Source organism: Zea mays, chromosome 3, assembly GCF_902167145.1.
Source record: "Zea mays cultivar B73 chromosome 3, Zm-B73-REFERENCE-NAM-5.0, whole genome shotgun sequence".
Taxonomy (NCBI): domain Eukaryota; kingdom Viridiplantae; phylum Streptophyta; class Magnoliopsida; order Poales; family Poaceae; genus Zea; species Zea mays.
The window spans coordinates 203,153,918-203,226,006 of NC_050098.1; the positions used below are offsets into that span (position 1 = coordinate 203,153,918).

Consider the following 72,089-nt stretch of genomic DNA (forward strand, 5'->3'; position numbering starts at 1 on the left):
CCAGACCTCTCCGACTGCCACGACGGCATGTACTTAGGGCTCTAGCTCCTCTCTGCTAGACACGTTAGCACACTACTACACCCCCCATTGTACACCTGGACCCTCTCCTTACGCCTATAAAAGGAAGGTCCAGGGCTCTCGTACGAGAAGGTTGGCCGCGCGGGAGAACGGGCCGGCGCATAAGGCTCTCGCTCTCTCTCTCTCTCTCCCACGCAAACGCTTGTAACCCCCTACTGCAAGCGCACCCGACCTAGGCGCAGGGCAACACGAAGGCCGCGGGTTTCCCCTTTGCCTGTTTCTTCCCCCCTTCGTGCTCCGTCTCGCGCCGACCCATCTGGGCTGGGACACGCGGTGACATTTTACTCGTCGGTCCAGGGACCCCCCGGGGTCGAAACACCGACAAAACTCAAACAATGTTAGCAAGGGAACTTTTAGAGAGAGGAAAGAGGGGAAACAAATCAAGTCAAGATCAACAAGTGAACACGGTGATTGTTTTACTGAGGTTCGGTTCCAAAGAACCTAGTCCCCGTTGAGGAGGCCACAAAGGTCGGGTCTATTCCAACCATTTCCCTCTCTCAATCGGTCACACAGACCGGTCGAGGTTTCTCCTTAATCACTTGGGTCACTAAGACCTCGCAAGGATCACCACACACTTAGGTGTCTCTTGCTAGCTTTACAAAGCACTTAGAGAAATAAGAATAGGAAGGAGAAAGCAATCCAAGCAACAAGAGCAACAAAAGAACACAAAACACCCTCTCTCAAGAAATGTGTCTTGGAGGGGATTTGATCTTTGAAATGTGCCTTGGAGTGAATGTTATTGCTCTTGTATTGAATGTGAAGTTCAGAAAACTTGGATGATTTGAATGGAGGTGGTTGGAGGGTATTTATAGCCCCAACCACAATTCTAGCTGTTCTTGGCGATGGCACACCGGACAGTCCGGTGGTGCACCGGACAGGGCACTATTCACTGTCCGGTGCGTGCCACGGCAGCATGTCGTTGGGGTTTGGAGCGATTGACCATTGAAGTTCTTTGTCTTGTAGTTGCACCGGACAGTCCGGTGGCACACCGGACATGTCCGGTGCGTTTTGACTTCGCAGCCTGACATCTGACTTCTGCACTATGCGCTTTTACTGTATACGCAGTTAACCGTTGAGCGCCAGGTTACCGTTGCTCCGTTGGCTCACCGGACATGTCCGGTGCACACCGGACAGTCTGGTGAATTATAGCGGAGCGTGCCCTGGAAAAACCCGAGAGTGGCCAGTTGGGATGGTGCTCGACCTGGGGCACCGGACACTGTCTGGTGCGCCACTGGCAGCACAATCTCAAGTCATTGCTCCAAACTTTGATGAGTCCCCAACTTGATTTCTTTCTTAATTTATGTTAAACCTTATGCACCTGAGATAAATAATAACTAGGCAAACTAATTAGTCCACGTGGTTTGTGATGGACGTCAACCACCAAAATCGATTATAGGAAATGATTAAGCCCATTTCCCTTTCACTACCTTTGACTTGATTGGATACTCAGACTCCGACTATGCCGGGTGCAAGATTGATAGGAAGAGTACATCAGGGGCTTGTCAGTTTCTGGGAAGGTCCCTGGTGTCATGGAGTTCAAAGAAACAAACTTCAGTTGCCCTATCCACCGTCGACGCCGAGTATGTTGGCGGCTTGCCGCAGGCCAGTGTTGCACGCAATTACTTTAGATGAGGCAAAACCTCCGGGACTTTGGTTACAATTTGAGCAAAGTCGCACTCCTATGTGATAATGAGAGTGCAATCCGCTTGGCGGATAATTGAAAGGGAAATAGGGTTAACCTTTTCCCAGTATTAATTTTGGTGGTTGAATGCCCAACACAAATAATGGACTAACTAGTTTGCTCTAGAGTATATGATCTATAGGTGCATAAAGGTTCAACACAAACCAATAATAGATTAAAGATAGGGTTCAAATACAAAGGAGCAAAGAAACCAAGTGTGCTCTGGTCTGGCGCACCGGACTGTCCGGTGCACCAGAACCGTATAGAGTCCAACTAGCCACTCTCGGGCTTCTTCAGGCGCTCTCCGCTATAATTCACCAGATTGTCCGGTGTGCCACCGGACTGTCCGGTGCACCAGCGGAGCAATGGCTATCCAGCGCAACGGACGACTGCAACGGCTCCTGACGAGCGCTACAGTGCGCTACAGTGCGCGTCAGAGTCAGAGCGCACCGGACACTAAACAGTGTCTGTCCGGTGCGGCACCGGACTGTCCGGTGCCACTAGAAGACAAAGCCTCCAACGGTCGACAGCTCCAGAACCCTAACAATTTGGTGACGTGGCTGGCGCACCGGACACTGTCCGGTGTGCCCATTGACAGCAGCCTGCCCCAACGGTTGTTTGGTGGTTGAGGGCTATAAATACCCACCAACCACCACCACTCCATACATCCAAGTTTTCCAAGGTTCTCATTCAGTACAAGGGCTAGTGCATTTACTCCTAGACACAAATCAAAAGAATCAAAGCCTCTCCAAGTGCCAAATCCACTCCAACAACTTAGTGACTTGAGAGCGTTTGTTCTTGTTCTTTGTGCTCTTATTGCTTGGATCGCTTTCTTCCTTCCTCACTCTTGTTCCCAAGTGAATTGTAATCAAAGCAAGAGACACCAAGTGTGCGGTGGTCCTTGTGGGGTCTAAGTGACCCGTTTGATTAAGGAGAAAGCTCACTCGGTCTAGGTGACCGTTTGAGAGAGAGAAAGGGTTGAAACAGACCCGGTCTTTGTGACCACCTCAACGGGGACTAGGTTCTTTAGAACCGAACCTTAGTAAAACAAATCACCGTGTTCATCCGCTTTATTTCTTGGTTGATTTGTTTTCCCTCTCTTTTCGGACTCGGATTTAATTCTAACGCTAACCCCGGCTAGTAGTGTGTGCTTAAGTTTATAATTTTCAGATTCCGCCTATTCACCCCCCCTCTAGGCGACTTTCAATAATCTTGTTGAACACAGACGCACTAAGCACATAGACATCCGGCATTACTTTCTAAGAGATCCCAGCAAAAGGGAGATATCGATGTTTGTCACATTAGCATCGATCACTAGCTAGCCGATATCTTTACCAAGCCTTTAGACGAGAAAAGGTTTTGTAAGCTGCGTAGTGAGCTAAATGTCTTAGATTCGTGGAACTTGGATTGATCTAGAGCACACATGTTTTTATGTATTGATCATGTCATTATCACTTTAATTATGTATTTATGGTGTTCAAGTTGTAAAACATCATCCCTGGATCTCACAAGTCTTTATGCAATGATGCTTATGTTTAGGGGGAGGATATGTTACAACTTGACCCTTTGAGACTAACATGTTTGCTTAAGTAATTTTGGTATAGTCTCAAATGGTGAACTTGAACAACAAACAAGGATTCCACTACAAAACAATATCATGTTCAAGTTGCCCTTGGTGTTCATTGCCTTCTTACTTTTATTTCACGATTTTTTGGTGAGGCGATGAGGTTTAAAGGCCACTAGTTTCTCCATTTTGATGCTTAATGCCAAAGGGGGAGAAATTAAGGCCAAAGCAACTGGGTCAACTACCACTTGTGAATTTCAAAATTTATTGTGTAGTACTTGTCTTTTGATCAAAACCCTCTTATTGCAAAACTACTCTCTTGTGGAGGAGAAATTTGATTATGGGAAAAGGGGGAGTTTTTGGCTTTTGATTTGCCAAAACAAATTGTTTTTGACATAGAAGTAAGAAATTGAATTTGTATTGTTAAAATAACCAAGTGGTGCCAAAATGATCCAAATATGCCAAATCCTATGATAATTCAATTGGTTTTTAGTTTGACATCAATTTGCAAATTTTGGCTCATATTTGATTATGTTAGTGCATTTTGAGTTGCTTTTGATGTGTTGGCATAAATCATCAAAAAAGGGAGTTTGAAAGGGAAATGTGCCCTTGGGCCATTTCTAGTTTGTTTTGATGATTAAATGCACAACACATTGTCTTTGACTAACATCTTGATGTATGAGCATAAGCACAGGTATTGTAAGGCAAATTGAGAAACATAGGAAAAGTGCATATGTGTGTACATTGCAAATCCTATTGCATTCAAGGAACAAGGTATAATTCTAGCACTTAATAAATTGTTTTAGTTGCTAACTATGTTCATCTAAGTGCTTGGAAACTCTCCAAGTCGAGACAAATTGGAGTGAAGAAGTTTGGCTAAGTTTGGCCAAACTTGCACCAGTCTCGAAAGCACCAGACTGTCTGGTGTGCGCCGGACAGTGTCCGGTGCCCAGGCTGGCCAGCCAGCTAAACTGGCCAGTCTCGAGAAATTGGTCGGATGCTCTGGCTATAATTCACCGGAATGTCCAATGAGCCAGGCGGCAAACGGCTCTCGCCAGCGCCAACGGTCGGTGCAATCAACGGTGGACACGTGGCAGCACCGGACTGTCCGATGTGACGGACGACCGAAGGATCCGACGGCTAACTCAACGATCGGCGTGGCTAGTAAGGAAAGAAATCACATACTGTTCATTGTCCAGTGCACCCGCAGACAGAAGGCAACCAGGGTCTTCCAAATGAAGACCAAACGGCTCATTGGTCCCTTGGGACTATAAAAAGGACCCCCTAGCCACATGGAGTTGTTACACAAGCATACTTTGAGCATACTACAACTCTGAGACCTCGCGACCATGCTGATTGTGGCAGAACCACCCGAATTATTCCAGCTTAAGTGTCTAAGTCACGCCTCAGGGGCCGTAACACACTTAAATCGGAATAACCCGTCAGTCCCTCAGATCTAGTCTGATAGAGCCACTTAACCAGGATCAAATTCCACAACCTCACTTGAAGGTGAGTCACAGAAGAAATACAATAAAACAGGAAACCTCAAATTAAGTGTTGAATTATTACATAGATCGGGGTTTTTGAGTAGCAAATAAGAGTTCACAAAATAAAATGCAGCGGATAATCGATGTCGTCGGTATCGAGGAAATGGGCAAGGCCTAGCCCACTACTCCTCGTGCTCCTCTCCTGCCGGAGCAACATCCCACTCGACCGTCCAACCCGGTGGCAGGGTGGTAGGCCAAGTCACACCATCAACCATTTCCTGAATTGCACCTGCAAAAATTTTGCCACAAGCAAGGCTGAGTATACTAATACTCAACTAGACTTACCCGGTGTGAGGAGTCTACTCCTCTACCTCTAGACTATGCAGCTGTTTGGTTGAGGGGTTTGGTTTGCCAAAAGCACTAGCTGTTTCTAAAATTTATTTTTAGCTTTTCAACTTCTAACATCATCATCTTAGCTAGGTTTGCTCCTTCTAAGCATACATGGTAACAAGCATTTAGTTCAATCAACAAATTGTCTTATGTAACCTCATTTCACTTCTTACTCGATGCAGTACAAGGGGTCAAGCAGTCTCATTAGCTGCGAGAAGCAGACGATTCGAATCGAGTTTTATCCTTACAAAGGTAAACCTAAACACACGGCATGTCAGGGTACTCCGACCCCGCACATGACAACCGTCCCCATCGATTCCCTGTTCGCGTTCAGGCCTCACCGCCTTGGCATACAATGCCCCACTGACCCCGGCTACCGTCGTGCAGTGACCGCACTTGTACCCACCATAGCTAGCATGGGAGACCCAGTCTCAGGTCGCATAAGGGATAAAGTCTGTGCCCGGCTTCACTCAGGTACTAGGTTTATCGGTTACCATTTTTCTCGGCATGTGCTTAGTACGTTCAAACGCTTGACTCAGGTATCCACACATTAATCCTTAATTTCTTTTTCCCGTCTCATGGTCAAGGCATCCTCCCTGGATCCAAGTCCATAGACTATCATAGATCTCGTTATCAAGATGAATACAATCAATTCCTGACCTCGCGCGAGTGCTAGAAAAATCACTCGACTTCTACCGAGATCCTGATTAGCAAGCAGCTACTCGACCTAGCATACTAGTATTCATCTCAAAAAGGAATCCTAAGTTCATGCAACTAGAGGTTTCAAGCAACTCCTACACTTAAGTGCACATTACAATCCTACAAGCATTAAGTGTAGTAAAGTAGCATATAATAATATGGTTATGCATATAAACCGGGGCTTGCCTTCAATAGCTGGGGCTGCAGGGAGATCCTCGATAGCAGCCTCGGAAGCTTGCTCTTGGTCCTTCTCTTGGACAGTTCCTTGCTCGGGGATGAGCACGTACTCTCCGTCGGCGAGATTACAATCTAATGAATGCAATGCGTAAGATATATGCATGATATGATATGTGCTTTAGTAATTTCAACTTTTGATGGTGTATGGTCTACTTAAGTTAGATAGAGTCAAATCTTACTTATGTGAGACTTTTGGGTGGTAAACTTGGTAAATTGGATCAAACTTAGCTAAGTTAAGTGGTAGGTTTATTTTTGGGGTTTCACTGAATTCTTTTTAAAATCTTAGTGAGAATTGACAAGAATTCAAGTTGGACTTATTGGAGTGAGGTTTATTTCTTCCTTCTTTTTCTTTATTCCCCTTAAGTTTTTGGAGTGGGTTTGAACTACAAGTTGCCTTAATAAAATTTCAAAAATTCTGTAAAAATTACAGTGGCTTATTACTGGTGTATAGTTCTCTGTCTCAGAATTTGGGGATCAGAAAGTGAATAGCTTTCTCTGGACAAATTACCAAATTTTAGGGCAGAAGGGGTGATTTGAACTACAACTACCATATAATAGTAGGTAATTTTCTAAAACTTATTTTTGCTGGCATTTCGATGCTATAACATGACTTGGCACAAAATTCTAGCCATTAATTCATATTAGTTATTTAACTAGGATTTTCTAAAGTTTCTAGCTAAAGGGGTGCTTTCTACTACCACTATATTTGAAAAATATCATACAACAGATTTCTGATTTTTCCTAGCTTTTATTTTGCGCAAGAGCAATCATTCTGAAGTTTGGCATCTTTTTGCTTAAGGGAAGGGGTGGTATGCATTAATTGGATTAAATGGCCTTTCTTATAAAATATTAGCAATAGGTATTATTTTGCATCTTTTTAATGGGTTTGCATTTTTCTCTAGTGGCTTATCTTATTATTGACTTAGCAAAATTTTATTTGCCCATTATTGTATTATTATGGGTTATTCATGATTTATTTGGAAAATGACTCATTATCATATTATATTTATTTACCCTACTTAAAATGATGGGCTGGGGTGTTTATTATTTTTGCAGTGGGGTTCTGGTGGTTACAAGTCCACTGAATTTTTATTATCAATTTTGGGTCTGGTTTTATGATTCTAATAATTGATTTCTAGTTGGAATAATGCTAAATAAAACATTTCACTTTAAAACTGATCTGGACTAGAGGTCCCTTTATTTTTCCTAGGTTCTCTGTTACTTAAGCAAACTAGGAAAAATAATTTCACTCATTGTTCATTAATTTCTAATGCCTTTCTGATTTTCTTAAGTTTTGGGCAGAAATGGCTTTTAATAGATATCTACACTAAATTTTTCAATACTGGGGTTCTTACTATTTTTAAACAGTGCTTAAATGAGGTTTGAACATCTACAAATTTTCTTAGGTTCAGCACAGAAGCAAACTAATTTTCCTTAATTAAACAAGGTTTGGGCAGTTTCTGTTTTAAATTTTAAACTCTAAAAGTTAGAACAGAAAGCATAGAGTTCATTATTTTTAAATGATAGCTCATATTATTTAAGGTCTAGCAAAATTAGTTTGACAACTTTTGCTTAAGAATTCATTAAGTTATGAATTTTCTAAGTTCTCTGTTTATTAAAAAGATTTAAATAGAAATGTTTAAATGGAAAACTACTTTGCAACGGGGTCCCTGGCGGGTGTTTTAAGTTTTCCTCACAGATTAGTCCCTGAGCTACTATTCAAATAAGTCACTGACATTGCAGAAAACCCCTAGGTTCTTCTAATCCTAACCCGAGGTCCTTCCCCCAATTTAAACAGTACACGCGACGGAAGAAAAGGCGGAGGGGCTTACCGGCGGCGAGATTGCTCCGGTGAGGTGGCCGAGGGTGTAGGGGAGGTCCTAACGGTCACGACGATGTGCGGGTCACCGTCGGGGATGGTAGGAGTTGGCCGGTCCGCATGCGCAGGCGGGGGAGCTCGTCGACGGCGAGGAGTCCGGCCTATCCAGGGCGAAATTGACCAATCAAACGGGTCAGAGAGCTTCACCAGATATCAAGGAAGGTGTGTGCGTGAGGAATTGAAGAATGGCTCACCGGAGAGCTCGGTCCACGCGTGCAGGCGGGCGACCGAAGTCCGGCGGGGGTGATCTCGGGCTTCCGGTGAAGTTCTGCTGGGTCCGAGGGCTTGGAAAGCTTCACGGGCCACTAGCGAAGCTAACCGAAGCGCTGGCGCGACTTGGGGGTGACTGGAGTGGGCTGGCCACGGTGGCCGAAGCTCTGGCGGCAATGGCGGGCGGAAAAGAGCTCGCCGGAGCTAAGGAGGGGTGACTGGCCGGTGATGGTGAGCGCGGGGTGAAGTGAGGCGCGCCCGGGGAGGCTTTATAGGCGCGGGCGGGCACGACCGAGGGCAAGGGCGCGCGGCGGACTTGACTGAATGCCGAGGCGAGCGCACGCGCGGGTTGGGCGAGCGCCGGCGTGCCGACTAGGGTCGAACACGTGTGCCCGTGCGTTTTGCCCAAGTTCTGGCGCGTGTGGTCACTCATCCGAGTCTGCTCTCGCCTTGGTCAATGCACAAAACCTCTTCTCCTCCCTACAAGCTACCGATCTTGTGTGGAGGTCATAGGATTTTGCCTACTGGTTGCAGAGATATGGAGCCCGGAAATCCGGTTTGTCTCCCTGCTCAAACCCGAGGCAAATCCAGGGTTTTGTCGTGTCTAGGGCTCGCGTCCCAATGCCATCTTCTGGCATGCGACAGAGAGGTTAGTTAGGCACATTTTTGTTAATGGGGTTATTGGGATTTGAGTTAGGGATCAAGGTGAACACGCTTGATCTTTGGCTCAAGGTCTGAAATTCAGAATTTCCTATTGAGTCCCCACATGAGAAGCTTGCTTGGGGTTTTATTTGAATTATTTTGGCCAAGCTTCCTCAATCTTTATTGTTGCTTATTAAATATACTTCAATGTTTATAATTGGCCTAAGCCATGATTCTAAATTTTTCACACTTTTTTCCATTTTCTTGAATTTTGGTCATAGGGCTCAATTAGGGTTTTTGTTGGGGTTGCACATTTTGCCTTTTTGAAAAACCCATTTGCTTTGATCATGATACTTTTAAGTATAGGCTTAGTGGATCCTTTATTCTTAAGTCAATTTGATGCTCATGCTCAATTTGGTTCACATAAAATGATGGTTCATGGGTTAGCACTTTGAGAGAAACCCTAGGTGACACTGGGGTGTCACACTGATGTTTCATTAGATAGAGAATTGAGCGTGTTCTTGAGCTGTGACTGACGTTTTGATTCTTGCACTATTTTCTTGACTCGTGTGCGTGTTGTTGCTGTGAATTGAGATCTTGTGTGTATTGTTACTCCTCTTTACTCTTGTGCTTTGACTAAGATCATTTGTGTAAGGTGTGAGAGACTCCAGCTTATTGAGATTCCTCACAAATGAGATTTGATATAAGGAAGAAAACTGTAGTACTCAAGTTCGATCTTTGAATCACTTAAGAGGGGTTGAGTGCAACCCTTGACCGAAGGAGGTCACCTCAACGTGGAGTAGGCATTGGCCGAACCATGAGATAAAATCGTCGTGTCTCTTGTTTATTTACTTTATTGCGACTGTTGTCTTCTTGTGTTCTCATTTTCACTTGTATTATTGCTCCTAAGTTTGATACACCTATAAAAGGAGCAATCAAGTGAAGAAATCTTCTCTTTCTTCATCTCTATTTATAACAACTTGGTTTTAATTTTCACTAACATTCATTAAACCAAATTTGTGTTGTTTAGAGTTGATTTTTGCAGGATCGCCTATTCACCCCTCTAGGTGCTCTCAAGATTCTAGGTCGGACCTAGCCAGCACGGCGGCGACGGACGGTCTCCATGTGCAAAGTTATTCTTTTGAGGCAAAAGAAATAATAAATAGAAGCCAGTCTTGCACCTCTGCTACTACCAACAACAACTATATGCAATCATGTCTTATGTGCTACTACCAACAACAACTAATATGCAATCATGTCTTATGTGCAAAAGTGCAAGCAAGGTTTGAGACTACTCTATGGTTGTCCGTGCTAGGCGAAGAACTCAAAAATCCTTTGCCACTACAATCAAAGCGGCCACATAATCGCCAAGCATGCGGTGCTGATTGGCACTAAGGGCATATATAACCCTCAAACACCAGTTCGATTTTCTAAGTATAAAAGATAGCTAAGAAACTATAATCCAAAGACACTAATCATAAATACAGATAAAAAACACAGTGTAGGTAAAGTCATGAAGAGACGAGTTCTTCACGAAGAGCTCGTCTATTCTTTTCGCTTAGACCCTTGGAGACTCCATGTTAAATGAGGTTGTACATGCCATAACTGTAGATAAGTAGATCTGAAAATACGCTATCTTTCACCTAAAGGCTAGTTTAAAAACTTAAATCTCCTCCAGTGTTCCGGGGGATTGAGTGAAAAAATAACTCGTTTTCTCACTCAATCCCCGAAAATCCTAAAAGGGATTTAAGTTTCCAAACTATTTAGGCAATTCTCAGCGTACTAGCCCTGGATAATTAATTAAAATATAACCCAAACACAGAGGAGCCAAAATCTGGTTTTGAAGCAACTAATCAATTTAAACCTCACCCTTGAGATTGCTACTACCTACTACCGATAGTTCAAAAAGTGACACCACTTTGTAATGTCATGTTAATAAGGGATCATATCAGAAGCTGCGCACGGGCTCCTTTAGAAATTGCCACTCCTATAACTTCCCCCCAATTACTTCAGCCACACAGTTCCCTTTCCTTCTGTGAGGCTTTCATTTTACTTCAACCAGAAATGAGAAAGTCAAAGAATATGCCAAGTCGGCGAGTCAGCTATGAACATATGGATCTACGCCTTGCAGCAACAGACTACTATCTTGCCCAACTGGAGAAACTTGGAGTGCAGCAGATTGAGAAGCTTCCCCTCTGTAGAATTGACTATTGAAATAATCATTATATTCTGAAATTCAAGAGAAAACTGACTAAGACCCTCCAATTGGTGTATCACTGGTTTCTGATTGTTCGTCACCAATATCAAGTGATGAGATAGATGCGGCCAATTCATCAGCCGAATCAGATTCCAGTTCAGCTCCAGTGGCATCTGCAAGTGCGCTCAGCATAGCGACCACTTCAAATGTATCGTCCAGGTAGAATTTGGCTTTGCTTGGTTTTTGTCCCACAGTGCATGCAAACAATGATGTTCTTGGAGCAACCATATTCCTCTTAATGATATCGGCAATATTTTCAAACATGTCCTCATCGGACCTATCATCGCCGATGCACAATACGAAATCAGCCTGCTTTCCCCTCTCCTTCACTGATGCAAGTATCCTCTCGGCAACTATTCCCTTGCTTACTCCCTGCAGATTAGTGCACAACAAAAGAACTCATTTTAATTTACACAAGTAAATACAAGAAACTAAGTGAAGTCAATCATGCAAGGTAAAAACCATATCAATCAACTTATACCTTGCCACTAGTACTAACCACTTGCAGGAAATTTTTTGCATAAGGTAAGAAAGGTGGTAAAGTAACTACAGCCTAGTAGGCATAAGGCAAACAAAATAATGTTTTTCTACAAGGCTAGTAGGCTACTAAGACAAAATTCTAAAACCTGCAAGCATCAGCATGTTGCTTTTTAGAAAGTTGCTTTCACCACAACCAGACAAAAACCCAAAACAGGCCCAAATGAAATGAGATCTTCTATAACTGAGTGGTACTACATTAATACTGAACAAAAATAACGCCAACATATTTGCAACAAGAAAAAGTACTAGACTGGGTCCTTTCACACTTTTGAAGCTAAGTATCATATTAACTGTGAGAACAAAAGGTGCTATCTGAACTTCATGGTCTATAGACTACAGTTCAACTCTACCTTTTAGAATCGTAAAAATATAATATGGAATATTTTTAAGGCATAAATAATGAACTTATAAGTTGGAAACCACATACAAGAACGGGTTTGAATGGCTAAAAGATGAACGAACCTGTGGTTTGACTTCAACGATGAACTGGCCACTCTTGACAGAGACTGGTTCATTTGCTAGTACACTTTCCAGGTGATCAAGCAGCTCCTTTGCCTGTGAGGATCCAAAGCCTGGGTCAGCATCCTGATGGTGCCACACCAAGGCACTTTCTTTTGTCTCAATGTAGGATCCATCAGTTGCTTCTGTATACAAATTCATCACTGGCTTTGCCATTTGCATCCATCCAAAGTCCATGGCCTGAGTGCATGTTTGCCACTCTTCTTCGCTAGACCACCTACCAAAATTTTGAAATCTTATTTCACATAGCCTTTCTAGCTAAGACAATTCAGTAAGAGCCGATTAAACCAATTACTGCAATTAACTAACTAGCAAACAAGATAGCCCATTAACTAACTAGCAAACAAGATAGCCTATGATTGATCTATCACATTCATGTTCTTATATAATCTCTAGGTTAAGGCCCCGTTTGGTTTGAGGGACTAAAGATTAGTCCATCTATTTTAGTCTCATTTAGTCACTAAATTGCCAAACGGTGGGACTAAAATAGGGACTAAACTGTTTTAGTCTCTAGTCCCTCAAGGGGTGACTAAAAGGGACTAAACCATATAAATTCCACTTTTTGCCCCTTCTTTATTTCAGTTGCACTAATGACAGGAGAATGATAATGGGTATCTTAGTCCTCTTATGATTCATTTAATGTGTTTTGAATAGTTTTAGTCCCTAGAACCAAACATAGTAGGGATTAAACTTTAGTCTCCTAACTAAACTTTAGTCCATGAACTAAAGGAACCAAACGGGGCCTAAGTGATGTTAACGCTCCATACAATCCGAAAATGGGAAACATTAAGAACCAACTTAACAGCCTCCATACAATATTTTAGTGCTAAATCACAATTAAGGGTTTTCTTTTCTAATTTCTTCTCAGATGCACTACACCTCTTCCCAGTTCCCAGTTTCACAGAAAATGTAATCAATGCAATTTGAGATGTTGCGCAAATAACCAAACCAACAGTTTCAATGTTTAGTAATAGCAATGAAAAAACAAGACCGCTGTACTGTTTTTTCTAGTTATAGAAAAAAACAGTATCCAGATGCAACTACTTCACCCAAAAAAATACACTTGTGCAGAAATGGAAAACCATACCTCAAGAAGTAACCATGTTCAGCTGCAATCCCCAATTTTGGACATGAGGAGAACCACTTTCCTAACATATCTTTGTCTCTACCACTGACAAGAAAAACGATGTTTCTACTATCTGAGCAAAGGGTATTGATGATGTTCAAAACCTCTGGACTAGGTTCCTTGTTGATTGAAGTTTGAGGAACCAGTGTTCCATCATAATCAAGCAATATAGCCCTGCTCCCTGAAATCTCATAAGCATTAACAATTGAATCCATGTTAAGCTTTCTGAAATGAGCGTCCAAGGCCACCACCCTGAAACCAAAACCCAACCCTATGCCCCAACATGTCCTCTTAAAGTGGTCCCTACAAGCCCTTTCCAAGTCTAGGATGAAGCTCTTTGACCAATAAGCAACATCATGGCTGCTGACATAACGGTAATGTTTCTCATGCCTCAACTGTTTTTCCTGTTCTGGCATTGAAATGGCCTCATTCATCGCCTCTGCTGTTGCCTCTATATTCCATGGATTGACCCTAATAGCACCACTCAGTGACGGCGAGCAGCCAATAAACTCTGACACAACCAGCATGCTCTTCTTTGGCCCACCCACCTCTGATACTGACTCAGATCCTGGTGCACCCTGCCTACAGACAATGTACTCATATGGTGTCAAGTTCATCCCATCCCTCACAGCAGTCACAACCACGCATTCCGCTATCGTATAATAGGCAATCTTCTCGACACTTGACACATCACGATCGATGAAAACAACAGGGCTATACCCTGACTGGCCAAAGTCTCCATTGATCCTCTGGCAGCTCTCCTCAATCTCAGCCTGGATGGCTTCCAGATCCTTACCCCTTCCACGGGCTGGGTTAGCAATCTGCACTAACACTGCTCTCCCCTGCCACTTGGGATGTGTTCTCAACATGTTCTCAAATGCAAGAAGCTTCAAATTGATCCCCTTAAAGATATCCATATCATCCACACCAAGCAAGACAGTTTTGCCCTGAAACTGCTGTTGAAGCTCAGAAAGCCTCCACTCCCTATCAGGCAAGCGCAGACCCGACTCCAACTGACCCATATGAACTCCCACTGGCATGATCTTGATCCCTACAGTGCGGCCAAAGTAATCCAATCCAATGTGCCCACGCTTTGACTGGTATTCAATTCCCAGCATCCTACTGCAGCACGAGAGGAAGTGCCTGGCGTAATCAAAAGTGTGGAACCCAATGAGGTCACAATTGAGCAGCGCCTTCAGTATCTCGTCGCGAACAGGGAGGGTGCGGTAGATCTCGGACGAGGGGAAGGGGCTGTGGAGGAAGAATCCGATGCGGAGGCGGTTGAAGCGGCGGCGGAGAAAGGTAGGCAGCGCCAGGAGATGGTAGTCGTGAACCCAGACGTAGTCATCCTCCGGGTTGATTACCTCCACGACCTTCTCGAAGAAGAACTTGTTGGCGAGCACGTACGCCTCCCAAGCGCTGCGGTCGAAGCGACCGTTGCCGGGTGACGAAGTGGCGACGGAGGAAGAGGTAGCGGCGGCGGACGCGGAAGCGGGCGATGAGAAGGGGAGCATGTAGTGGAACAGAGGCCAGAGCTGGCGCTTGCAGAAGCCGTGGTAGAACCGGTCGTTGAGGTGGTCAGGGAGGAACACCGGCGCGCAGCGGAATCGGTCGAGCAGCGTCTGCGACACCTCGTCCTGCTCGGCTGCGGGGACGTCGGCGCGGAGCGATCCGACGAAGAGCACCTCCATCTCGTCGGGAATGCCGTCGCGGAGCTGGAGTAGGAGCGAGTCGCCGTCCCACGAGAAGGACCACCCTCGGCCGTCGGGCCTGCGGCGCGCGACGATGGGCAACTGATTCGAGACCACTATGAGGCGGTCCACCGCCACCGACGAGGGCACGTCGGAGGCGACGCTGCTGGTCGCGGCCGGCTCCGACTCGTCCTCGCCGTCGAGCTCCGACAGCGTCCCCGGCACCGTCATCACCCGCGACATCCGCCGCAGCCCGAACGACCCATGTCTCTGCCGCCCGCTGCCGCCGGCCGGGCCCAGCGCCGCGAAGTTGCCCTCCGCGAGGTCGAGCAGGTTGGTATACGACCGCGACATCATGGCTGAAACACCGAGCGGAGAGAAAAGCTTCGCCGCGAGATGTGAGCACGCCCTAGCCGGCCCGGCTACCCCTTCGGATCAGCAGGACCGAGATTGTCACCAAACTCTTGGGGGGTGGGGGGAGGGGGGTTGGGTGTTCCTCTTTGATCTGATCTGATGGCGGCGGCTCGAGAGAGAGGGAGGTGGTGTGGCCTGTGGGTTGGCCAATTCGGAATGGGTACGCGACCAGAGAGGGAGGCGAGAGGTCGGGGAGGGGGTGAAGGCAGAGACTCGCCCGTATATTCCACGGGTGTGTTGGGCTCGGGCGCTCGGCGCGTGAGGCCTCTCCTGGACCACTAATCACTGATATATGGACCCTTTGGTTTGTCGGTGTGTTAGGGCTCCTTGGACCGCGCCTAGGCACGAGATGCCTCGTGAAAAGAGGATAAGGTTGCGCTCCCCCCATGCCAGCTGGCGTCATGCGACCCACCTTCATCTGTAGGCATGTAGGGGCCCTTGGACGATACAGATACGAGCATTTTTGGCCGCACCGGTATGATCAATGGCTGTGATCGCTCTGAGGGGCTGATGGTTCCAATGGCATTGGGGCTCGTTCAAGAAGTGTTGGCAAATTTAGTCATGTTTGGGAACGCATTATTTTTATAGTCTCAAGACAATTCTATAATCCCTTTGATGTACTATTTTTTGACGTTCTACCGTCATTTAAGGTTGTGGGGGTGGATATCCTCTTGATCCAAATGAGACTCTCGATCCAAATGAGACGTATTCTCTATATGGGTTGACTGGCTGAATAAACTTAGCGCACAATACAAGCACTCTATTGTAATCTAAACCATCTAGGAGATATAGAAGGAAACGGACTTGTAACCCAAGCCATGCCAGACTATATAAAGCAAGTGAGGGATCTTCCTCCAAGGAATGTGATTTCATACACACACCCCTCCCCCCGGTCTCTCTCATCAAACATACAAACCCTAGCCCTCATTGAGTCATTGTAAGCTCCAGATATCAAAGCAAAATATGATATAGGGTATTACGCATCTCGCGACCCAAACATGTATAATTCGTTGTGTTTTTGTCGTGACATTGACGTCCTACCCAAAAGCACGTGGGTAACCCCATGGTGCGCGGGAGGGTCACAAACATCGACAGCTGACGCGTTAGAGGTTCGATGTCGATCTACGACAGTTCAATGGTCGTCATCTTCAACAACAATTTCAAGTTCGAGATTGGAGCGTATCTGATCTCTAACTCAGATCTGCTCGACCGTGGCATCACTACGGCTCTGTTTGCAATTCGTCGATTTGGTCATCTAGGAGGCGCAAGACTTCAAAACGTGTACAACAGATCATCTATCCTGTTATCCAATTGCTAGTATCTCACGAAGACATCTTAACAGTCGTCTGCGACCTGTTCGTCAGATGGATGATCCTGCTGGAATAATTCACCAAATCCGATCCGACTGTTTTGGAACTAAGCGCACTGATCGCTCGGCATACAGATTGGAAAAGAATTGATTCTATTATCATGGAGTTCAAGTAGCTATCAGATTCGTCGACTGATAAAATCTGTCTACAAGAATTTGTTGCTACCTGACGTCAGCAGGGGGGGCTCAAGTATCAATCATCGACCAAGGCAACAGGAGTGGCTGATACGATCATACACATGCTTGGGCGGAAATCAAGCATGCTACCAGCCAGCGCATGCATGCATTAGTTAATTGAAGGAAGCTCTAATCAGGATGAGAGGAAGGGATCGCGCCAAAGCCTACTCTGGTACTAAACTTATGAAAAATTCTATGTCACCGATCGTCGCCTGTTTTGTCGGTCTGGACTCAATCTTAAATCAGTCCACCTGGTGTTGATCTACGCCGAACATATTCGCTTTGCATACCAAGCTACTCGGATTTTCTCCTGGTCATTGAGAAGACATACCTCATATTGGCGCAAAAAATCTACGATGTGCTGAGTCAGCGTATTGGTGCTATCATTAACTATCTCTAATTAACACCGCCTGTGGTGAAGGGCAATGAGTTGTCAACTACTTGTTGGCGTCGATCTGGGCACTGCCCGACTGGTTGGAGGGAAACGCGTCGGACGGGCTCGACCGCGTGGAGGGGCTGGCTCAAGGTGTGGGGCTGTGGGCTGTTGTGTGCGGTCTGGTTCACTGCTGCTCTGAGCGCTCTCCGTGCTCCGTTCACAAAAATGCTTCAGGATGGAGCTCCATTCCCTCTTTTCCTAATTTTGATATGATGTGTTCTATTTCAGAGAAAGGACACAAGGTGACAAGGGTACAAGGGGAGGGACGTGAGGTGCAGAACTAGAGGCTTCATTTTGCATTTGTTTTGATCTTGTTCGAATGCATGTGAATTGAGTTCTAATTTGCAACTGTACTTGTGTGGTCGCCATGTTTGCAATTTTAAATGCAACTTTAAATTCAAAGCCATGGATTAACCAAAACCATGCAATGGAAATATTTTGTCTCTAAAGAGATGTTGGATTAAACTAATGTAAAATATATCATGGTTGTGTCATAGCATTTGGTAAACTGTAGTATTATAAATTGTTTCCAAACAGGCCCTTTATCTGTTCCTGGGAGCCAATCGTCTTCCCCGCGGCAATGACATAGTGGTGGGGTATGTGAGTTGGGCGTCTGGTTGCAAGAAAAACGTGTCACGTACAATAACTGCAACGACGCGTGGCTCGTGTGACGTCAGCTGTGACGAGTAAGGAGTGACCCTCGGCCACGTCCTCTGCTCTATCCATCTCCCCCGTGTCGTTACCTTTGTCGCCCGAATTATCAAATCTATGTTCACACAAGAATACGGAATTACGGAGTGGTCGTTTTAGTGTTTGCTTTGCTCTTGTTATTTTCACCCCAAGAAAAGCTACGTATCGCTGGATTTTGTACATAGTGTTTTCAGCCAGCCAAGCAGGTGCGGCGAGCCAACTTTGTGACGCTGCTGAATAGAACAGGAAGACGTCGATGTAATCTGGAGGTAATCCAAGTAATTGACCTGTGCACACCGCTTAACGAAGAAGTCCAGACCAAGCTTGTTTGTTTATTTCTCCGAACCGATGCTGCCAAAAGACCCCTGCCTCGCGAGGCGGAGGCACGTCGTCCAGCAAAAGAGCACGAGTTGGCGCAGGCGAGGGCGCGGTCAGCTAGCTGGTCGTTGCCGGACGCCAACTCGGAGCTGACTGGTCCACGAGACGGCAACTCGATCCATCGCCGACTCGCCGTACGTGTTGATCGGGCGAGGACCGGAGCCCGGACCACGACTGGCTGGCCAGCAACAGTTGATTAGTTGAACTTGAATCACGTTTCACGTGGTGGTGGGTGGACCAGGTGGTGGCTGTGCCGTGGCAGGTGTCGGGTCGGCATTTCCCTGCGGGGCGGGGCGGAGCGAGCCCCGCCCGACCCGCGCGCGTGAAGGCTGCTGTGGGAGCGGTCGCGCTAGCTGCGTCCGCGTAGACGTCGAGTCAGCCACCCTTCCTCCTTGTGCATTTTTAGGCGTACAAGTTATTACATGCAAAAAAAAAGGCATTGCACAACTGTCTTATCCTATTCTCTGCGTGGATTCCAGGTCGGACCCAGCCAGCGCGGCGGCGACGGCCGGTCTCCGTGCGCAAAGCTGTTCTTTTTAGGCCAAAAAGAAACAATAGACGACAGGCAGTCACCGCTACTTGCACGGACATGTACTGATATACAGACGTCATTTTAGGGTGCCGTTGCAGCTGATCTGCATCTTGTTCCGTCAGATGGCGATCAGGAGAGTCCATGCGGCTGCCTGCCTGCCTGTCCACACAAAAGTAAGTTGCACGCCAACTTTTCTAAAAGGAGGCAAGTCTCTCTCTTTTTTTACCAAAAAAAACACACACGTTCTAGTTCTTATTTTAATCAATTTTAGGTTCTACTCCGTTTGATTTGACTTTTTTAAGACCGTAAACTTAAAAACAATTCAATGAGACAACTGTTGAGCTCACCTGCCTGGAAGGATACAATGTGTACTACCCAAATGTTCTCAATTTGACTCCCATCAAATTAATCGAAGAATATACTACATGCGTGTATCCCAATGTTCCCATCACTTTGACTACAATCAAATTAGTTATCTCAAACTACTTTAACAGTACGAACAACAAAGATAAAATAGATACTGTCGGTATCCTGAATCAGGAGTACCATCTTCTATAGTATGAAGGCGCTGCACCCGTACGATGCCTCCAGGTCGCACGGAGAGTGGCACCTGACCCCGCCACGTGGACAGGCCTAAAGGTACCACGTGGCGAGGAAGGATAATACATCCCAGGAAGCACCATCGGGTCCAGACCTCCACAAAGGAACACCGGACCCCTGTGAGTACGAGTCCGGAGCTCCCGAGGAGACATGTCGGGTCCCTCGGGTGGTTCCCAGCCCCCCCCCCCCCCCGAGAGAGGTCCGGGCCTCAGCAAAGTTCCGGGACGGGGAGGACCCCAGCACGGGCAAGGGTCCGGTACCGACACGTGTCCAGACTTTGTTGTACGCTCCCCGCTCATGCGGAGACCCGCCACGACCGCGCGGCTTGTGGCCCGTAACATAAGCCAACGGGCCGAGCCTGACGTAAGGCCCATACAGTTGTGCAGTCTTTGCATTTATTGCGGAGAGGACGCGCCGCCTGCCACCACGCTGACGGGCGACGCGCCCTCTCAGCATTTAATGCGTCCTATCCAATCCGCCGACAGACGGCATCAGGGTCACCCAACAGACGTCGCGCCAGACCAGTCTGTTGATGAACAGTGCGCCCGTGCCGAGCGGCGCATAGTACTCATCATCCCTTCTACAAGAAGCTTTCCCTGCACGCCGAGGATATAGAGATCTCGGGCGTCAGGGCACAAGAAGATCGCCCCAGCAGCACACATTTGTGGCTCCAAGCGCTATATTCTTTATGTCCCTGGGCCCACATGTCGGGGCCCAGTACCTTTGTGCATGCCCCCCTTCAACTATAAAAGGGGAGGCATGCAACGTTACACACAAGCTGAATCTTCTAGACCCAACTTTAGCCTCACAAGTTCATACAAGCTCTCAAGCAATACATCACACTTTGGAGTAGGGTGTTACGCTCCGGCGGCCCGAACCACTCTAAATCCTTATGTGTTCTTGTGTGCTTCCCACTTTTCCAACTAACAAGAAAAACACTTAGGCCCCTCCTCATCTTAGGATTTAGGGTGGGTGCACTCCGCCACCCGGCCGGAGATTTGCTCTCCGACATTTGGCGCGCCAGGTAGGGGGCTAGGCTTTAGGTTTTTGCTTGTCTCCTTGCTCAAGCATGATGGTGCGAATCATTGAGCACCGTGACGAGACTTCTGTGGATTTCGCGGCGGAGGAAGAGGATGCTTCCTCCACGCCGCAAGTTCCCAGTCGCCCCGTGCCAGGCACTGCTGTTGTGCACGCCGCTCGGCAGCACACGACTGCGTAGACATCTCGGACTCCATCGAGGGCGACTCCGGGAGCATTGTCAGCAGCCAGGGAGTTGTTGTGACACCCTCCAAGCTCCACGGCCTCACCTGGGGCCATGAAGCAATGGCGGGATGACCGCGTCCTCGACCTAGACGGGGTAGAATGTGCCATACCGAGCAGTCGGTCGACCAAAAAAAACACACACGTTCTAGTTCTTATTTTAATCAATTTTAGGTTCTACTCCGTTTGATTTGACTTTTTTAAGACCGTAAACTTAAAAACAATTCAATGAGACAACTGTTGAGCTCACCTGCCTGGAAGGATACAATGTGTACTACCCAAATGTTCTCAATTTGACTCCCATCAAATTAATCGAAGAATATACTACATGCGTGTATCCCAATGTTCCCATCACTTTGACTACAATCAAATTAGTTATCTCAAACTACTTTAACAGTACGAACAACAAAGATAAAATAGATACTGTCGGTATCCTGAATCAGGAGTACCATCTTCTATAGTATGAAGGCGCTGCACCCGTACGATGCCTCCAGGTCGCACGGAGAGTGGCACCTGACCCCGCCACGTGGACAGGCCTAAAGGTACCACGTGGCGAGGAAGGATAATACATCCCAGGAAGCACCATCGGGTCCAGACCTCCACAAAGGAACACCGGACCCCTGTGAGTACGAGTCCGGAGCTCCCGAGGAGACATGTCGGGTCCCTCAGGTGGTTCCCAGCCCCCCCCCCCCCCCCCCCGAGAGAGGTCCGGGCCTCAGCAAAGTTCCGGGACGGGGAGGACCCCAGCACGGGCAAGGGTCCGGTACCGACACGTGTCCAGACTTTGTTGTACGCTCCCCGCTCATGCGGAGACCCGCCACGACCGCGCGGCTTGTGGCCCGTAACATAAGCCAACGGGCCGAGCCTGACGTAAGGCCCATACAGTTGTGCAGTCTTTGCATTTATTGCGGAGAGGACGCGCCGCCTGCCACCACGCTGACGGGTGACGCGCCCTCTCAGCATTTAATGCGTCCTATCCAATCCGCCGACAGACGGCATCAGGGTCACCCAACAGACGTCGCGCCAGACCAGTCTGTTGATGAACAGTGCGCCCGTGCCGAGCGGCGCATAGTACTCATCATCCCTTCTACAAGAAGCTTTCCCTGCACGCCGAGGATATAGAGATCTCGGGCGTCAGGGCACAAGAAGATCGCCCCAGCAGCACACATTTGTGGCTCCAAGCGCTATATTCTTTATGTCCCTGGGCCCACATGTCGGGGCCCAGTACCTTTGTGCATGCCCTCCTTCAACTATAAAAGGGGAGGCATGCAACGTTACACACAAGCTGAATCTTCTAGACCCAACTTTAGCCTCACAAGTTCATACAAGCTCTCAAGCAATACATCACACTTTGGAGTAGGGTGTTACGCTCCGGCGGCCCGAACCACTCTAAATCCTTATGTGTTCTTGTGTGCTTCCCACTTTTCCAACTAACAAGAAAAACACTTAGGCCCCTCCTCATCTTAGGATTTAGGGTGGGTGCACTCCGCCACCCGGCCGGAGATTTGCTCTCCGACATTTGGCGCGCCAGGTAGGGGGCTAGGCTTTAGGTTTTTGCTTGTCTCCTTGCTCAAGCATGATGGTGCGAATCATTGAGCACCGTGCCGAGACTTCTGTGGATTTCGCGGCGGAGGAAGAGGATGCTTCCTCCACGCCGCAAGTTCCCAGTCGCCCCGTGCCAGGCACTGCTGTTGTGCACGCCGCTCGGCAGCACACGACTGCGTAGACATCTCGGACTCCATCGAGGGCGACTCCGGGAGCATTGTCAGCAGCCAGGGAGTTGTTGTGACACCCTCCAAGCTCCACGGCCTCACCTGGGGCCATGAAGCAATGGCGGGACGACGTCGACCGACTGCTCGGTATGGCACATTCTACCCCGTCTAGGTCGAGGACGCGGTCATCCCGGCGTCAACACGAGGCGTCGGCATCTGTGTGCTCGCCTTCAGTAAGGGGTGCACAGACCAACGACCTCCGGGCAGAACTCAACCGTAGGCGTGCAGGAGAGGATGCCCGGGTCTCGTTGGAAAGGGCACGCGAGCGCCGCCAAAACATACATGGTCGCAACCTCGACCAAGACTTCGCTGCGGTTGCACCGCAGACACCGATGGGCACCCGGTCCCAAACGGGTGCCCCCTTGGCCGGTTGGGGTTGCGCCGCCCTCGTGGATCACCTCCGCACGGCGTTGTGGCCGCCCAAGTTCCGACCGCACCTGCCGGAAAAGTACGACGGAACATCGAACCCGTCGGAATTCATGCAGGTGTACGTCACTGCCATCACGGCAGCAGGTGGGAACACGACTGTGATGGCGACATATTTCCATGTGGCCTTGTCTGGACCAGCCCGAACCTGTCTCATGAACCTCACCCCGGGGTCAGTCTGCTCCTGGGAGGAGCTCTACGCGCGGTTCGTTGCGAACTTCGCCAGTGCTTACCAGCAGCACGGTGTGGAGGCCCACCTCCATGCGGTAAAGCAGGAGCCCGGAGAGACCCTCTGAAAGTTCATCTCCCGCTTCACCAAGGTGCGAGGTACTATACCTCGTATTTCTGATGCTTCCATCATCACGGCCTTCCGACAAGGAGTACGTGATGAAAAAATGTTGGAGAAGTTGGCCACGCACGACGTGGAAACTGTCCCCACACTCTTCGCTCTGGCCGATAAATGCGCCAGAGCCGCCGAGGGTCATGCATGGCACTCAGCCCCACAAACCGGAGCTGCCCAGTCGGGTGGCTCGGGCGCCGTCCCCCGGGACGGAAAGAAGAAAGAGAAGAAGGACCGCGACTACCAGAGGCTGCGATCCACCGCTCTAGTGGTCGCAGCCGCGACCGTAGGCCAGGGCGACCGCAACAAACGCCCACGGCCGCAGAGGGTAACAGTGGCTCATGCCCTGTGCACCCCAACGGTCGCCACAACGCCGCGGAGTGTCGCGAGATCATTGACCTCGCGAAATGCGTCAGTGAGCGACGCGAACAGTCTTCCAAAGACGGCTCTCCACCTCATCGCCGACTAGGCAAAGAAAAGGTGGACGACAACGAAGTAGCTGCGGTAGAGCGGGACCTCGGGTATCAGTCGCCCGAGGGGGACCTGAAGGATGTCTTCGTTGGAGGTTCCTACTCCGGTGAAGACAACTAGACGGACCCCAGAGGGATCCCGTGCTCCCTGGTCTACGGAGCCGAAGCATGCCTTCCTCCGGAAACCCTTCTGGATTCTCCACGGGTCCAGGCTTCCAACAGGTACACGCGGAAGTGACCATAACCAGAGACAAGGGCTCCCGTGTCAAATGCAGGTGGGGACCCAGGGTCGGGACCTAGCTCTACGACAGGTACCAAACCAAGAAGGGCTCCGTAACTCTCCCCCAGCTGGGAAGGACCCTTCAAGGTAACGGGAATACACCGACCCAGGGGTAGCCATCTAGCTACGACTGGAGGAGTGCCTTACCCCGATGCCGAAACATCTCTGTAAGTTCTATCCATAGAGCAATTCTGAGGGGTCGAATCTGTTTCCCTTTTTTGCAACTAGGTAACGCATACGTGTACGACAATCTGGTGGGGTCTATCCCCATAAGCCCGGTCTATTGGTCTGCACACATGCAAGATGAGTTATAAAGAAAAATTGCCCCTTAGTTATGCCCCTATGATAGATCCACCTCACTGCTCCATGGTCTTACCATGTAGTTTTTCAGATAATGCTTTTTAAATAACCCACCCGTATGGTTCCTATCGGTCCTAACGTTACGACGTCCGAATTGAACAGCCAGGCTCGCATCTAGGGCCCCCGATACGAAAGTTGGGAGGTCCGACAGCCTGGGAGCCGGCCCTAAAGAACGGGACCCCGTTCCATGGGGTGGTCCGGAGCCCGTGTAGCCACTCAGCCTGATCCCGTACCGTGGGCCTGCATGCTCCACCACTCCGTGACGGGTACTTAGTATTTGGGGCTATAAGTCCTGCGGGTCTGACAACCTCGGGACCGGAGCTAGAGAATGGGCATTAGTCTCCTGGGTGGTCCGGAGCCCGTGCAGCCGCTCAGCCTGGTCCCGTATCGTGGGCCTGCACGCTCCACCGCCCTGCGGCAAGTGCCCTAGTATCTAGAATCGCGACCCAAGGGGGTCCGGACACGCAACTTGGCCAGCTGGACTAAAACCTGCGAGGCCCGAGCATGTATCAAAGGACGGCTAATGTTAGACAGGGAACCCTATGAGGTGTACTACTAATGCTTCCTAGCTAAAGCTGTGTACAGATCCAAATCCCGGCGAAGCTGCCTCCCGAGGATTGTTGACAACCTTTTCAGAAACGCTGGTATCCAACCTCAACACATCAAGCCTGCATCCCAGGTGGGCGGGCCAGGTACCAAGAAGGAGTCAACAATATCGCACACAACAGGAACAAGTTGAAAATAGATAAGTGCTAATACTGCTTAACAAATAGTACTCTTGAGTACCTTACAATAAGCGAAAGTATTACATTTATTTTCAAGTGGAGCTCTAGTTCCATTTCTACTCTGCAGGTATGAACTACCTCCACACCAGTAAGGGTCGCGGGATAGCTAGCTCCGAGCGGCTCGCCAGCGGAGGCGACCACATCAACACCGACGGTGGCGGCCACCTCTGCATCAACGACTTGCCAAGCAGCGGCGATCATCTCAGCATGTACGCCGCTGCGAAAGGGTCCTCGCCCCGTCTTCCTACGGGGGGCGACAACGAGGCCATTAAAGCCAAAGAGTTGGGGGCCGACGACAGGTGGCACTGACGGTCTCGCCAGCGGAGGCAACCACCTCTGCAGTGGGGAGCCTCACCAGCGGCGACGACCACCTCAGCACCGACTAGGGATGGATTCGGATGTCTGGAGATTCGAAATATCCGTATTCGTATTCGGATAAAGTGCTAATATGGATATTCATATTCGTATTCGATTTTAATATGGATGTTAAATAGACATATCCGAATTCGTTTCTTCTCTTTCCGGTTTAAGATTCGTATTCGATAACATTCGACAAAACCGTGAAATATCCGATACTATTTGTATTCGAAAGAAAAAAGTATTCAATAAAATCATTTTAAACTTACTTTTATTACTAATTACTAATTACCAGTGATTTTAAACATTAAATTGAGAGCACCTAGAGGGGGGGTGAATAGGTGATCCTGTAAAACTTAAACTTATAGCCACAAAAACTTGTTAAGTGTTAGCACAATTATTGCCAAGTGGCTAGAGAGGAGTCTCAACAAAACACAGTACCACAAGAGATCAAACACAGAGAGAACACAGTGGTTTATCCCGTGGTTCGGCCAAGACCAACGCTTGCCTACTCCACGTTGTGGCGTCCCAACGGACGAGGGTTGCAATCAACCCCTCTCAAGCGGTCCAAAGACCAACTTGAATACCACAGTGTTTTGCTTTGCCTTTCAATATCCCGTTTGCGAGGAATCTCCACAACTTGGAGTCTCTCGCCCTTACACTTAAGATTCACAAAGAAATACGGAGTAAGGGAGGGAATGAGCAACGCACACAAGACTTCAAAAGATCAGAGCAACATGCATACAAGCAGCAACAAGAGCTCGCAACACAACTCAAAGAGTTCACAACTCCACAAGAGCTCTATATGCTATCACAATGAAACGAATGCGTGAGATCGATGTCTTGGTGCTTAGAGATGTTGTAGGAATGCTTGGTTTTCTTCTCCATGCGCCTAGGGGTCCCTTTTATAGCCCCAAGGCAGCTAGGAGCCGTTGAGAACAAATCTGGAAGGCCATCCTTGCCTTCTGTCGTCGGGCGCACCGGACAGTCCGGTGCACACCGGACACTGTCCGGTGCCCGATTTCTTTCCTTAACAGGCGCAGCCGACCGTTGCCGACCGTTGCAGATCTGGCGCACCGGACAGTCCGGTGCACACCGGACAGTCCGGTGCCTCCTTCCGACCGTTGGCCAGACCACGTGTCGCGCGCAGATTCCGCGGCCGACCGTTGGCTCGGCCGACCGTTGGCTCACCGGACAGTCCGGTGCACACCGGACAGTCCGGTGAATTTTAGCCGTACGCCGTCGGCAAATTCTCGAGAGCGGCGTCTTCAGGTCGAGGCAGCCTGGCGCACCGGACACTGTCCGGTGCACCACCGGACAGTCCGGTGCCCCAGACCGAAACAGCCTTTTTGGCTGTACACAGCCAACATTCTCCTTTTCTTCTTCTCTCTGTTTCTAACACTTAGACAAATATATTAGTACACAAAACCAATGTACTAAGGCTTAGAAACATACCTTTACTTGTGATTTGCACTTTGTTCATCCATGGGCATAGATTCACATTTAAGCACTTGTGTTGGCACTTAATCACCAAAATACTTAGAAATGGCCCAAAGGCACATTTCCCTTTCAATCTCCCCCTTTTTGGTGATTTATGCCAACACAACATAAAGCAACTAGAACAAGTGCAAAATCACTTCAAATAGAACTCAAATCTATTTTGATTCATTTTGGCATATATGGATCATCCTTTGCCACCACTTGGTTTGTTTTTGCAAATCAAACTCAAATCTCTATCTCTAAGTCAAACACACATGTTGAAGCATAAAGAGAGTCATTCCAAAAGAGATTGATCAAAGATTTCAAAAACTCCCCCTATTTCCCATAATCATTACTTCTCCTCACAAGAAACCAACTTTTGACAAAAGAGACAATAAGAGAGTTTTGACAAAACAAAAAGCTCTATTTCACTATTTTCAAAATTTCTCAAGTGGTAGCTGATCCATTTATTGCTTTGGCCTTTATTTTCTCCCCCTTTGGCATCAAGCACCAAAACGGAATCAACTTTGGCCCTTTAACCCCATTGCCTCACCAAAAATCTCCAATTAAGAGCAAATGGCAATAAGAGTTCATTAGATGGACTTGGAATAAGTTACCCTCTCATCGGAGTGCAGTGGAAGTCTTTCATGGTCCAAGTCCACCTTTTCCCTTTCAATCCTCCTTCGAGACTAAATCAAGCAAACTCAAGCATATGGTTAGTCTCAAAGGGTCAAGTTGTAACACATCTCCCCCTAAACATGTGCATCACTTTGCAACGGACTTGTGAGGTCCAGGGAGTGTTTGTACAACTTGAGCACCTCAATAAACAACAAAATGCAGAATGAACATGATCAAAGGCATAAACACATGTATGCTACAATTCAATCCAAGTTCCGCGAATCTAAGACATTTAGCTCACTACGCAGCCTGCAAAAGGTCTTCTCATCTAGAGGCTTGGTAAAGATATCGGCTAGCTGGTTCTTGGTGCTAACATGAAACACTTCGATATCCCCCTTTTGCTGGTGGTCTCTCAAAAAGTGATGCCGGATGTCTATGTGCTTTGTGCGGCTGTGCTCAACAGGATTTTCCGCCATGCGGATAGCACTCTCATTATCACATAGGAGTGGGACTTTGCTCAGATTGTAGCCAAAGTCCCTGAGGGTTTGCCTCATCCAAAGTAGTTGCGCGCAACACTGTCCTGCGGCAACATACTCGGCCTCAGCGGTGGATAGGGCAACGGAGGTTTGTTTCTTAGAGTTCCATGACACCAGGGACCTTCCTAAGAATTGGCACGTCCCCGATGTGCTCTTCCTATCGACCTTACATCCAGCATAGTCGGAATCTGAGTATCCAACCAAGTCAAAGGTAGACCCCTTTGGATACCAGAGCCCAAAGCAAGGCGTAGCAACTAAATATCTAAGAATTCGCTTCACCGCCACTAAGTGACACTCCTTAGGATCGGATTGAAATCTAGCACACATGCATACGCTAAGCATAATATCCGGTCTACTAGCACATAAATAAAGCAAAGAACCTATCATGGACCGGTATGCTTTTTGATCAACAGACTTACCTCCTTTGTTGAGGTCGGTGTGTCCGTCGGTTCCCATCAGAGTTTTTGCGGGCTTGGCGTCCTTCATCCCAAACCGCTTTAGCAGATCTTGCGTGTACTTCGTTTGGGAGATGAAGGTGCCGTCCTTGAGTTGCTTCACTTGGAACCCAAGGAAGTAGTTCAACTCGCCCATCATCGACATCTCGAATTTCTGCGTCATCACCCTGCTAAACTCTTCACAAGACTTTTGGTTAGTGGAACCAAATATTATGTCATCGACATAAATTTGGCACACAAACAAATCACCATCACATGTCTTTGTAAAAAGAGTTGGATCGGATTTCCCAACCTTGAAAGCATTAACAATTAGAAAGTCTCTAAGGCATTCATACCATGCTCTTGGGGCTTGCTTAAGTCCATAGAGCGCCTTAGAAAGCTTACACACATGGTCGGGGTACCGTTCATCCTCGAAGCCAGGGGGTTGCTCCACGTACACCTCCTCCTTGATTGGCCCGTTGAGGAAAGTGCTCTTGACATCCATTTGGAACAACCTGAAAGAATGGTGAGCGGCATATGCTAGCAGGATACGAATTGATTCTAGCCTAGCCACAGGAGCAAAAGTCTCCTCAAAGTCCAAACCTGCGACTTGGGCATAACCTTTTGCCACAAGTCGAGCCTTGTTCCTTGTCACCACTCCGTGCTCGTCCTGTTTGTTGCGGAACACCCACTTGGTTCCCACAACATTTTGCTTCGGACGAGGCACCAGTGTCCAAACTTCATTCCTCTTGAAGTTATTGAGCTCCTCTTGCATGGCCAACACCCAGTCCGGATCTAGCAAGGCCTCCTCTACCCTGAAAGGCTCAATAGAAGAGACAAAGGAGTAATGCTCACAAAAATTAACTAATCGAGATCGAGTAGTTACTCCCTTGCTAATGTCACCCAGAATTTGGTCGACGGGATGATCCCTTTGAATCATTGCTCGAACTTGGGTTGGAGGTGCTGGTTCCGCTTCTTCCTCCATCACATGATCATCTTGTGCTCCCCCTTGATCACACGCCTCCTGTTGATGAACCTGTTCATCGTCTTGAGTTGGGGGATGCACCATTGTTGAGGAAGAAGGTTGATCTTGTTCATCTTGTTCCTGTGGCCGAACTTCTCCAATCGCCATGGTTCGTATAGCGGCCGTCGGAACATCTTCTTCATCTACATCATCACAATCAACAACTTGCTCTCTTGGAGAGCCATTAGTCTCATCAAATACAACGTCGCTAGAGACTTCAACCAAACCCGATGATTTGTTGAAGACTCTATACGCCTTTGTATTTGAGTCATAACCTAACAAAAACCCTTCTACAGCTTTGGGAGCAAATTTAGAATTTCTACCCTTCTTCACTAGAATGTAGCACTTGCTCCCAAATACACGAAAGTAAGATACATTGGGTTTGTTACCGGTTAGTAGCTCATACGACGTCTTCTTGAGGAGGCGATGAAGGTAGACCCTGTTGATGGCGTGGCAAGCAGTATTCACGGCTTCCGTCCAAAAGCACTCGGGGGTCTTGAACTCTCCTAGCATCGTCCTCGCCATGTCGATGAGCGTCCTGTTCTTCCTCTCTACCACACCATTTTGCTGTGGTGTGTAGGGAGCGGAGAACTCGTGCTTGATCCCTTCCTCTTCAAGGAACTCCTCCACTTGAAGGTTCTTGAACTCGGACCCGTTGTCGCTCCTTATCTTCTTCACCTTGAGCTCAAACTCATTTTGAGCTCTCCTGAGGAAGCGCTTGAGGGTCCCTTGGGTTTCAGACTTATCCTGCAAAAAGAACACCCAAGTGAAGCGGGAAAAGTCATCAACAATAACTAGACCATACTTACTCCCTCCTATGCTCAGATAGGCGACGGGTCCGAAGAGGTCCATATGCAGCAGCTCCAGAGGTCTTGAGGTGGTCATCACATTCTTGCTGTGATGCGCTCCTCCCACCTGTTTACCTGCTTGACAAGCTGCACAAGGTCTATCTTTTTCGAATTGAACGTTAGTCAATCCTATCACGTGTTCACCCTTTAGAAGTTTGTGAAGGTTCTTCATCCCCACATGTGCTAAGCGGCGATGCCACAGCCAGCCCATGCTAGTCTTAGCTATTAAGCATGCATCTAGACCGGCTTCTTCTTTTGCAAAATCAACTAAATACAGTTTGCCGTCTAATACACCCTTAAAAGCTAGTGAACCATCACTTCTTCTAAAAACAGACACATCTACATTTGTAAATAGACAGTTATATCCCATATTGCATAATTGACTAACAGATAGTAAATTATATCCTAGAGACTCTACTAAAAACACATTAGAGATAGAGTGCTCATTAGAAATTGCAATTTTACCTAACCCTTTTACCTTGCCTTGATTCCCATCACCGAATATGATTGAGTCTTGGGAATCCTTATTCTTGACGTAGGAGGTGAACATCTTCTTCTCCCCCGTCATATGGTTTGTGCATCCGCTATCAATAATCCAGCTTGAACCCCCGGATGCATAAACCTGCAAGGCAAATTTAGGCTTGGGACTTAGGTACCCAACTCATGTTGGGTCCTACAAGGTTAGCACAAATATTCTTAGGGACCCAAATGCAAGTTTTGTCTCCCTTGCATCTTGCCCCTAATTTCCTAGCAATTACCTTCCTATCCTTTCTACAAATTGCAAAAGAAGCATTCAAAGCATGATATATTGTAGAAGGCTCATTAACTTTCCTAGGAATATTAACAACATTTCTCCTAGGCATATTATGAACAACATCTCTTCTACCAACATTTCTATCATGCACATATGAAGAACTAGAAGCAAACATAGCATGAGAAAAATCATCGTACGCATTATAACTCCTATGAGCATTTCTAGTTTGTCTCCTATCATGATACAAAAAGGCATGGTTCTTTTTAACACTAGTAGCCATAGGGGCCTTCCCTTTCTCCTTAGCGGGAATGGGAGCCTTATGGCTTGTTAAGTTCTTGGCTTCCCTCTTGAAGCCAAGTCCATCCTTAATTGAGGGGTGTCTACCGATCGTGTAGGCATCCCTTGCAAATTTTAGTTTATCAAATTCATTCTTGCTAGTCTTGAGTTGGGCATTAAGACTAGCCAATTCCTCAGTCAATTTAGAAATTGAAACTAAATGATCACTACAAGCATCAACATCGAAATTTTTACACCTAGTGCAAATCTCAACATGTTCTACACAAGAATTAGATTTACTAGCTACTTCTAGTTTAGCATTTAAGTCATCATTAACACTCTTTAAAGTAGCAATGGTTTCATGACAAGAAGATAGTTCACTAGAAAGCACTTCATTTCTTTTAACTTCTAACGCATAAGATTTTTGTGCCTCTACAAATTTGTCATGCTCTTCATACAACAAATCCTCTTGCTTTTCTAAAAGCACATTCTTATCATTCAAGGCATCAATCAATTCATTAATTTTGTCTACCTTGGTTCTATCCAGGCCCTTAAACAGACATGAGTAATCTACTTCATCCTCATCACTAGATTCGTCCTCACTTGAAGAAGCATAGGTAGAGTTCTGAGTACATACCTTCTTCTCCCTTGCCATAAGGCATGTGTGACGCTCGTTGGGGAAGAGAGATGACTTGTTGAAGGCGGTGGCGGCGAGTCCTTCATTATCGGAGTCGGAGGAGGAGCAGTCCGAGTCCCACTCTTTGCCTAGATGCGCCTCGCCCTTGGCCTTCTTGTAATGCTTCTTCTTTTCCCTCTTGTCCCCTTTTTCCTGGTCACTTTCATTATCGGGACAGTTAGCAATGAAATGACCGATCTTACCACATTTGAAGCATGAGCGCTTCTCCTTTGTCTTGGTCTTGCTTGGCTGTCCCTTGCGACCTTTAAGCGCCGTCTTGAAGCGCTTAATGATGAGGGCCATCTCCTCATTATTTAGCCCGACCGCCTCAACTTGCGCCACCTTGCTTGGTAGCGCCTCCTTGCTCCTTGCTGCCTTGAGAGCAATGGGTTGAGGCTCATGGATAGGACCGTTCAACGCGTCGTCCACGTATCTTGCCTCCTTGATCATCATTCGCCCGCTTACGAACTTCCCAAGAACTTCTTCGGGCGACATTTTGGTGTACCTGGGATTCTCACGAATATTATTCACCAAATGAGGATCAAGAACGGTAAAGGACCTTAGCATTAGGCGGACGACGTCGTGGTCCGTCCATCGCGTGCTTCCATAGCTTCTTATCTTGTTGACAAGGGTTTTGAGCCGGTTGTATGTTTGGGTTGGCTCCTCCCCCCTTATCATAGCGAATCTCCCAAGTTCGCCCTCCACCAACTCCATCTTGGTGAGCATGGTGACGTCGTTGCCCTCGTGAGAGATCTTGAGGGTGTCCCATATCTGCTTGGTATTGTCCAAGCCGCTCACCTTATTGTATTCTTCCCTGCACAAAGATGCTAAGAGAACAGTAGTAGCTTGTGCATTTCTATGGATTTGTTCATTTATAAGCATAGGACTATCCGAGCTATCAAATTTCATTCCATTCTCTACAATCTCCCATATGCTTGGATGGAGAGAGAATAAGTGACTACGCATTTTGTGACTCCAAAATCCGTAGTCCTCCCCATCGAAGTGTGGAGGTTTGCCAAGAGGAATGGAAAGCAAATGCGAATTCGAATTATGTGGAATACGAGAATAGTCAAATGAAAAGTTCGAATTGACCGCCTTCCTGTAGTCGTTGTCGTCGTCCTTTTGGTAAGAGGAAGATTCGTCGCTGTCGTAGTAGACAATCTCCTTGATGCGCCTTGTCTTCTTCTTCTTCCCATCTTTTCGTCTATGGCCTGAGCTCGAGTCGTTGGACTTGTCATCCTTTGGCTCGTTGACGAAGGACTCCTTCTCCTTGTCGTTGATCACGATTCCCTTCCCCTTAGGATCCATCTCTTCGGGCGGTTAGTCCTTTTCTTGAAGAGAACGGCTCTGATACCAATTGAGAGCACCTAGAGGGGGGGTGAATAGGTGATCCTGTAAAACTTAAACTTATAGCCACAAAAACTTGTTAAGTGTTAGCACAATTATTGCCAAGTGGCTAGAGAGGAGTCTCAACAAAACACAGTACCACAAGAGATCAAACACAGAGAGAACACAGTGGTTTATCCCGTGGTTCGGCCAAGACCAACGCTTGCCTACTCCACGTTGTGGCGTCCCAACGGACGAGGGTTGCAATCAACCCCTCTCAAGCGGTCCAAAGACCAACTTGAATACCACGGTGTTTTGCTTTGCCTTTCAATATCCCGTTTGCGAGGAATCTCCACAACTTGGAGTCTCTCGCCCTTACACTTAAGATTCACAAAGAAATACGGAGTAAGGGAGGGAATGAGCAACGCACACAAGACTTCAAAAGAACAGAGCAACACGCATACAAGCAGCAACAAGAGCTCGCAACACAACTCAAAGAGTTCACAACTCCACAAGAGCTCTATATGCTATCACAATGAAACGAATGCGTGAGATCGATGTCTTGGTGCTTAGAGATGTTGTAGGAATGCTTGGTTTTCTTCTCCATGCGCCTAGGGGTCCCTTTTATAGCCCCAAGGCAGCTAGGAGCCGTTGAGAACAAATCTGGAAGGCCATCCTTGCCTTCTGTCGTCGGGCGCACCGGACAGTCCGGTGCACACCGGACACTGTCCGGTGCCCGATTTCTTTCCTTAACAGGCGCAGCCGACCGTTGCCGACCGTTGCAGATCTGGCGCACCGGACAGTCCGGTGCCTCCTTCCGACCGTTGGCCAGACCACGTGTCGCGCGCAGATTCCGCGGCCGACCGTTGGCTCACCGGACAGTCCGGTGCACACCGGACAGTCCGGTGAATTTTAGCTGTACGCCGTCGGCAAATTCCCGAGAGCGGCGTCTTCAGGTCGAGGCAGCCTGGCGCACCGGACACTGTCCGGTGCACCACCGGACAGTCCGGTGCCCCAGACCGAAACGGCCTTTTTGGCTGTACACAGCCAACATTCTCCTTTTCTTCTTCTCTCTGTTTCTAACACTTAGACAAATATATTAGTACACAAAACCAATGTACTAAGGCTTAGAAACATACCTTTACTTGTGATTTGCACTTTGTTCATCCATGGGCATAGATTCACATTTAAGCACTTGTGTTGGCACTTAATCACCAAAATACTTAGAAATGGCCCAAAGGCACATTTCCCTTTCATAAATAATATACTAAAAACTGAAGTACACCATTTAAAATGTTAAAAATATTTATATCATAAACAAATGACTGTGTTAATCTTACAGTACTAGTGATATACAATGATAAATTTTAATAATATTAAAAAGTATAATTTTGAATATATTAGATTATTGGAGTTTGAGTCCAAAATACAAATATACTTAATATACAAAAAGATTATAATTAGAGTCCAAAATATAAGTATACCAGGTATAAATACTTTATTTAAAAATATGATATTCAACTAAGTTTCAACTAAATAATGTATATGTACTATTGTCCATAATTTGCTTGTAATGTGATTTTTATCAACTATAAATCCATCGATAAAACAAATTAATACTTGTTATGATGCTATGTTCTAAATCAAGTAAGTATCCGAATGTAAATCCGAAATCGAACTATCCATTTTGTATTTGTATCCGACAGTATTCGTATTTGTATCCGTATTCAGATTAAAATATGGTAAATAATGGCATTCGAATTTGTTTCCATGCGTATCCGATCCGAATCCATCCCTAGCACCGACGACAGCGGCCACCTGCGCACCAGTGCCGTACCGGCAAATGGCGGCCGCCCTAGCGCGCACGAAGAGGTCCTCGCTCTCGTCCTCACTGCGGGAGTGAGGACAAGACCATCCAAGAACACCGCCGCTGCCCCTGTGGAGTACGACGTCTTGTATGTCCCCCCGGTGCGGCTAACGACGCAGGAGAAGCCGTGGATGTGGCCGACCTGCGCACGACGCAACAGTCGCTCGTGCGGTGGACAGGCAACCACGCCCTGTCCAAGCGGTAGGAGGCAGCGCCGGAGGCGGCACCAAAGCCACCCAGGCCGAGGATCCAGACACGCGGCAGCTGACGACGCCTCAGACGGCCAGCCCTGCGTACCCGGAGTTCGCCTCCTTCGCAAGGCTGGCGAACGCCCTTCTCCCCCAAATGTTGGAGGAAGAAGCGGGCCGCCAGCCCATGCGGAAGGCAGGACCCCAACTCGGCTCGCCCTCCTCCCCAGCATGGATGATGAACATGCTTGAAGCTGAGGGTAGGGGGGAGCCCGCAGCCCGGCTCGCTTCTCTCCACCACAAGGCTGGTGGTCATCCCTCTAGATGACCACCGGTGGGGGGTTGCAGCCGGGCTGCATGATGAAAATCCTTGAAGCCGAACGATGACGGAAGAATGCCAACCCCCATAGGGTTGCACTTCTCTAACAACAACAAGAAGGAGACAAGATCAGCGGCACCACCGCGAGCGCAAGCTCTTCGGCGATAAGATCGCCGAAGGAGACGACCCTGACGCGGATCCCTCCAGAGAACACCGACGCACCCCATCTGGAGGCCCGGAAGGCGGAAGGGCGCGATGGTCGCTAGAGGAGCGAGGCATGGCTACTACCCGGGAGATCGACCCCTTTTAAAGGCAGATCTCCCCACTCGCGCCCCCGAAGCGTCACGGGCGAAGTCTCCCCCGACGTGCACCAGGGTTCCCACCTTATGACACGGGGGCCAGGCCCCACATGTCATACAGGCTGACCCGAAGAAGGAGCGTGCAACTGCCCCGCAGTTATGCGCCCCTTCAATTTCGGGGCAACCAGCGGTCTAGAAGGCGAACCGCCGCACAAGGAGCATGCAACCACCCCGTGGTTAAGCGCCCCTTCATCTTCGCCATAACCAGCGGTCAAAAAGGTGAACCACCACGCAAGATGCGTACAACCGCCCCGCGGTTGTGCGCCCCCTCAGCTCCGCTGCAACCGGCGGACCAACACGAGGGCTCAGGCCCACATGTCATGCAACCGACGCGCCGGTTACTGAGTGCGGAAAAATCGCACCGCCGCTTGCGCCAATGCCACGACTTCTCGGGGCCGTCGCGGAAGTCCGAAAAGTTAAGTTTTTTCGGAACCAGTGCAGCGACTCGAGGCACCCCGCGCATGGCCCAACAGTGACATTAAGTACGAAGGTCACGGGCCAGTCAACCGCGGGAATAGGCGTGGCAGACGGCATAGGCGGGCCAGCGGTAATTACGCCAACGGGCGCACAGGAGCAGCAGGCCAACCAGACTCTGGCCCCACCTATAGGCTCGCATCCTCCCCTGAGGCGGGCCCGGAGGCCACTGTCGGTACCCTAAATCAGGGGTAGCCACTTCTAAGTATGAAGGCGCTGCACCCATACGACGCCTCTAGGTCGCACGGAGAGTGGCACCTAACCCCCACCACGTGGACAGGCCTAAGGGTACCACGTGGCGAGGAAGGATAATGCATCCCAGGAAGCACCGTCGGGTCCGGACCTCCACAGAGGAACACCGGACCCCTGTGAGTACGAGTCCGGAGCTCCCGAGGAGACATGTCGGGTCCCCCGGGTGGGTCCTAGGTCCCCCCCGAGAGAGGTCCGGGCCTCAGCAAATTCTGGGACGGTGTCACACCCGGTTTTAGAAGGCAAACCGAATGCGAACCATGTACGTGCCAGGATCAGTTATTCACGTACACAGCAGTTACATAATATGGACATCATCACACAGTGCTCAAAATAGTATTAATAAGGGAAATAGTCGATTACATCATACGTCTGAGACGTCCATATAGGTCTTACAATAAATCAAAGTGCGGAAAAGAAACGTAGATAACCGCGGCCTTCACAGGCAGCCGACTGGGGGTTGCCGCTAACCCACACCTAGAACTCGTCGTAATCTTGGAACTCCTGGAAGTCTCCTTCCACAGCTTCATCTTCGCCTGAGCAGTGGTTGCAATGCTGACAACCTGGGGGGGGGGGGTTTGGTGTGTAGAGCAAGGGTGAGTACACATCAACATACTCAGCAAGTATCCTGTTTGGCTGTAGTGGACTAGCTTTATGTGGGGATAAGCCAAGCAGTTGCTTTTAGTTGGTCAGATTGTTACTTACTAGTAGAAAGCCAAGTTTTAGCATTAACCCAAGTTATTAACCCAAACGTACTCCTTTCCAAACGGAAAGAGTACCACTTACCAGCATCATAATCATAATCAAAACCATCAATCTCATATCCACCTGTACCGAAGTATCTCTGATCAAGTACCACTAATCACTGGAGCTCCCTTGGCCGCTCATAACCGTGAGCACGGCTGATATATCAGTTTCATAACACTCTGCAGAGGTTGTGCACTTTACCCACAAGCCGTGATTCCCTCTCTGGCCCGGGCTTGCAAGACCCTTATTCACTCCCGAGGTGAATGGCCAAGGATTCACTATGAAGCCTTTACAAAGATTCCCCGGGGCTGTAGCCACCCGTTAGGTTTCCTAAATGCACTGCACTCCTCCCCAAGGGGCGAACCCAAACTTGGCAGAGCGAGCCGCATACACCGAGCCCCATTGACGGCACGACGGCTAAGTGAACTACACCCCGGATCCTCTAATTATTCAGCTAAGGGCACCCCATTCCACCCTCATGGTTGCACTGTTTTCCCGGGCGGTCATCCATAGAACAGGTCCTTACAGAGAGGCACTCGAGAAACCGCTCGAGCCCCCTTGAATACCACATATACAACATCATCATAAGAGAAGGGAAAACAACGTATCATAGATAATCTCATCATGTTCATTGATTAGAGTTTGAGCAATAGCATAAAGCTAAACAGTAATAATCCAACCCAGATAGGTAAACAAGGACATGGATAACAAAAGCTAGTCAATCCTTAGGCATAAATGTGTAAAGCGGGAGGTGAATTAAATAATGAATAGGACATAGATAGGTCAAGGGACACTTGCCTCCACCAAACGACTGCTGCTCAGGGGCTTCTCCTGCGAGTTCCTCGGGCTCTTCGACCGGATCGTTCTCTATGCGAGCGCAAACATACATACATCCATCCACATTTAATACAAAAGAACAGTACACCATACAAGGGAACAAATAAAGCGAATATGCATCAAGTATGACATTTGACATTGCATTTGTTATGGTTAGAAAGAAACGGGAAAGGGCCTCGCAGGGGGGTTAAATCTTATGCACTAACGATCAATTACAATTGGTTCTTAACAAAAGAATTCTGTTATATGCACTAGTGGGAGCCTAATCATTTTAAGTTGATCAACATCGCACGAGATAAACAATTAACTACATGAATCAATTAGCATAACGAAATTTTAAATTAAGCTTCATATTTCAATAACATTAACAATGATTAGCCTACCTAAAATAAAATAGCTATGATCACAGAAAGTAAATAAAATAAAATAAAAATAAAAATAAAAAAACAGAGGGGGGGCGGTTGAACCGGCCCTAGGGGCGGTTGAACCGGCCCTGCGCAGGGGGCGCGGCCAAGGGCCAGGCGGCCGGGGGCGGCCAGGCGGGCGGCCGGGGCGTGGCCAGGGGCGCGCGGCCAGGCGGGCACGCGGCCAGGCGGCCAAGCGGGCGGCCGAGCCAGGCGGCCGGGCGGCGCGCGGCCAGGGGGCCAGGCGGCCGGGGCGCGCGGCCAGGGGCGCGCGGCCAGGCGCGCGCGGCCAGGGGGGTGCGGCTGGGGCGGTGGCCGAGGAGAGAGGAGGGGAGAGGGGAGAGGGAGGGAGGAGGGAGAGAGGGAGGAGGGGGGGCTCACCGGCGGGGGAGCGACGGCGAGGGGCGGCCGGCAGGGGGCGGCGGCGGCTTAGGGCAGGGGTAGGGGCGGCGGCGGCTTAGGGTGGGGGAGAGAAAATGAGAGAAAATGAGAGGGAGGGAGAGAGAATTGGGGAAAAAGGGGAGGCGGGGGGGGGGCGGTTGGGCCTGCCAAGGCCCAAGAGGAGGCGCCAGGGGCGGCTGGGCCGGCCGGGGTCGGCCCACGGCGCGGGAGAGAGAGAAAAAGAGGAGAGAGAAAGAGAGAAAAAAAAGAAAGAAAAGATCTTCTCCTCATTTTCGAAATCCGATCTTTCTACATGAATGCATTTGCACTTTCAAAGCAATCAAAAGAAATGCAAGGTTCGGCATGGTGCATCAAACAACATAAAGTATTTAGGGTTTTTCTTACACGGGAAATCCAAACCGAATCCCGCTAGAACTTTGGAAAAGGTCAAGGTTTAGCGAGGGAAAACGAAAAAGGAAAGGTAACGCCCGAATTTTGGCGAGTAAAGAAAAGAAAAAATTCAACTGCAAAATTCGGGGCGTTACAAACCTATCCCCCTTAAAAGAATCTCGCCCTCGAGATTCAGGGCTGGCTAGCAAAGAGCTCTGGGTACTTGGCCACTAGATCATCTTCACGCTCCCAGGTTGCTTCTTCCTCAGAGTGGTGATTCCATCTGACTTTGCACATTCTGATGGTCTTCCTTCGGGTGACTCTGTCTGCAACCTCAAGGATTTGCACTGGCTTCTCAACATAGGTCAAGTCCTCCTGGACTTCCAGACCTTCCACTGGCAACTGCTCTTCCGGCACACGCAAGCACTTCTTCAACTGAGACACATGAAAGACATCATGCACAGCAGACAAATTCTCTGGCAGGCTGAGCTGATAGGCCACTTCTCCACGTCTTGCAAGAATCTGATACGGGCCAATGTAGCGGGGTGCTAGCTTGCCTTTCACTCCGAATCTTCTGACTCCTCTGATCGGTGACACTTTCAGATAGACAAAGTCTCCGACTTCGAAACTCAGCTCTCTTCTTCTTGTGTCTGCATAGCTTCGCTGCCTCGATTGCGCTATCTTCAGATTCTCTCGGACCATCTTGATGTTCTCTTCGGCTTCAAGCAAAATGTCTGGCCCAAACACTTGCTTCTCTCCAGGCTGATCCCATTGCAACGGAGTTCTACAACTCCTTCCATAAAGCGCCTGAAACGGTGACATCTTCAAACTGGCCTGGTAACTGTTGTTATAGGAAAACTCTGCATAAGGCAATCGCTTGTCCCATCCGGACTGATCTTGCAACGCACAGGCTCTCAACATGTCTTCAAGAATTTGATTGGTTCTTTCGGTCTGGCCATCTGTCTGCGGGTGATAAGCTGAACTGAAATTCAGATGCGTGCCCAAAGCTTCATGCAACTACTGCCAGAAATGAGAGGTGAACTGCGTTCCTCTGTCTGACACTATCTTCTTTGGCACACCATGAAGACAAACGATCCGAGACATATACAACTCTGCCAATACTGCACTGCTGTAGTTGGTCTTGACAGGTATGAAGTGGGCTGACTTGGTCAAACGGTCCACCACTACCCAAATAGAATCGTAGCCGGCTCGAGTGCGAGGCAATCCGACTATGAAATCCATACCAATTTCATCCCATTTCCACTGAGGGATCTGCAACGGTTGCAACAATCCAGCGGGTCTCTGGTGTTCTGCCTTAATTCTTCGGCAACTATCGCACATAGCCACATGCTCTGCGATTTCTCTCTTCATTCCGTACCACCAGAATTTCTTCTTCAGATCCTGATACATCTTCTCACTGCCAGGGTGAATCGAATAAGCGGTCTCATGAGCTTCCTTGAGAATCAACTCCCGAATGGACTGGACATTGGGAACACACAAGCGGTCTTTGAACCATATCACGCCTTCTGCATCTTCTCGAAAATCTTTGCCTTTGCCTTCCAGAATCAGTCGCCGGATCTCACTGATTTTCTCATCATTCTTCTGCGCTTCTTTGATTTCGCGCTCCAAGGTAGGTTCCAACTCAACTGTGACTCCTCGCGAATTGTTCAGAAATCCGAGACTCAACCTGTCAAACTCCTTGGCCAACTCATAAGGCATCGGACGAGCGACCATCAGATTGACTTGACTCTTTCTGCTCAAAGCATCTGCCACTACGTTTGCTTTGCCTGGATGGTAATGGATCTCCAACTCATAGTCTTTGATCAACTCTAACCATCTTCGTTGCCTCATGTTCAACTCTGACTGAGTGAATATGTACTTCAGACTCTTGTGATCTGTGTAAACATCGCATTTCTGTCCATACAGGTAATGCCTCCATGTCTTCAGTGCGTGAACCACTGCTGCCAACTCTAGATCATGGATTGGGTAATTCTTCTCATGAACCTTCAACTGTCGGGACGAGTAAGCCACAACTCTTCCCTCTTGCATCAATACGCATCCCAAACCCGTGTAACAAGCATCACAATACACCGAGAAGGGCTTGTGTACATCAGGCAAGACTAGGACAGGCGCTGTAGTCAACTTCTCTTTCAGCGCTTCAAAGGCCTCTTGGCATTTCTGGGTCCACTTGAACTCAATTTTGTTGCCTAGCAACGCTGTCATTGGTTTCGCAATCTTCGAAAACCCTTCAATGAATCGCCGATAATATCCAGCCATTCCAATGAAACTCTTGATTCCTCTAGCATCTGTTGGCGCTTTCCAGTTCAGAATGTCTGCCACTTTCTTCGGATCCACAGCCAATCCTTCCTTGTTGATTATGTGACCCAAAACAGGACTTCGCTGATCCAGAACTCACACTTACTCAACTTTGCATACAACTGGTGCTCTCGCAATCTTTGCAATACCATCCTCAAATGTTCTGCGTGCTCTTCTTCGCTTTGAGAATAAACCAGAATGTCATCAATGAATACCACCACAAACTTGTCAAGGTAATCCATGAATACACTGTTCATCAAGTTCATAAAGAATGCTGGTGCATTGGTCAAACCAAAAGACATCACTGTGAACTCGTACAACCCATACTTGGAAATGAATGCCGTCTTCGGAATGTCCGAAGGTCGGATCCTGAGCTGATGATAACCTGACCTCAGATCAATCTTGGAGAACACACTGGCTCCTCTCAACTGGTCGAACAGATCTTCTATTCTGGGCAAGGGATACTTGTTCTTGATCGTAACCTCATTCAAAGCTCGATAGTCAATACACATCCTTTTGGTGCCATCTTTCTTTTCCACAAATAGGACAGGGGCGGCCCAAGGCGAGGTGCTTGGCCGAATGTAACCTTTCTCTGACAGCTCATCAATCTGCTTCTTAAGCTCATCCAACTCCGGTCCAGATATTCTGTAAGCTCTCTTGAAGATAGGGGCGGTTCCGGGAAGAAGTTCTATAGCAAACTCAACTTTCCGCTCTGGTGGCATACCCGGTAAGTCCTTTGGAAACACATCTGGGAACTCGGACACAATCTTGATACTCTCGATCGGGTCTGCTTCACTGCTATCAACAGCCATCTGATAACAACTTCCTTTCTTTGGCTCAGGCGGGACTAACTCGGTCACCACTTCCTCTCCTAGTGGGGACACCAACTTGATTGTCCTTTTATCACAACTGATAACTGCCTGATACTTATCTAGCCAATTCATCCCTAGGATGACATCTATTCCCTGAGTACCCATTACTATAAGGTTGGCGGGAAACGCTATCCCCCTTATTTTCACACTTATATTCAAACAAATGCTATCGGCTCGAATTCTACCACCGGCTGAGTCAATTTGAATGGGGGTTGACATGGTAGTAATTGGAAGATTATGTGCTTCTACCCATGATGCAGTAATGAAAGAATGCGTGGCTCCAGTATCAAATAACACTTCTGCAATATGGGAGTCGATTGGGAACATACCTACTATCATGTCGGGGGTCTCCTGAACTGCTTCAGCCTCCAAGTGGTTCAGTCTTCCATGATTATAACGCGGCTGAGAGCAATTGCCTGCTCCAGGCTGAGGCACATTCTGCTTTGCTGGGGCATTGGGGCCTGACTGCAGCTGGGCTGCCTTCTTCGGACATTGCATCACCCAGTGGCCTTGCTCTCCACAGTGGAAACATGCTCTGTTTCCAACCTGAGCTGGTGCTGCCTGACTGTTCTGCTGGTTCGCTGGGGCAGGAAGGCGAGGTGCCTGCTGATTCTGCCTTTGAAACTGACCTCCTGACTGATTGCTCTGACGGTTCTGGTACTAATTCTGAGGGTACTGCCTTTGAAACTGCTGATGCTGCTGAGGTGGACGCTGGTTCTGCCTGAACTGCTGAGGTTGATTGCCTGAGAAACGAGGACGATTGCTGCTTCCAGGCTGGGGTCCACTAATCTTGCGCTTACGATCTTCCATCTCCTTACGCTTTCTCTCTGTCATGATTGCTCTGTCAATCAGGTGCTGGAATGTCGGGAAGGTGTGATTCATCAGCTGGTACTGCAGAGGGTCAACCAAGCCTCTCAGGAAACGGTACTGTCGCTTGGCGTCGGTGTTGACATCTTCAGGAGCATAACGAGACAGCTGCAGAAATCTGTCCCGGTATTCACTGACAGACGATGACCCTTGCTTGAGAGCCAGGAACTCCTCCTTCTTCACTGTCATCAGACCTGCAGGCACATGGTACTGACGAAAGCTACCTCTGAACTCTTCCCAGGTGATGGCGTCAGGATGCGCATGGGTGGCGAGGTAAGACTCCCACCATGACTGGGCTGCTCCTCTTAACAGACGGGGACCATACAGAACTTTCTCCCTGTCATCGCACTGAGCGGTATGCAACTCCCGCTCCACAGTGCGCAGCCAATCTTCAGCATCCATGGGGTCAGAGGAATGAGCGAACGTTGGTGGATGACCCCTCATGAATTCAGCACGCTTGTCTCTGGGCATCTGAGGCATCTGAGGCTGAGGTGGGGCCTGCTGCTGCTGCTGCTGAATGGCGGCCAAAGTCTGACCGATGGCTTGAACTGCCTGAGTCTGCATCAGAAACATCTGCTCGATGGACATCGGGGGCGGGGGCGGCAGGTGCTGCTGCTGGGGCACCTCCTCCTGTTGAGCGGCTCGCTCCTGCTGAGCACGCCTTCCTCCTCTGCGCCTATTCTCTGACATCTGCAGAATGCAACCACACATCAGAACTGATCTGGCAGATCTTGCAGCATAAGAAAAGAGAATAGAATTCTTCAACAGCACTGAACAGATGAGCATCTTCACTGATCTCCAACACAGACCACACAGCTTCTCAGATAGAAAGGAAAGTGGAATAAAAGGGGGTTTCCCAACTATATAACTAACTCCATTAACATAATAGGTAAACCAAAATGCAGGGGATACCCACACTCTGATAACAGTCATTACAAAGATCCAAACCAAACATAGTTCATCATGACAAACATAAATGCACAGGATATAGCAAACTACCCTGTCTAACTAAGACTAACTAAGGTCGAAACCAACGCTAAGACTGAAGCTTCTACGTATATATATTTCGTATTAATTACAAGATCCAACTCTAACGATCTATGGCTCTAGAGTTATCTTGGTCTTGCAGGCGGGATTGCCATAAGACTGGTGTCCACGCTGAGGTGAGCGGTACGGGTGCTGAGTCCCGACGGGAGCGGGGGAACCACCATCCAGATGACGACGTTCCGCGCGCTCAGCCCGCAACAGGGCGACCTCAGCACGGGCCCTACTCAGCTCATCTAAGGCATGGTCCAGCTCCGTGTTTAGCACGGCGGCTAAGTTGACTGTGCTGCTCAACCTAGGATTGCCCTCACCGACAGGTGAGACAATCACGCCTCCTGTGCTGCCAGATGGACGGCGGGGGTAATACTTCAGGTCAAGACCATCAGCTGCTCCACCGAAAACCGAGCAGTAGTGCGAAAGCGCACGCCGTGCAGCATCTTGCATGGCTGCCTCAGCTGAGTCCCGTTCAGAGATAGAATAGTGCTCTGAGCAGGCCTCCGCACCCTGGAGACTGTTCTCCGGGCAGCGCACCAAACAGGTTGCCTCCCAGCGGTCCGGGTAGACCCCGCGACTGTGCTGGTAGACCACACAGCGATACTCGACGGACCAAGTATGTCGGTCAAATGCCCGACGTAGCAGGGTGTCGAGCGCATCGTGGAAGTGACACCCGCGAGCAGCGTCGCGAGTGATGGGTCGAGCAACCCATCCTTCCGGCTCAGGGTTAGCAGAGAAGTCGGTGTCGTGGCTCGAGCTGTCGTCGCCATCTCCGTCGTCTGGGTCTCCTCCAGCAGCTACTCCAGAAGCTGGGGCGCCCAGTGGTGGTGCAGGGGGCGGCTCCAGAGGAAGCACAGGGGAGCAGCTCCTCACAGACTCTATCTCCTGCTGGAGCGAGAAGGAAGAGCCCTGCTGCTCCTGTCGTCGACGTTCCTGCTCCTCACGCAGGCGGTGGTGTAGTCTCTCCAAGTGGCTGGACTGTCCGGTCACGGGACGGCGAAGCGGACGCTCAGCAAGGCGGGAGGGTAAGAAGGGGATGACTGACTTTCGTGCAGTGTGTCTAAGTCGAGCCATCTACAAAAGACATCGCAAGCAAAAGGGTGAGAACAGAATTAATATGACCAACAAATAATGAATCATAAGTAAATGAAGGATTAGAATAAAACATGATTTTCAGCAAGGTATAATATATAGTAGAACATAGGTTTGGTCGGTATGACCAACTTTTGAAGGGATATCAAAGTCAAGGTAGAGACAGAGGTCTATAGTCCTTAGAACGACCATTCTACTCTAGGTTAGCGGTCCTACAGTCAGCACGGCTCTGATACCACTTATGTCACACCCGGTTTTAGAAGGCAAACCGAATGCGAACCATGTACGTGCCAGGATCAGTTATTCACGTACACAGCAGTTACATAATATGGACATCATCACACAGTGCTCAAAATAGTATTAATAAGGGAAATAGTCGATTACATCATACATCTGAGACGTCCATATAGGTCTTACAATAAATCAAAGTGCGGAAAAGAAACGTAGATAACCGCGGCCTTCACAGGCAGCCGACTGGGGGTTGCCGCTAACCCACACCTAGAACTCGTCGTAATCTTGGAACTCCTGGAAGTCTCCTTCCACAGCTTCATCTTCGCCTGAGCAGTGGTTGCAATGCTGACAACCTGGGGGGGGGGGTTTGGTGTGTAGAGCAAGGGTGAGTACACATCAACATACTCAGCAAGTATCCTGTTTGGCTGTAGTGGACTAGCTTTATGTGGGGATAAGCCAAGCAATTGCTTTTAGTTGGTCAGATTGTTACTTACTAGTAGAAAGCCAAGTTTTAGCATTAACCCAAGTTATTAACCCAAACGTACTCCTTTCCAAACGGAAAGAGTACCACTTACCAGCATCATAATCATAATCAAAACCATCAATCTCATATCCACCTGTACCGAAGTATCTCTGATCAAGTACCACTAATCACTGGAGCTCCCTTGGCCGCTCATAACCGTGAGCATGGCTGATATATCAGTTTCATAACACTCTGCAGAGGTTGTGCACTTTACCCACAAGCCGTGATTCCCTCTCTGGCCCGGGCTTGCAAGACCCTTATTCACTCCCGAGGTGAATGTCCAAGGATTCACTACGAAGCCTTTACAAAGATTCCCCGGGGCTGTAGCCACCCGTTAGGTTTCCTAAATGCACCGCACTCCTCCCCAAGGGGCGAACCCAAACTTGGCAGAGCGAGCCTCATACACCGAGCCCCATTGACGGCACGATGGCTAAGTGAACTACACCCCGGATCCTCTAATTATTCAGCTAAGGGCACCCCATTCCACCCTCATGGTTGCACTGTTTTCCCGGGCGGTCATCCATAGAACAGGTCCTTACGGAGAGGCACTCGAGAAACCGCTCGAGCCCCCTTGAATACCACAGATACAACATCATCATAAGAGAAGGGAAAACAGCGTATCATAGATAATCTCATCATGTTCATTGATTAGAGTTTGAGCAATAGCATAAAGCTAAACAGTAATAATCCAACCCAGATAAGTAAACAAGGACATGGATAAAAAAAGCTAGTCAATCCTTAGGCATAAATGTGTAAAGTGGGAGGTGAATTAAATAATGAATAGGACATAGATAGGTCAAGGGACACTTGCCTCCACCAAACGACTGCTGCTCAGGGGCTTCTCCTGCGAGTTCCTCGGGCTCTTCGACCGGATCGTTCTCTATGCGAGCGCAAACATACATACATCCATCCACATTTAATACAAAAGAACAGTACACCATACAAGGGAACAAATAAAGCGAATATGCATCAAGTATGACATTTGACATTGCATTTGTTATGGTTAGAAAGAAACGGGAAAGGGCCTCGCAGGGGGGTTAAATCTTATGCACTAACGATCAATTACAATTGGTTCTTAACAAAAGAATTCTGTTATATGCACTAGTGGGAGCCTAATCATTTTAAGTTGATCAACATCGCACGAGATAAACAATTAACTACATGAATCAATTAGCATAACGGAATTTTAAATTAAGCTTCATATTTCAATAACATTAACAATGATTAGCCTACCTAAAATAAAATAGCTATGATCACAGAAAGTAAATAAAATAAAATAAAAATAAAAATAAAAAAAACAGAGGGGGGGGGGCGGTTGAACCGGCCCTAGGGGCGGTTGAACCGGCCCTGCGCAGGGGGCGCGGCCAAGGGCCAGGCGGCCGGGGGCGGCCAGGCGGGCGGCCGGGGCGCGGCCAGGGGCGCGCGGCCAGGCGGGCACGCGGCCAGGCGGCCAAGCGGGCGGCCGAGCCAGGCGGCCGGGCGGCGCGCGGCCAGGGGGCCAGGCGGCCGGGGACGGCCAGGCGGGCGGCCGGGGCGCGCGGCCAGGGGCGCGCGGCCAGGGGCGCGCGGCCAGGCGCGCGCGGCCAGGGGGGGTGCGGCTGGGGCGGTGGCCGAGGAGAGAGGAGGGGAGAGGGGAGAGGGAGGGAGGAGGGAGAGAGGGAGGAGGGGGGCTCACCGGCGGGGGAGCGACGGCGAGGGGCGGCCGGCAGGGGGCGGCGGCGGCTTAGGGCAGGGGTAGGGGCGGCGGCGGCTTAGGGTGGGGGAGAGAAAATGAGAGAAAATGAGAGGGAGGGAGAGAGAATTGGGGAAAAAGGGGAGGCGGGGGGGGGGGCGGTTGGGCCTGCCAAGGCCCAAGAGGAGGCGCCAGGGGCGGCTGGGCCGGCCGGGGTCGGCCCACGGCGCGGGAGAGAGAGAAAAAGAGGAGAGAGAAAGAGAGAGAAAAAAAGAAAGAAAAGATCTTCTCCTCATTTTCGAAATCCGATCTTTCTACATGAATGCATTTGCACTTTCAAAGCAATCAAAAGAAATGCAAGGTTCGGCATGGTGCATCAAACAACATAAAGTATTTAGGGTTTTTCTTACACGGGAAATCCAAACCGAATCCCGCTAGAACTTTGGAAAAGGTCAAGGTTTAGCGAGGGAAAACGAAAAAGGAAAGGTAACGCCCGAATTTTGGCGAGTAAAGAAAAGAAAAAATTCAACTGCAAAATTCGGGGCGTTACAGACGGGGAGGACCCCGGCACGGGCAAGGGTCCGGTGCCGACACGTGTCCAGACTTTGCTGTACGCTCCCCGCTCAGGCGGAGACCCGCCACGACCGCGTGGCTTGTGGCCCGTAACATAAGCCAACGGGCCGGGCCTGACGTAAGGCCCATACAGCTGTGCAGTCTTTGCATTTATTGCGGAGAGGATGCGCCGCCTGCCACCACGCTGACGGGCGACGCGCCCTCTCAACATTTAATGCGTCCTGTCCAATCCGCCGACAGACGGCATCAGGGTCACCCAGCAAATGGCGCGCCTGACCAGTCTGTTGGTGAACAGTGCGCTCGTGCCGAGCGGCGCACAGTACTCATCATCCCTTCTACAAGAAGCTTCCCTTGCACGCCGAGGATACAAAGATCTCGGGCGTCAGGGCACAAGAAGATCGCCCCAGCAGCACACATTTGTGGCTCCAAGCGCTATATTCTTTATGCCCCTGTGCCCACATGTCGGGGCCCAGTACCTTTGTGCATGCCCCCTTCAACTATAAAAGGGGAGGCATGCGACGTTACACACAAGCTGAATCTTCTAGACCCAACTTTAGCCTCACAAGTTCATACAAGCTCTCAAGCAATACATCACACAGTGGAGTAGGGTGTTACGCTCCGGTGGCCCGAACCACTCTAAATCCTTGTGTGTTCTTGTGTTCTTCCCACTTTTCCAACTAACAAGCAAAACGCTTAGACCCCTCCTCATCTTAGGATTTAGGGCGGGTGCACTCCGCCACCCGGCCGGAGATTTGCTCTCCGACAGATACCTAAGGGCTAGTTTGGAAACTAAAATTCCCTTCGGGATTGAAGGAGATTGGAGAGAAAATTAGTTCATTTCCACCTCAATCCCCTTCAACCCCGAAGGATTTGAGGTTCCCAAAGTAGCCCTAACACTATATCAAGTTTCTCTGCAACGCACAATTTACACTTGAACCCTATTGTCTTTAATTTTTTCGAAAATCCTTAGGCTGATGCATGGATGCATTGTGACTATCTTAATGCAATTTTAGTGTTGCAAAATGCATGCTAGTTATATACACTTGTGCTCATCAAATGCCAAAGGCCCAAATCTAAAATTAGGTCTAGATGCATTTAACGGCCGTTTGCGCTTTACTTATCCATGCACGTTGGTGTTATGTTGTTGGGGGTCTAGGCCAACTTCTCTCCTATAAAGACAATAATTTTTATTTTTTTAATAAACCGACATGAGATCTGCCCGTTGTATTAAAAAGAGGAAAAGCTCTAAAGGATAGAGTACAATAAACGTATGAAAACAACAACACAACCGCAAAGCAACATAGCCGTTCTTGACAATCAATGAGAACGGGCCAGAAGACTAGCTAAATGCCTAGCCCCTGCCAACATCTAGCTCGAGGCATCACTCCTTAATTGAGTCTAGCAGCTGCTGGCAGTTGCATCGCTTGTTATAAAAAATCCTCACATTCCTTTCCCTCCACAGGGTCCAATTAACAAGAATTAGGAGGGAACACAAGGCCTTGGACTGTTGCCCACCGAGCTACCTCTCCCCGGATAAACTTGGAGAAAAGGCATTCCGCGAACAGGTGCAACCCCGACTAAAGTCTGTCCACATAGCGCATAGGTTGCGTCATGGGGCCAATTCCTGGCTGCCAAACGATCCACCGTCCAAATTCTATCCTAGATTGCCAACTGAATAAAGAACTTGTATTTTGGCGATGCCCAAGGATTCCAAATGATCCAACCGAAGTCTGTTCGTGTGGAGCCAATAAACTGAGCCTCATATGCTGATCTTGCCGAATATTGATGGTCTACCGTGAACTTCCATCTTATGGTATCCTGAGTGCCCTAGTGTAGGTGCACATTTTGCACCTCAGTCCAAAGGTTGCAAAACTCCACTAGGTGCTACACTGAGATCCCTACAGAAATAAAATTGATGTCTTTGATCCAGTTATTGTTCCTCAAGGCCTCATACAAGGTTCTGCTCTTCTTCCTAGAGACGTTAAAAATACACTGCGAACATCTATCGGGTGCTTCCCGGAATCCAAGGCGCTATCCCAAAAGGACGCCTTCTTCCCATCTCCCAACGAGATCGTTGTGGATGGCGCAAACAACAGACGATGTGTCTTCATGCAGGGGAGTTCTGAGGCTGCCTAGGTTTCCAATCTTGTCATAGCCAGCGCAATCTCAGGGCCTGTGCAAATTTACTCAAACGGACACCCAAACTGTCGCACGCTTTCGGCTTTGCCGAGCGTAACCAATTAAGGGCTTTCGGTTAGCTCTCAATCCATGTGGATTAAGTGGGATTGGATGGGTTTGAATCCCAAACAAGTCAAACTTCTTCTCAATTTTTTCCAATCTCATCCAATCCATGTGTATTGGGAATAACCGAACAAGCCCTAACCTTGCACTTCCCTCCTGTAAGTCTCTCCGAGCCAGCCCATAAAAATTGCTTCCTTTTCATGTCGATGAATTGCAAGATGTCTTTAGGCGCACGAAGAGGAGAGAGAAGGTAAACAACTTAAGAGGTAATTACTGACTTAACAAGAGTCAACCAGCCAGCCGTCGTCATATTTCTGCCATTCCAGCTGTTAAGTTTGCTCGTGATTTTGCCACCAGAAACTAAAAGTATGATACAAGGACAATAATGATAATATATATAGTCGAGAAATTTACAAGAGTTTTCTTAAGTTACAATAGTGTTTTGCTAAACTTTTTTTTTGTAATTTTATGGAGATCTATAGAACTCAATGAATATCTCCTTGTTTCTTCCTCGAGATATATGCTCATGGTTCCTTGCTCTCTTTTGGATGCCGCGTTATTTCTTATGATTGTTTGTTCCTATCACACTTTATTTCTTTACTCTAGCTAGCCTTCTTGTCTCTATGGATGTGTTTGGTTGCCTGGTCTTGCCTGAGCCTGGCTCAGTGAGAGAACCAGGCTCAAGAGAGCCCGCATGTGATGAGCTAACCTAAGATGTTTGGTTGGCTGTTCAAAATAAGCCTGGCCCATATGATATATTGTTTGGTTCTCATTTTTTATAGCTTGGCCCAATTGGGTTACAACCAATTTTGATGTGTTAGATGCCGTTCCCGCCAAATTTCAAAATTTTAAGCGTAATTAAACAAATTACAACAGATTTAACTAAAAATATGATTTTGACCCATAAATTGAACTAATTACAATCATCTAAATGTGATTTACACCCATAGATTACAACAGATTTTGAATAATACCTCTGTACAGTAGGAACAACTTACATAAACATAAACAGATTTTGACCAACATAAACAGATTTTGAATAATACCTCTGTACAGTAGGAACAACTTACATAAACATAAACAGAAACAGATTTTGACCAACATAAACAGATTTTGAATAATACCTCTATACAGTAGGAACAACTTACATAAACATAAACAGAAACAGATTTTGACCAACATAAACAGATTTTGAATAATACCTCTGTACAGTAGGAACAACAGATTTTGAAGAGAAGAGAAGAACATAAACAGAAGGAAAAGAAACTCAAAATGAAACTTTGCCTCAGAACATAAACAGTAGGACCAACTTTTGACCATACATGGGGAGTGGGTTCTTTTATACTTTGCCTCAGAATTAGATTAACTGAAACTGACTCAATAGCAATGGTTGGACTGAAACTGATTCCTTTGAACAGAAATGGTTGGACTACCCAGATCAGGAATTGACCCAGTAAACATAAACAGAAATCATGAGTATGCATTAAACAGAAATTCAGTGCCAACTGCCCAGTAAATAGAAACAATTTATTTCACTGCCCAGATCACAGAAACACCACTGCCCAGAAAAAGACCCAGTAATTACACATTGTTTTGTTCAACAGAAACTCATGAGAGTAATTTGCCTCAGAAATTATTATCAATTACAATCACTTGATCAACCCATGAGAGTAAATACAATAAATTGGCTCAGATTTGTATGAATAAACACCTCATTTGACCATACATGGGAAAACATAGGGCAGATGGAGAAATCAGATTAAAGGATAGAGTATGTTTGGTTGCCTGACCCGAAATAAAACCAATAGCAAGGAAAACAAAGCAGTAAGTCAAACTCCCATGAATGGTCATCAATCAAACATATTTCATCATAGGCAAAATTCACAAAATGAGCAAGGAAAACAAAGCAACAAGTCATACTCCCTTGATTGATCATCATTATAAAACATATCATCATAGGCAAGTAAAGGCAACAGTTCAATATAAAATCATCACAGACAGGTAGAAAAGTCTCAGAATTATTAATTATCATCCATAGTTCCAGATTCAGTGCCATAGGCATAGAGCAAAGTATTAGGCATAGATCAAAGTACTACGCATAGAGCAAGGTATTAAGCATCATAGGCATAAGATTAGTCTACTCAAATCTTTGCAAGTTGCTGCCTTAGCCAAAGCACACGGTGTTTAGGCTCCATCTTCACAAAGCATCACCTTGCCTTTTGTTGTCCAATAGGTAGTGTTGGGGACCTTCGGCGTCCGAAGGTCCTCAAAAACAGGATATAACAGTGTTTCTGTAGTACAATGTGTGAACAGGTACCCTCAGACTAAAGTCGGCATTGCAGCAGACCGGAATAATACGAAGCTTGATACAGAGCCGAAGGTGTTGAGCAGGAAAGCTTCGGCGTAACAGCAAAGAGTGGAACCGACTTAAAGATGAAAAGGCTATTCAGACCTCGATAGACTACTATAGAGTTATTATCAAATGTAAAGGGCATGAATGTAATTTTGTAAGGGCTGTGTCCCGTGTCTATAAATAGGTGAACAGTATCCCCGTACTGTTCACGCTGACTTGGCATTCGCTTTTTGCGTCACGCTTGTACTGTCATTTCCTTCCGGTCGAAGGTACACTTATAGTTCAATAATATTTTTGTTTATGTTCAATAATAATAATAAATGATTGTTCATGTGTTCTTTTACATTCTTTATATTTTATCCCTCGTCATTGTTTGATGAATTTACGAAGGTATGTCCTTCATAACCTTCGTCCGCAAGTCATTATATCCTAAGGGAAATAATGCTTCGGGGGACGAAGGGCCTTAACGATTAACATTTTCTATGTTGCCTTGTTCTTAACTCATAGTATTTGAGAACAAGTCCCCAACATTGGCGCCCACCTCCGGTGAACTCACTTCCATTTCTTGAGCTTTTTCAACACCTTCGGAAGGCATCACCTTCGTCATCAGTGAAACCTAGAATACTCATGCAAATCTGATACAGATCAGGGTGGACATCTGTGGTCTGGACTACAACAGGTGCTTGGACAGCTTCAGCCAATTTGTTCACAGCTCCAGTAAGCCCTGTCATAATCCCCAACTCTTCATCACTGAGTCTCCTTTTCTTTCCATATGATCCATAGGAACTACCAGCACCAGCACCACTATGAGAAGGGCTGGCACCAGCAGAACCAGAAGCAGTAGTACCAACAAGACATGGTTCTTCAGATGCACCAGCACCTTCAGTGACATCCGAGATGGTGCCAAGGGGCTCATTTGAGGCCATGGCATACTTGCCAGTAGCCTGTCCAGCTCCAAATATAATTCTCTTAGATGATATCTTGTGCTACGGTAAGGAGGTAGAAATCCAGGTCTAACAGCATAACCAGCGTCAACTAAATAGAATTTTCCTAGTTCAAAGAGTTCCGGTTAGTTTGATTGTGAAGTAATTTAAAATCATATTCAAACATGTCATGGAATTACCTGGTGGCACAATGAGGCCATCAGATCTTTCCAATGCATCTGATAGAATCAAGGCATCATGAGCTGAACCTTCCCAGCCAGCAAGAACATAGGTAAATCTCAAATCAAAATCAACAGCTGCTAGAACATTTTGTGTCGTTGTGTGCTTTAACAACTACAAGGCTGCTAAATGTTGGCAAAGATATTCTAGTTCCTCAAAAGAAAAGGTAAGGGAAGCAAAAGTTCCCCAAAACCAGTGCACCGTGGATGTTCAACACTTCAACTGAAACTTTTCACTGCCTGCTAAATACACTCCGTTATTTCCTAATTGTATTAAACAATTTCTCTAACCATTATCCAATGGACAAGCAATATCATCCATAATTCCAGACTATTGTCAGTGATTACTTGCCAGTAAAACAGATCTAGACAAGATCTAGACAAAAAGGTATGTTTCCTATTTATTCTGTAAACAGATCTAGACAAGAATTTAACGAGGAATACTAATCAGATATACTAATCAAATATATAAACAAAGACAAGAGTTTGGTACTAGACAACAGATCAACAAGGCAAGTATACTAATCAGATATATAAACAAAGACAAGAACTTTACGACAAACGAGAAGATCACAGATCAGTAATCGAGGACAAACGAGAAGATCTAGAAGAGAAGATCTAGAAGGGTACTAACCTGAGAAGAGGGAGACGACACAACTAGGGTTCACTCGCAGCTGAGAACAGATCGAGGTCGTAGGAGAGCGATCTAACCTGAGAAGAGGGAGACCACACGGCTAGGGTTCGCTCGCAGCTGAAAACCGATCGAGGTCGTAGGAGAGCGATCCTTGCGAAGCAGATGAAATCAAATGAGAATATAAAGCAGATGAAAGTAGATGAGCAGCCAAGAAAGGGGCTAACCTTGCGAAGCAGATGAAAGTAGATCGAGCTCGTCCGCGGGCGCGGTGTCGTCACCACGGGTGGAGAGAGATGACGACGGCGAGCCTGTGAGCACGGCGAGAGCGAGTGAACCCGAGATGCGAGAGCGAGTGAACCCTAGAGAGAGGCGAGAGCCGCGGCGGCGGCTGCGAGTGGCGAGAGAACCCGAGAGGAGAGTGGCGAGAGGAGAGAACCCTAGAGCCGCGGCGGCGGCTGCGAGTGGTCTGAAGACGAAGAGCGAGAGGAGAGTGGCGAGAGAGGAGAGTGGCGAGAGAGGAGAGTGACGAGAGAACCCTAGAGCCGCGGTGGCCAGGCTCACTTGCGAAGTAAGTTTTGCGCGTTCCAAATGGGCCTGGTCCTGCGCTCACTTGAGATAGGCCCGTGCGCTGGGCCAAGCAACCAAACATTAGGACGTTGGTTCAAATGGGCCTGGTTGTGCCCTGGGCCAGGCAACCAAACATACCCTATATATTTTGTGCTGGCGGCTGGCGTCCCGTTCCGCCTCGGTGATTAGTTTTTGTTCGCTCTCTTGGTCATTTGTACTACTCTTTCTTCTTCAAGCATTACGTGCTTCGCATGTTTTTTTAACAAAATCTTTCTAGTGCCGTCATGGCATAACGAGCATACAATGCAAATAAAATTTATACTAATCTCAACGATACTCAGATTCTATGTACAACTATATTTTCATGATCAGAAAAAATTGAATCAAACGGACCCTCTATTAGTTCTCTTTTAGGTTTACTGACAAAAAGAAAACTTCACGACCACGATACCTGCAGTGAAGAATACTATAGCTGCATAAGCAGGTCTATAAAACCTTTTTTCCCCATAGCACGAGGCACGAGCACCAGTGGAGTGTGGAGAGCCGGCTCGCCGTCTATCGTGTCAACTATACTTTAATCCCGCAGCGGCACCCTCGAACGGTGGTGGTGTTTAGTTAGTGGCCTGTCGCGGTCGCGGACAGATGGATCCAGGGGGCTCGGTAGGGTGGCTGCTTTTGTTGCCGATGCATCTGACGCTGCCCTGGCTGGCTTTAAATTGAGCACTCATGTGTTTGCCCCTTTCTTTTTCGGCTGCACACCCACCACGCGACTAGCCCAGGGTCTTTGTTGTAGTGTTACCTCTCCTAGCGCCAGTACGTAGCTAGACGACTGATTCCGGGCTCATGCTAATGAAGCGCATGTGCTACCTCAAGTTGCATGTTTTTAAATGTTAGCTAGCCGTCTGCAGGTGCCGACTGCCGAGGAACAAAAGCCCTGAACCTGTCGACCCCGTGCTCCTTTTTTTTTCCTTCCTCTATTTGTTTTTTCTCGCTTTTTGGTGCTTCATTCAGTAGCACTCCAAGTCCAAGGAAATAAACAAAAGGGTACTACTACTACGCACATCGCCCACTTGCGGGTTGGATTGGATCTCTCTCTCCCCCCAATCAGAAAACCGGATCCTCCATACGCGGCCGGCCTGTACTTTCTACATGTTTCAAATGTGGCTGCCTGAGCCCCTTTCGGTCTTCAGATAGCCGTGCATGTACAGGAGCTTGCCCTTTGCGTTGCTAGAGGCGGCAAGACCGCCACGTTCCAGTGTCTCACGTTTTCAGACCTGGGTCAATCAATCATGGAACGAATCAAACGTCCACGTGTCGTGTAAATCGAAAGACGCTGTCTGTGCTATTGCCTGGAAGCGTGGTACTAGTATTGTAGTGACATAACAAAAGCCGCTTTCCCTCTATTACTCTTCAGGCTTTCCTCCGCGACACCACATACTGTACCACCGGTGCATATGCATACCACGTGTAGGTGAGTGGGGCTTGACCGGTCAGTCACGAATGGAAGACAAGAGAGCCCGGATTATCCAGCAAAGACGAGACAGCAGGATGTGCCGGCACGTCGGCGCCACAAATCACGTCGAATGGCTGGGCCTGGAAGAAGTGGGTTGCACTAGTATGATAGTGTCCGCGAGCCCGACGCGTTCCTCGGATAGTGACAGGTGTCAGCCGGCGGGTACGGCTGCGCTGCAGTCATCACGATTCACGACCGAACGACGTCGCGGCAGGGTCGCCGTCGGCAGAAAGCGGAGCGGGAAAGGGCGCCATGGATGGCGATGGCGTCGCCTTCGGCCTTGGCCCCGGCGCGTCGCCATCTGATCCGGTTGGGCTCGGGGCGATAAGACGGCGACGCGCATCCGTCCAGCACGCGCATCCGCTGTGGCCAGGAACCACCGCACGGCTCCTGTTTCTTTGGGCCGTGCGCGACATCATCTTTTTTTCCGGATGATTTGAAGGGACCACGGCGGTGGCCTTGTCTTGGGTTTCTTTCTACGCTCGAGGCCCCTGCACGCCTGGGTTTCGGCCTCTTCTTTTCGGATGCCTCTGCTCCCCGATGCACAGTGCGGCAATGCACAGTGCGGCAGACTCTGTTTAGACATCGACTTTTTTCCAGGTAGGTAACTGTGACTATCGTGTTGCTAGATTTAACAGTGTTGCACGGTCTGCTGGAGTGCCATAATACGAGTGTAGCTCATATTTTATTTAATTAACTTAAATAATTTTAGATATATATTCTCTTCATTATTTGTCGTATTTTAGTTTAAAAATAAATTAATATACGATAAATATTTAAGAACGGATGTATAATTAAACAAGTGAGGCTTTTAGGGTCTTTGGGAGGCTCTCAAAAAGATACGGAGACCTCAAAGCTCTTTGAAGTTGTCGGGGCTTTCCAGACTTGTCGGGGCTAAACGAACGCATATGTATATTCCTCGCAAGCAACTGCTTATCCTTGGACCAGAACGCCTACGATAATATAAATAATAACACTTTAACCGTTATTAATCATTATCAACAATCTACATGTTCTCAGTAAATTCTTCTTAGGAGCACTTGGTCTCTATCTGCAGTTAAAAACATAGTTTTGGTAAGAACCATGAAGATAAAAAATAGATTTGCATGTTAGCATCGTCCCGGTGAAGGGCAACACAACTTTAAAAAATTAGCTAAATTTACTGATTTAGCTACTTATAAAATAGATTTTTTTAAAAAGTAGACTAGTCCAAGACCTCTCTAAATTCATAATTATGTATGGCTAACGAAGCAGACATAGAGCTAAGGTATAAGGGAGACACTTTTCTTCTAATAATAACTAAATTTAACTTTACAAAACTATTTATCTAGTCTATTAAAGTTTCTGAGCACATGCAGTTCACACTGATCGAGCATGATTTTCGGATGGACAAGATCGGAGAGAACCGGATGGTGGCTGCGGAAATTCGCTCGCTGTGCCGGGAGACAATTGCCTATTGGTCACCGCTGCTCATGGGCCGTACGGTTGAACCCATGCGGACAGAACAACTGGGCCTCGTTGGGCTGTTGTTCCGGGAAAGCAATTTTTCCCCTTGCAATTCTTTGTGCTCTACAAACCACGGAAAGGGTTAGGATCGTCAATCGTGTGTATCAATTATCGAAAGCACATTTCAGAACCCGAACCAGGCCGCATCTTCATTTTTTTTAAGATTCTTGTTTCAAATAAAAAAACTTTAAACTTTATGCCGGAAAGTTAAATTATTTGTCGGGTGAATTGACAGTCATAAAGGTGAAAGCAAGACGACCACAGACCAGCAGCTAGTCTAGACTGGACTATACCTGCATATTCTGCGCAAACGCCTCGACTAGGTTACATGTTTTGCAGCTATCAAACCTACTATATATCATTTCACATCCTCGGATTCAAAATTTCAAACATGGTACTAGTGTGCCGTAAACGAAAACCGGACGGGAAGGAGCCCCACCCCCAATCTACTCTACTCCGATTCGAATTCTTGAGGCACGCTGCATTGCATGGCTAAAAGTGAGCCTACAGCTTTGCTACGGCAGGAAAAAAAAGGACAACAAAAAGGGAGACGGCGATTTTTTGAACGGAGACGACCGAGCACATGCACATGGACGAGAGTACGAGACCGCCGATGATGAATCGACTGCCCTGGCGGCATGTGTCTGATGAATGGATGAATTAAAGACGTTGCTATCAGAAGAGCTTGCCTTTTGGGATGCATGGAGCCATGGACCAGCTGACTGACCTGCACTGCATTGCATGCCCGGGTGCCACAGAACAGAGCCGTGTCATGTGTAAGCGCTGCGCTGGGCATGTAGCTTGAACCAAAGGTGTACTAGACCTCGCCTCGTCCGACCGACGCCAAGCAGACCACGCGTACTGGAAAGCGGAAACCTCTGTAGTAGGCTTGTAGCATTGTGAGACAGTAATGCGACCTCCGCAACACAAGCATTAGTTGTGAATACTTCATTCACAGAAACAGCGTGCCGCGCGCATCAGAAGCTTTTAGAAGCACGCAGGCGGACCTCGATCAGTCTTTTTTACTGCTTACCGTCCCCAGAAGTTTGTCGCATCGCCGCATCTGCTCAGGACCATCGGTTTTTTTTTTTACTTTTTACTCCTTTACTATTACCATGGACCGCCGTCGTGTCGCCGGTCAGAAAACTGGAAAAGGCGCCGGGTGGCAGGACGCCCGGACGCCGTTCGATTCAAACAATGAAGCCGCGAGGCCAGGCGGTGCTCGCTTCGGCTTCGCTGCTGCGCACCAGCAGAGGCGGCGCAGCGAGAAATAACGGGAACAGTAGCCGGGAGCAGACATGTCCGAATTTCCCAATCTGCGCTGCGCGTGTCTGCCACTGCCACTCGCGCGCTGCTTCTGCACTTCTGTGCGACTGTCTGTCGGTGGGTGGCGCGAGCTCCTCCGCCTCCGGGATGAGAAGAAGAAACGCATGGCGCGTGGCGGTGTTTTTGTGTGTGCATGCATGGTCCATGGGCCATGGGGTGTGTGTGTGTGTGAGGTTGCTCGTTGGAGGTGCTTTGTGTGTCTGTCGTTGTGTGCCAGTGCCACGACCAGCAATTGGAGGAGCGTGCACGCAAAGATGGCCCTAGCGAAATCCATGCGCGCAGGCCGCAGGCGCACGCACGCACGCACGCACGCAAAGGTCTGTCGGGCGGGTCACACCGGATCTTAAGCAGTTGAACTAGTGCCAGCCATGCACAGCCAATCTCCTGATCTGATATTAGGTGGGACGATGTCCAAGATCTTGGTAAGCACAGAATCCGCCCGCACACTCGCTCGGGCCCATGTTCCGGCAGGCACTGCACATACTCCTGCAAGGCTGCAGTGCGGTACGACCGGCACTTGTTCTTTAATCTGCATGGCCCCCCTATTAGAAAAAAAGAAGAAGAAAAAACAGCGAGAGATAGTAGCAGCACGCTGTTACACTTGTACTCCTTTCCTGCCCAGAGGGCTTCAAAATCACTGGCATCAATCACGGAAATCAATCAGCCATAGCCCAGGAGCACGCATGCACGAGAAAGAAGCGCCGAGAAAGAAAAAAAGTGAAACAGGCACTTTCGCCCCTACTTCTTGTGGCGTGGCAGAAAGCTCTCACCACTTCACAGTTCAAAACTCAAGTTGCGTTGCAAATCTCTTTCTTTCGTTTTGTTCTACGGAAAGTTGCAAATCTCCGATAGCACCCAGACGGCTCACGGCCACACCAACCACCTCACATTCCCCATGAGCCTTGAGCCCGCCAAAAACCTCCCACTTTAAAATCCCAGCCCCTCTCAAACACTGCCCTGCAGCCTCCAAGGTGAAGAGCCAGCCAAAGCGCCCAAGCTACGAAACGCCAACTCGTCAAGAACCCCAGTTGTTGCCCGGCCGCGCAGCCATGAGGTGGGGACTTAGAAGCAGCTGTAAGCAACGGCACAAGGAATCCCTGCAACCACTGGAGCAAGAGAGCAAGGGGAAGAGCAAGGCCAGCTTCTCGTCCTTCTTGCCCCTGGCATGGCTTGCCAAGCTCACGGCCAGGAACGGCGTGCCCGCTACCAAGGTCGTGCATGCGACGTCGTCCGCGGCGAAGAACACGGCTCAGGCCGCCACCGCATTCCCGTCCTGCTTCCACAAGCCCGCCAGCCCCAGCACCGCGTCGGCGTCGCGAAGCAGCCTGAGCCTGGCCTCTTCGTCATCATCCGCCGCCGACGCAGAGGCAGCCGGCATTGTCCCTTGCCGTCGCGACGACGCTACCGGCGGGGACACGGTGGCAGGCATCGCCCCGCGCCGCCGCTCGGTGGGCAACGATGACGCCAGGACCGAGGCCGCGACCGCGACCGCGCGGCAGCTGTACCACAGTCGTCGCCACTACTCGGTCGGTGGCGACCGCGACCTTCCTCACCTCGGCCACCTCGTCTCCCTCTCCCCGAACCCGAAGGCGGCGCCGCCGACACCGGCGCCGGTGCGGACGCTGACGCCGACGCTGCCCCCACTGCCTTCCGATTCCGACACGGACGAGGAGAAGCGGACGACGGCACGGAACCGCCGGCGCCGGCGCCGGCGCGCCGTCAGCGGGCGGCGGTCGTTCTCCTCGGCGAAGGCCACGGTGCGTGTGCGCTCGCCTAGGCCGCCTGCCGCGGCGGTGTCGGAGCTGGAGCGGTTCGCGGTGGTGCGGCGGACGCGGGACCCGCATCGCGCGTTCCGGGCGTCCATGGTGGAGATGATCGCGAGCAAGCGCATGGTGGGGCGTCCCGACGAGCTGGAGACGCTGCTGGCGTGCTACCTGTCGCTCAACGCCGACGAGCACCACGACTGCATCGTCAAGGTCTTCCGGCAGGTCTGGTTCGAGCTCAACAACGCCTCCCGTGCCACTGCCACCGCCCCGCCGCAGCGCACTGCGCACCTGAGCGGCTGAGCCTGCTGGCTGCTGCCGTGCTACCAGACCACCAACCGGCTCGGAATCCGCACCGCACCCCTGCGGGCGTCGGCATCCATCATGGCGTGTCCGGAGCCGACGTGGACGCTGATTTCCACGCGTTATTTTTCTGGGCCTACGTGCCGACGTGGCCTTTTCACGCGTGGCCGCGGAAAAGCTGTGGCCTGTTGCTGTGAGGGCGTACCCGCCCTCGCTTTTGAGGTGCTCTGTTGTTTGCGGGCGTGCGCGCACTGCAGTATTGCGTGCTTCTTGAGTCTTGAGTATTGTGTGTTTGTCAGCCCAGCTTCAGGTAGTGAAATGCATGAAAGGGACAAAAATAACGCTACTCGTTTCATGCACTTGGAACCGTATGCTCCAGTCCTGTAATTTGGCGGCATGTATCGCATGCAAAAGATTCCAAGATCTCCAGTTTCTAGAGTTCAAATAGCTGCCGACTTCCGGCTTTTGTTTGAAAGTGTGAACAGTTGATGTGGCCAGAGGCACCAGGCCTCACAGTTTTCCAGGTTCTTTTTTCTCCTTTCACTGTTTTCGTTTTTGTTCGTTTGTTGTTTTATATTGTGGACGTAAGGAAGGACACGCAACTCATAGGGCTGTGCGTGAAGTCCTGAACTCGCAAATTGTTCAGGATAGGAAACGGACGGCGACAGATTTATCCAGTCTACTTCTACAGTCACACGGTAAAAAAAAGCTAAAACTATACATAAACAAGGATTCAAATCATTGTTGTATGGCTGTTAGTTCCAAACCACATCACCTATCTAACCAATAGAACATATATGTATTTATGTTTTATAATTTATATTCTTGGCTAATGCTAAATGGAAACCACGACAATGTATTGTGCACAGAGTAAACGTAGACAATGTAAGATAAAATTGACTTGTAAATTGTAATACATATGTTGTCTGTAAACTTAGACAATTTAAGAAAAAAATGACTTGTGAGAGTATCTCCAACAATTCCTTGAACTAGTGTCTCAAATTAAAATATAGGGTTATACACGGAAAAAAACTACTCAACAGTGACTCATTTTGTAAAATTTTGTCAAAAACATATAGGGCACCATCTCAAGTGTCTCAAATATACTACATTCTAATGGGCCGCCTTATAATGTTAGAGCCGAATATTTTGATGGTGCCCTAAATCATATAAAACTGTTGAATGTGTCATCGGTGATGGTCACACTTAAACTGGTGACCTATTAAATTATTAATATATTTAGAAAGTAAACATATAGAGAACTGTTAGAGAAGATGGGCTTTTTTTTTCTTTTCTATATTATTTGAGCACTCGCTAAATCTAGAATTTAGGTATATTATAATTGCAAATAACTATTAGAGTTGCTCTCATAAAGTTAAACTAGTTATGTGCCCGTGCGTTGCGACGGAACACAAATTGACGATCCTCCAACGGCTTAGGGCCCTGGCGACGGACGACATTAGCGCAATGGTGATAGATCTGAATTCATCCACATAATCAGATTCTTAGAAAAGATCGTCAGAAAAAAAGCTAAACCTTTTGGACAACCGAAACCAAGCCGTATATATGATTTTTTTACTCAAGCTATATATGGTTATTGGCAAGTAATAAGTATACATCGTATCTGCAACCGGTGCTATAAAGTGGTTGAGTAAAGAGGGAAAATTGTATGCTAATCAGAATCTAGGTTTTATGACGAACGACATCTTATCCACGAACGGAGGATCAGAATACTTCCCGATCAGGATCTACGACGCGATATGGAAATTCGTAGCTTCCGTGTAATGTATCCCATCCCAGTTGACGAATTCAGTAGTGTCGCTGCACCCTTTTGCGGTTACCATCTTACCATCCAGAGACACCGTTGAAGCGTCCCGATCCTTTGGGACTCAAATGTGATACAATTACTAGTCCCAGGAGGCTAGTAACCACATTCATTACTTCAAATAGTTACAGAGTCTGGATAATGTTATTACAACACCGGGGATACAAGCTCGAAAGTGAGCCGAAAAACATAAAGCGCAGTGGAAGATAAAATAGCCCAGGCCACAGGCAGAACTGGGTGAAGACACAGCCCCATCAATCAAGCATAGCAGAAAAGAAGTCTTCAGCTGCTGAAAAACATAAATAAATCTGGGTGAATACACTAGGTATTCCGCAAGCCCACCCGGCTCCCGTAAAGAGAAAGTGACCTATATTGTACATGCTTTATATGGTGGAGTTGAAGTCACTCATACTTTTTCAGAGAAAGGCAGTACTCAATGTTTAGGGTTTTCCCAAGACAATAGAAGTAATACTTGCTTGACCACCACTGAGCTTCCCGCTCCCGTGGTACTACTTTCTTTCCATAACATACACACACATTTCCCTGTTCCTAGTTGTAGTAGAAACACTAATTGTCATACCATACCAGACTCGTCCATACCAGTGGACACGAACTATTCGAATAGGTTTAGACTCTGCGCAGAGGGGTACACTTTACCCACTAGTCCGGCTCTGCGATCTCATGGCCAATGAGACCCGAATCCGAAACTCTTTCCTTCCTTGTACGTCCGAACCTTAACGGTTATACTGGAAGGAGTCAGGCCACCGCCATGTCCAAACCGGACAAAACATTCCCCCTCCTTATCCTCCCGGTGCTACCCCAGCCTTCATAACCCTAGGGTTGGACCGTACGAGTTTAGATCGAGTGGCTGCCCACACAGCCTCGAGTGGTTGTACTTTTTGAGAGTACAGGTAATGAAAGATGACAAACCGGTCCTTATACGAGAGGACGATCCTTCTGCTCACGCATAAACCAGCTGAGCCAACACCTTAGGCCCTCCCCTAAACCAGGGAGTCCCTGATCATCCTACTCACCAGGTGATGAGGGTGAGTACCCTTCATCGCACACATTTGGAAAACATTCCACTTGTACCCTTTTTATTTGCCCCATATCTTTTAATCAAAGTAATAGTTAATGCGGGCTCTCTCGTGCTCACCATGCAATTCGATTCCCATCCATAATCCAGGTTTAGGCAGTGGTAGAGAGAAATAGGTATATAATGCATCAAGGGAAAGATGGACTTGCCTTCGTTGAAGCTTTCCTGGCACAAGAGGTTAATCTCGGAGGGGTCGGGTTCTTGCCCTTCTTCCGGAGCTAAGAGTTCCGGAGGATCGGATCCCTCTTTCGCTAATTAAACATAGACAATAACAATACATCAACCATAGTGACCTTTGTGGGGTGTGCCAATTGTTATACTTTATTATTTTTGTGCCCTAATAATTTATTTAGACAATTTTTGGTGCATAAAATATTAGCATCTAAACATATATGTGAAAATGAGAAAAGAAATAGAAAAGGAAAAAGAGAAGGAATTCTCCAGCTGACTGGGCCAGGGGGGATTTCGGCCCACTTAGCGCGGACGCGCGGGCGCGGGCGCGCTTGCGGCCCAGCCGGCCCAGCTGCGAGGGAGCGGCGGCGGGGACGGCGCCGTAGCGTGGGCCCACCAGCCAGGGAGAGAGAGGGGGCTAACGGCGTTGATGCCAACGGAGGGAGGGAAAGGGCTCGACCGGCGGCGAACTCCGCGGCGGTTCTCCGCCGTCGGTCCGGTTCTTTGGCGGGGAAGTGGTGGCGAAGCACGGGCGGGTGAAGTGGGTCACGGGGGTGGGGCGAATTTGGCCTGCGGGGGCCTATGGCGGCCGGTCCGCGGCGCAGTGGCGGGTGCCCGCGGCGGTGAAGCCGCCGGTGAGGTTTCCGGCCACGATAGGGGGGGCAAAGTGGTGCCCTGTGATTGTGAGCGTGTGGCGGAGCTTCGGCCATAGCTTAATTGAACAGAGAAAAGCTAGAGAGGGGGAGGGGAGCTCACCGGAGCAAAGCAGGGAGCACGACGGCGCTTGCTTGAACGGCTCGGGGAGGAGGGCAGTGGGGATGGCTAGAGTTGTGTGGCGAAGACGGGGCTCGGGCGGGTCCTTTTATAGGCGCTCGGGGGAGGGAGGGGGATGGGGGAGACGGCGAGCACCGGCGAGCTCGCCATGGGGGCGGGAATGGCGCTAACGCCGATTGGGATGGCTCGGGCAGGCTGAGGGGGTGAGAGGTCGGCTCAAGCACAGTGGCGGGGTTGTCGCGGAGGCTGGCGAGCATTAATGGCGAGGCGACGAGGCGAGGGAGCACTCGGCGGCGATCGCGCCGGTGAGGGATGGGCGAGGGAGATGGAGCTGACGAGTGGGCCCTGGCTGCCAGCGAGAGGAGTCTGCGAGAGAGGGAGGGAGCGAGGCGCTGACGGGCGGGGCCCGGATGTCAGTAGGAGGAAGCGGCGCGCGGATTGGGCCGCCTGGGCTGGGAAGAGAGGGGGATGCGGGCGCGCGCGAGCTGGGCTGGAATTCGGCCCAGCCGAGGGAGGGGAGAGAGTTTTCTTTTTCTTTTTCTTTTTCAAATTCCAATCCCTTTCTTCTCCTTTTTCTATTTTTGTTTCTTTTTGATTCTTTTTCTTTGGAGACCAGAAATATTTTCTAAGTGATCTTGAGTGAGAAACATAGTCTATGTGAGGTGCTCTAATTATTTTAATTGTATGCACATGAGAAGAGGTTCTAAGGGTAGGGTTAAAGGGGAAAGGAAAAATAAGGGGGGGGGGGGAATTAGGAGGTTAGGGTTTCAAACCTTTGGTGGGATTTTGGGATGTTACAACCGTGTGTCCACATGGTACGTTACCATCGTAGTTCAGGGGTGGGCCTCCGTATCCACAGCATGCCTGAGTGGCGTGCTCGAACCCTATCGAAAAACAGAAGTGGATGTCATAGTTGCTTCTTCAGTTATTGGTCACACGCAGAAATAATGCTATTCAAAGCAAATCATATAACACTCGTGAGTCAAGATACAAATCTTAAACGATCCGAGTGCATGATAATCATGCACACAAAATGGAAATCGTATGCTACATACCGTATCGAGAGTAGTTGGCGATCAGGTTGTATTTGATCGTGTGGATGTTCACGTAAGTGATGCTGGCTCCATCGAATTCTGCCCTCGCTTCGTGCAAAATGCGTGCAACTATAAGTTGAAAAGCTTTGCGGCACGGTTGTGCTTCGCCACACAGTGGAGCTCATCCAGTTGGGATGGGTCTTTGCCGAACAGGGCGATGTTTTGAGGCAAGCAGCCGAGGGGGCCTGTGTTGTGAATCCAGAACTTCCTAGCACCTTGGTCATACAGTTTCTGAAATCAAGGAACAGAGAAAATGGGTCAGGTGTGAAGCACCTCCTTACACCAAGACATCATATAGAAGGAAGAGTATGGAAAGAATGAAATTTCTGAACTTGGAGACCTAAGTGAATTACATTTACATCAGAGTAGGATCCCTGTACACCAATTAGTCAGCTTTGGGGAAAGAGGCATAGGAAGCTCTGCAAGGATAGATAGAAGTGCTATATCTTTTACAAACCTTGAGACCATTCTCAAATTCCAGCAAAATAGTTGGAATGGAAACGATGACCTGGTCCTCTGTTCTTGAATAGAACTCACCAGCAAGGTCATTCTGCCCAATATCGAACGTGTAGAGTCCCTCTGAGAAGTAATCTTGCTGAGGAATGTATCGACTGTGCATATCTCCTGCACGAGTAAAAAAAACAAAGTTACTTCACCAGCATAGCTCTCTAGTCAAAATATAGGATTTAAAATGATGATTGCCCGCTCACTAGCTGTTACCGGCATTCTTTTTCTAGCTAATTCATCTTCAAAGTGTAATGCTTGAGATTTTGCTTGTGCTTCTTGTTGCAAACTATTTCTGTAATCTTCAGCTTTTTTCTGCAATTGATTTACCAGTCAACCACTATCTGAAAAGAAAGACAGGCTTTCAAACATAGTTCGAAGTACAAAAATAAACATTGTCATCGGTTGCTACAAGCTAAGCAACACCCCTATCCTTGAAAAACTGTAGCGATAGTGTCACTGGCTGTACAACTGGGCAAGGTCCATCTCGTATGCCTTCTTGATGACCACCTCTTAAGCTCGACGTCCATGGCTGCAGTGTCAGCTTGATTTTAGTTGGGATCTCAAACTTCTCTGGTCGTGCTTGCTTACCAGCCTGAAGAACAAGCAATATCAGTAAGATCAAGTAATTATCATACAACCAGTGACATCATGTGGTACCTATTATGGCAGCAACATAATGTGAAAAATTGGAATGGAGAACAGAATGGTATTGTTCTATCTACCAGAAAATGCAACCATTACTGATGCATTAAGTTGAAGGAACAAACCTTCACCAAATCAGAATAAAGTTGAGCAACCTGACATAGATCAAAAGGCATACTATAGAGCACTTGCAATAATAACACACACCATGTAAATGTAAATGACAGGTCCAAATATACAGCACTAACACACACATGAAATTGGCTACCAAGATCTACGACATTATATGAACTTAGGAACTAACAAAGTAATCTTCAAGTAATGTTTTGGACCATAACTACAAGGCGTGACAGAAACCAAAACACAACAACGTCCTTGTGCCATATAAAATTTTGGACCATAACTACAAGATCACACAATCACTGATTAAGTAACATGCTCGTACCAAAAATAGGAATTAAAGAAATGCCTCCAAACGTAGGATATTGACATTCACCTCATTAAGGGCATACAGTCTAAATTAACATATGAAAAAAAATAAAAGAATGTCACATCAAAAGTACCTCTACTTGGATGGCCTTGCTCCTCTAGCATATAGATTTCAAAGCCTGCGTGATCTTGTCTCCTCCAGCTCTCAAATCAAATATGCGTACTTAAATGGCCTACGCAGAGTAAAGAAATATATGAATCAGACTTCACAATCATTTGCCATTTAACCAAAAAAAGGTAATAGCAGTTTTCTTAAAACAGATAGACAGGTGTTTGGGTTTGAAATATGCACAGTTTGCACAATCCCAAAAGTCAAATGCCAGCAATCTTTTATGCTTTTCAGCAGGAGAAATTTCGTGGTTTCCATCAGAGTCCTTCACTTGCATTGCTCATAATCAAATAAAACACAAGATCATCAGATCCACAATCTACTGAGCATCAGTGCAACAAACTGTTAGAAGAAGAGCCTTACTATTCCCCTTTTGCAAACGTTCCTTCAGTGGAGCACGATCCATTGCTAGCTTAACTCTGATTTTCCTACCAGAAACAGGAGATCCATTCTTTTGTAGATTGGTTCAATCAGCATCTTGAATAGTTGCACTGGCATATACAGGAACGAATTACATTAACCAAATCATCGCCTAACAATGTCAATGAAAACTCCATGCCCAGATTATTAGCAGCAGCACACTTATACATGAACAATCATAACAAACACTGGGACATGTAACAATATGATTAGTTTATATCATTTGATCATCCTGGTCTAGCCTACTCTCTAATGAATATTAACTTATGGTCTACGGTCACCAAATTTGCTAACAATAGCACTAAGTTCTGGTACACAGAGCAGTATAGTCTATGTACAGTAACCACAGGATGTGCCGGTTCATGGGCCATTTGAGACTAACATACACGAATTTACGGTTAACATTCAGAAACAATCAGCTCGATGGGTATTCACATCATTCGCTCAAAAAGGCACCTCGATAACATAATACAGTAATCCCATAATACCATCGGCGATTCCTGAGAGAATTTACAATTGCACGAACCCGAAGCCTCGACTCTTCTCCGATCCTGCCGTAAAGAAACCACGAAGGTATGACGAAGGTGTCAATGCAAACAACTATTTCAGTGTGGCCAGCGAGTACATAAGAACATGACATCGACGCAACATCGTAAACACGGACCTGAATATGCCGATAACGGTTTGATAAGTTTCAAGTGCATTAGCCAACAAGAACTGTGCAGACATCATTTATGAATAGCTCACCTGCTCCAAGTTGGTAGCTACGGCAATGCATTGTTCCTCCTCCCCGATAAACTTCAAGACAAGAATCTCATCATTATAACCTATTAGTCGTCTATATAGAGACAGTTCAAAGTCCCCATCATCAGTTCTTTTGGGACAATAGAACAAAAACTGCTGATCAGCAGTAACACATAGCAATCCTTGATCATTTGGCAACATAACAGCAGATGTAAAGCCCCTCCTGGTTTCCTCGTTCTCTGAGTTAACAGTCACATCAGATGTTTGCTGCTCGAACACGCAAACACAACTGCACAAGACCAGAAAAAGCCATTCATTGCATGTACAATAGAAATATGCAAAAAAACAAAAGATGACAAACTAATGTACCTCTCCAAGCACCAGACGCGCACGACCCCACGTTCACCAACTGTACGAAAATAACCAGCAGATTTCTGTCGAAGCCCTGCAAGGTGAGCTAGGTGAGGCACTTGTCGACGGTGCCTTGGCCTTGTCAGACACAACCCCCACACAACCTCCCTGTGGCCTAGGGAGACAGGCGGCGGAGCTCGGAGCACATAGCTGGCGAAGGCACGGGAGGAGCTCGTCCTCCACTCTGGCAGGCGGGTGACCTAGGTGGAGGTGCAGAGCTCTGCTCGGCCTCGACGGCGTCTCGATCTGGGCGGCCCTGCCTTGCTCGGCCTCGTCAGAAAAGGGAGGAGGCACGGTTGGGCCCGACAATCGGTTGCCACGAAGGTTGAGGCGGAGCAACGGCAAGGAGGACTGCGGCGAGAAGTAGGGCTGGAAAAAAAGCTCGAGGCTCGTGAGCCAGCTCGGGCTCGTTAAGGCTCGGCTCGGCTCGAAGAGGCTCGAGACTCTGAACGAGCCCGAGCCGAGCCTGATTCCAAGGCTCGCTAAAGTACCGAGCCGAGCCGAGCCGGCTCGGTAAGGCTCGCGAGCCGGCTCGAGGCTCGGCCCAAATCTTACCAGCCCACTTACCAGCGTCCGATAGGAGACTATGGTAGCCCAGCCAAGTGTTGAAGCTGAACAGCTGAACTGCTGAAGTGCCGACGCTAGGACCTAGGGTTTCAACTTTCAATTCACAATTTTGTTCTTCTTCTCTGTTGCCAGCGGCCAGCCGCCAGCCCGTCCTATCATCCCGCCGGCCGCCGCCCCGCTCGGCTGAACGACTCCTGCCTCCCGCGAACGCGAGTATGCGACGCCCACAGCCGCCGTGACCGAGCCCCTTCCATCGCTCCAGGCTACCAGGGCCAGGCCGCTAGGCTGCCAATCTGCCATCTCTGAATTCCTCCACGCGAGTACGCGACGCACAGGACTACAGGACGCCAGGTCCAAGCTCCAGTCTGCCTGTCACTGTCAGGTTAGTGATCTGAAGTCCAATGCTTCTCAAGTTCTCAAATCTCATCCCGCATGGTTTATAATTTAGATCTTGGCTCCATTGTTCAGATTATTTAATCATTTCTGTGCATTGCTAATTGCTATGTGCCTAAGTCCTATACTCCTATTCCTATACGTGTGCGCATGTGAACTAATTAGAATTGCCTTCACAGAATTTGGAAGAATTGGATGGAGACAACTACAAGACAAGCTAAGGACGTCAAGAGTCAAGACTCAAGAGAAAAGATGCATCATTTGAATTAATTTTGTCATTGAAACTTTGAGATACTGAATATTTTGAGCTTATCAATGGATTATGCATTGCTCTTGTATACTTTGAGATACTGCTGCTGGTTTAAAATGTCTTCCTGTATGTTTTGAGGAGTAGTGTATCTTCTTGTATGTTTTGAGCTGATTTTATGGAATATATATACAACTAGAGGTTGGGCTCGCGAGC

General features: G+C 48.2%; 2 protein-coding genes and 1 pseudogene across 2 annotated transcripts; 1 reads left to right on the plus strand and 2 right to left on the minus strand.

Annotated features, from left to right (window-relative positions):
- Positions 1 to 10,660: 10,660 nt before the first annotated feature.
- LOC100272531 (uncharacterized) lies at positions 10,661 to 15,604 on the minus strand. Its single transcript, NM_001147000.2, has 3 exons — positions 13,271 to 15,604; positions 12,127 to 12,400; positions 10,661 to 11,496 (listed from the first exon to the last, which is right to left on the minus strand). The coding sequence occupies exons 1-3, from the start codon at positions 15,355 to 15,357 to the stop codon at positions 11,119 to 11,121; spliced, it is 2,739 nt and encodes a 912-aa protein (NP_001140472.2). The 5' UTR covers positions 15,358 to 15,604; the 3' UTR covers positions 10,661 to 11,118.
- A 45,696-nt stretch (positions 15,605 to 61,300) lies between these two features.
- On the plus strand, positions 61,301 to 62,826 carry LOC100383186 (uncharacterized). The gene has a single exon (NM_001175849.1). It carries the CDS (start codon positions 61,368 to 61,370, stop codon positions 62,382 to 62,384), a length of 1,017 nt encoding a protein of 338 aa, NP_001169320.1. The 5' UTR covers positions 61,301 to 61,367; the 3' UTR covers positions 62,385 to 62,826.
- A 1,107-nt stretch (positions 62,827 to 63,933) lies between these two features.
- Positions 63,934 to 69,368, minus strand: LOC103652486 (GDSL esterase/lipase At1g54790-like; annotated as a pseudogene).
- Between the last annotated feature and the right edge of the window lie 2,721 nt (positions 69,369 to 72,089).

Bases quoted from the DNA above. Each gene is read 5' to 3' on its own strand.
- LOC100272531 (NM_001147000.2), bottom strand. From the start codon at position 15,357: ATGATGTCGCGGTCGTATACCAACCTGCTCGACCTCGCGGAGGGCAAC. The intron at 12,401-13,270 runs GTATGGTTTTCC...AAATTTTGGTAG, and splicing joins GAACATGGTTACTTCTTGAG to GTGGTCTAGCGAAGAAGAGT. The intron at 11,497-12,126 runs GTTCGTTCATCT...ACTAATCTGCAG, and splicing joins TCGTTGAAGTCAAACCACAG to GGAGTAAGCAAGGGAATAGT.
- LOC100383186 (NM_001175849.1), top strand. From the start codon at position 61,368: ATGAGGTGGGGACTTAGAAGCAGCTGTAAGCAACGGCACAAGGAATCC.